At 51.4% G+C, this 70,509-nt stretch overlaps 1 protein-coding gene across 5 annotated transcripts; it reads left to right on the top strand.

Moving 5' to 3' along the window:
- The first annotated feature begins 13,839 nt into the window (after nt 1-13,839).
- On the top strand, nt 13,840-70,199 carry STEAP3 (STEAP3 metalloreductase). Of its 5 annotated transcripts, none has more exons than XM_027589507.2 (5): nt 13,840-14,054; nt 50,795-51,294; nt 52,918-53,445; nt 59,875-60,039; nt 67,378-70,199. In XM_027589507.2, the coding sequence occupies exons 1-5, from the start codon at nt 13,961-13,963 to the stop codon at nt 67,657-67,659; spliced, it is 1,569 nt and encodes a 522-aa protein (XP_027445308.1). In that variant the 5' UTR covers nt 13,840-13,960; the 3' UTR covers nt 67,660-70,199. The 5 variants fall into 5 exon arrangements, with proteins under 5 accessions (XP_027445308.1, XP_027445310.1, XP_027445312.1 ...); XM_027589509.2 differs by lacking the exon at nt 13,840-14,054 and adding an exon at nt 18,789-19,041; XM_027589511.2 differs by lacking the exon at nt 13,840-14,054 and adding an exon at nt 20,422-20,681.
- Nucleotides 70,200-70,509: the final 310 nt, after the last annotated feature.

Below are 70,509 nucleotides of genomic sequence, written 5' to 3'. Positions count from 1 at the left end.
CTCCAGGATCCGCCACCCCTTCCCACCTGTGAATCTCCAGCTCTGCCCACGCCTGGGCCCCTCCCCGTGGCAGTAAACCCCGGGCTCCAGCTCCACAAAGCCCCTTCTCACCCTGGTCCCCCTTTAAGAAGCCTCACCTCCCCGCCCCCGCCCTCCACAGGGGCTGCTCTACCTGGCGGTAACGCCAGCTGCCGGTGACTGCCACTCTCCACAGCAAGGCTCCACGCCAAGTGTTCTCCCAACTATGTGTCCTTTAGTCTCGGTGACGATCGCATTTTATATAGGTTGAGATACGGAGAGCAGAGAGGTCAAGTGATTTGCTCAAGGTCACACGGGCAGCAAGTAAAAGAGCTACAAGCTGAACCCGGCTCTGATTCTGAAACCCCGTGTTCTCAATCACTGCCCTGGCCACCAGGGGCCTCCCCAAATCAAGCCCCTGGCCCCCCTTGACATCCAAGCAATGTTCGACCCTTCTGACTTTGGAGACCCCCTTGGCTCTCCTCCTCTCTCTCTCTTCCCCTCAACCCTCCCCTCTGGGCCAACATTGCCTTCCTCCGCCATCTCCCCACCCCAGCTTGGATCTTCAGCCTTCTCCTCTCACTCAACTTTACCCAGTTGGCTTCCCAAGTTTCGGCTCTTATCTCTATCCCCATGCGTGTCCAATCTGTGTGTCCAGCTCTCCCCAGACTTCTCCTCAGCTTCAGAGGTGTGTTTGCAAGGCTTCACCCACCCTCCCACACACCCTCTACCAGAAGCACTGGAGCTAACCAGGTGCCGATCTTCCTGCTCTTCCTGACACCCCAGGGTCAGCTTGGCCTCCTTCTGTATGGCCCAACTTTTCACTGTGGAATCGGCCGTCCACATAGATCTATGAATTCTCATCTGCCATGTTGCAGCTTGGAAGGCACCAGGGGCTCAGAATTGCCACCCTCTTCAGGAACCTGCAGCCCCTGATGGGTACCATTCCTAGAGCCCCTCACCCAAGTTGAGTCCTCTGTACTTAGCTGGCTAGTCAAGTTGGCACACACAAGGTTAGCGCTAGACTTGGCTCAGAAGCCACCACCCCCTGGAAGCCAATCCTCTTATGAGGGCACGTTCTCAACTGGGTTCCAACAGCACCTGGACGAAACTTAGTGTGCTGTGTTGTTCTGTGCTACATGCCGTGGACAGCAGTGAGGAGAACATAGAGTCCCTGCCCTCGTGAAGTTCCCCAGTTTTATTGGAAGAAACCAATAGCCACGGAGAAAATGTGTGAGGTATGTCTCCGGTCAGGTCTGAATGCCAGAGGTTGACGCTGGCAAAGGAATGACAGAAGCAAGCCTGGGCCAAGGGCAGAGTTAAACTGAGATGCAGCCACAACAGAGTCCTCAGCCAGCCCTGTGAGGAGCTCTGCGCTTGATGACTTTTCAGAGTTTTCTCCAACTGAAGCAAGAGGACTGGCCTTTCCCCCACTCCCATCCCATAGAACGTGGGCTGCTCCCAGCAAGGGCCTGAACTTGGCCAAGGCATCTGCCTCCCGCTGAAGACAACGGATAAGAGAGAGCTGCTCCATTGTACCTTTGCAGCCCCTACTCACGGCAGCTGGGGAAGCAAGTGCTTCCGTCCAAAAAGTGCAGCCCACCACAGCATCCACTCCAGGGTACAGGATGCCTACAGAGGGGCTAGCCAATTCTAAGCTGAAGGGAAAAGAAATAAAGGATCAATAGGAGATCTTCCCATTTGTTCTGGATCTTGAAATATACATTAGGTCTTTGTAAAGTAGACATTTCAAACATCTTCAGTTCCTTCCGTCCCTCCTCATATAAATACAACAAGTATGGTTAGTATTTCCTCTGTGTTTATCATGCGTCAGCTCCTATGCTAAGCTCTTCGCTTATATAACTTACTTAATCTTTACAGTACCCTAGGAATGAAGTATGGTTATTGCCCTCATCTTATATAGACAGAAAGGAAGGCTGAGAGAGGTCAAATGACCAACGTCACACGGCAAGTAAGACTGGCAAACCTCACATAGGAGATACCTTGGGAGGCTGACCTTAAATCCTGAGGGCCCCAACCTCCAGCTGCAGCCTGCCTGGGAGCAGAGGGACCACACTTGCTGGAATGGGACTTAACGGAGTAACCAATGAGAGCAGAAGACAAGGGGGCTTTCTCCGGAATCTATACCCCTGGTGAGGCCCGCCCAAAACACGACAAATAAGATTTCTCATCTATCTTGACAAATGGGGGCTTGCAGTCAGTTTAATTTGACTTAAAGCAGAAAAAAATAATGTGACATTCTTTCACCCCCAGCAAGAATGAATCCCTTTCTTCAGTGTTCCTACAGCATGGAGTCCATTTCCCTGATAATGGCTCTTCATATGACTGTCCTACCTCCCAAGGAGACCCTGATCTCTCCTTAGGGGAGAGATGGCAAATTTTTCACCATTTCTGCATCCCGTGGACCTAGCAAGGGCCCAGCACACTGGGGGTCTTTAATAAGTGGGATCTATTGTAACCAAACTTCCTCTGGGTCAGCACAGAAAACACCACAGTGTTGTTGCTCATTTGCATTTCTATATCCCCTCCCAGTCCCCTCACCTCATTGCTCTCCAAGCACATAGAACAGTGCCGAACCCAGGGCAGGTGTTGTGTGGATGCACATGTGGGTGCAGGCATGCATATGTGGTTACGTGGACTGACAGATGGGGCTAGTGAGCAAGTGAGAGAATGCTTGCTGTGGCATCTCCTGCCTATTTGGGCCACTGCTATTTCCTGTTGGCTGAGCAGTGAGCTTGCCACAGGGCCAATCAAATTTAAATGCAAGGAAGTGTATGGCCAGAGGAAAATTCTGCTGTCTCTCCTTCATCCTGGCAGCCATAACCTTGAGGGCTAACAGAGGCCCCCCCAGACCAATTCTGCTATCGGGAAGGAAAAGCCCTGAGAAAACACTTTGCATTCAGAAAATTAACATTTACAATGCAGCCAGAGAACTAGGAAATATTTCCCCAGCCAAGCACAGGACAATGCCATTTTGGTAGGGTCTGAGGGGCACTGGCAAGCTTACCTCCACCTTCCTTACCTCCTCCATATTCCAGATTCCCCTGGTATGGGACAAGGGGTCTCATTCCTGTATGTTGCTCTTGGGAGTGCACACCAATACAACCCCTATTCAAGAGCAATCTGGCCATATCTGGTGACATTTTAAATGAGCATACCGTTTGATCCATGCATTCTATTCCTAGGAATTCATCCTGCAAATACAGTCACATATATGTACAAAAAACAAACAAAAAAACAAAAAAACCCACAAAGCCCCATAAACATTGTTCGTAAAAGCAAAGCATGGAAACCACTGCACTTTCCATCAAAATGGAGATAAATAAATAAGGCATATTTTGCAGCCATCACAAAGAGTGAGAGAGTTCTACTGCCCTGATACGGAGCAATCTTTAAGACTCAATGCTGAGTGGGGGAAAAGCAAGGTGTAGACCTGTGCACATCATTTGCCACTGTTTGTGATGGTCTTATTTAGCACAGAGGGAAGAGAAGGGACTGTACTATTTTTTAGGCCCTCCAGTGATCTAGGGTTCCTCGGTTCATTGCAGAGTTTGTGGGTGGAGTGAGCATCCCCCTACTTTTCAGCAGGTCCTTCTTTCCTAATGAGGTTTTTTGTGGTCCTGGCCTCTTTGGGATGCCGCCAAGCACCAAGGTCAGAATGGCCACCAAGATGCTCTCTGGAGATGCTCGGCAGCACTGAGCCAGGCTCCCTTCTCCAGTATTCCCAGAATGTATGAGGCCAGCCTATGACCAGGCTGCTATCTCCTAGGGACTCAGTCTCAAGCTGCCTTGTCATGCCTTGGCTATGAGCTCTCTAAGACTTGGACCGTGTCCTACACAGGAAGACCAGGAATGTACAGAACACATAGTAGGAGGGACCTAGTATCTGGACCACCTCCCCATGTGTCAGGAATGGGCCACTAGGTGAATCTTGGGGTGGGGTAGCCCTACCTCCTCCAGAAGAGCTTCAAAGGCCTGAATTTGCTCTCGTTAGCCTATGTGGCTGGATGGCAGCAGGTGCCCTAAGTTCAGACGATGGGTGCTCCGATTTAGGTCTAGAGTGAATGAGAGCTAGAAGCAGGGCGGACCAGAAGTCCTGCTGCCTGGGGTGGCATTGCTGACCCCGGCAGCAGAAGGGGGGTGGTGGTGGCATCTGGTGTGCACACTGATGACCACAGCGTCCTGTCACATGACCTCAGCCATCTTTCTGGCAGCCTGCGGTTCCTCCCTTTTTCTTCAGCCTCCCTAGATCCTGTGAGGGCCCATATTCTGCTCCAGACAGTCAGGGCCCAGGTCCATTGTGGGCAGTCCCGAACCCTGATAGGGGTTGGGGGAGGGAGGGAAGAAGGAAATAGATGGGGGTAGATCCCTCTGTGGCATCTGGGGGGATTCAAGGTTGTTTTCCACCCAGTTCCCACCGTCCCAAGCAGCTGGGACAAATGGCTTCACGTCTCTCTCATTATACGTGTGTTCCTGGCACACACGTTTGCCCTAACACTCGTCACCTTGTATTGGTTAAACCTCATCCTCCTTCATTTGCTTGTGGGTGTTTGGAGGGCATTTCATTATTCCTCTCCCTGAGCCTTAGTTTTCCCATCTTTAAACAGGTGATCGGATAGCATTACCTCCGAGGCTGCTTCCACTGATCATTCTGTGGGTTGGTTCACGCATTCAACCAATCAGCCCTCCTGGAAGACTCTGGCTGGATTAAAAACTTGGGGAAACTTAGGCCCAGAGAGACGAAAGACGACTCATCCAAGGTTAAACAGAACCAGAAGTGCAGACATACTACTTTAGGACTCTGAATTCTATAAAAATTGATGCCCGTTCTGTAAACAGAGCCCTCTTCTCTTGCACTTAAGCATTTGTTTGCAGATCAATACCCATTAACAATTGGGGGAGATGGGCAAAGACTCTAGCAAGGGCCCCAGGTCTCCCTGAGTGTGTCCAAAACAGCAGGGAATCACCGTCCAGGGGTTCGACAAGTCAGCAGAGGGCCTGTCACTCCCCCATCTGGTTCTCTCGGACCCCTCACCGTACCCCTCCAGGACCTCATGTTGAATCAGTCAACACAGAGGCCACCTTCAGAGGTCACTTCACTTCTCTCTAACAAAGCAGGCACAGTTGTTGACCAAATGAATAAGTGAACCTCAAAATCGTTGCATCTCTAAGTGAGAAGGTTACACTAGATTAAGACTCCTTGAAATTCCTTCCAGCTCTGACATCATCACCATTGCTAAGTGGCTGTGAGACTGGATTATACAGGGTCCTCTGGCTTTATCAACTGTTTGGAACAATCCTATTTTTTACCCCAGCTAGAGAATGATGTGCCCGAGGTCAGGGAGTGTGTGCAGGCCTACCTCAGTGTCTGTGGATTGTATGGTGGGGGTCTCAGCGCCGGCCCGCGGGGTCTGCCCCTTGCTCTTACCTCTAGGGCCCATCTCATACCCCTTCTGACCACAGCTGGGCCGGCCTACCCCTGCAGGTTTTCACCCCCCTCCTGTCCCAGGGCTTCTCTTGACACCGTGACATGAGTCAAGTGGACAGCCTGTCCCACAAGCAGGCGTGCATGGTCCAGAGACGCAGGGCAGTTAGGGATCCTCAGAGCAGCCCCGGGCCATGGCATGGGGGCGGCAGGGCACAAGCAGATACACTCCCCAGGAGCTTCCAGCAGACTGGAGACCAAGTCAACGATGTACCCTTGATTTGGATTTTCCTTCTCCCCCTCACTCATCCCTGAGCTCCCCTCCCAAATAAACACAGGCACACACAGCCGGCCTAAGGCTCTGCCCTCAGTGGGACTCCAGGCAGAGGCACAGGCCCCGGGGATCTGAGCTAGAGCCAAGAGAAGGCAGGAGGGTGGCAGGAAGCCGCCAAGGAGGGCTTCCAGGGTGCCGAGTAGAATCTCAGGCAGGAGAGAGGGAACCTGACGTACAGCAAGGAAGAGAAACACTAAAGCAGAAACAATCGTAGGAGGATTTCTCTCAGACAGCCATTGGGGGGCTTTGGTTGATCCAGGGTTTCTCAACCCATGGATGTCTGTAACCGGATAATTCTTTGTTGAGGAGGGGCTGTCCTGTGCACTGCGGCATCTCTGGCCTCTACCCACTAGATGCTAGCAGCACCCTCCCAGTTGAGATGACCAAAATCGTCTCCAGACATTGCCAAATATGCCCCGGTCTGGGGAGGGGTGGGGGAGCAGTGCAATTGGCCCAAATAAGAACCACTGGGTTAATCAGAGATGATTCAAGAAATATACCCCAGGGGGCAGTTTGAGGGCTAGTCACCAGAGAGAGTGGGTAAGCCTATGGACTCTGGAGTGCCATGGTTTCTTCAACAATAAAATGGGGCTGATGGTAATGGACCTAGCTCATGGGTTGGCCAGAAGGCCTTGATGAGATCATTAATATATGTCAGGACACACATGACAGAGCCTGGTACATGTAAGGGCCATGGAAGTGCCTTTCAAGGAGAAAGGACCCTAAGGCAAAACCGGAGTGCAAGCTTCCTTTAGGGGGATCTTGGTTTCTCCTTACTGATTCCCCAGCCTAAAGAAAATATGAAGGCAGGAGCGCCTGGGTGGCACAGTCGGTTAAGTGTCCAGCTCTTGGTTTCAGCTCAGGTTGTGATCTCAGGGTGGTGAGATCGGCCCCATGTCAGGCTCCACGCTCAGTGGGGAGTCTGCTCGGGTTTCTCTCTCCTTTTCCCTCTGCCCCTCATTCTGTGTGTGCACTCGCTCTCTCTCTCTCTCTCTCTCAAATAAATAAATACATCTTTTTACAAAAGAAAACACGTAGGCAGAGTTAGCAAACACTCAGCAAAGAACAATGGCAGCCTAGTGTGTGGGAGGCAGCAAGAAGCATAGGGCCGCTTCTGAAAGTCTGACTGGAGAGACAGCTACAAAGCCAGAGGGTGGGCCGCCTGACTGTTGCAGAACCAGAGCTTCTTGGATGTTCAGGGGCTCATGTTTTCCTGGCCAGTCCACACAGCAGCCTGCCCCCAGCCATCACTGGGGCTTATCCAGCTCAGTCTGTGTGTCCTCAGGGCCCCAAGACAAACATAGCCTGCTCTCTTTTCTGACAGCATGCCCCCCAAAAGTAGTTACAAGGCAGGCCTTCCAGACAGGCACTCACTGAGGTCTGGGAACACTGGAACGTAACTGACATGTGGGGCTGGAACCACTTGCACAGTTTCTAGAAAGAAAGATGCTCCTAGATCTCTCTTGTTTCAGGGACCCCTTCTTTCCAGATCTCCTTCCTATCCAGCGTGGAGCTTTGACTTCTCACCCTTCCCTTCCAGGTTGCCTGAAATTCAAAATCCCTGCTATTTAAAATGCGGGACAATTTATCTCCCACGAGTCTGGTCCCTCTCTCTGTCTTTGGGGGTGAGGTGAAGGGGTCAGAAGGGAGTTTGCCTTTTGGGCGAACGGGGTTCTTAAAGGTGGCATCCCAAAGGAGCAGATCTCTCTCTCTCTCTCTGTCTCTCTGAGAGAACTTCCGCCTTCCTTCTGGTCCAGGTGGCTCGAATTATAGCCTGTTTTCAAAAAATAATGTAATTGTTCTCCTCATTAAAGAAACATCCTCATGTACCACTAGGAAGGAGATAGAACCTCTAAGTGGTAAAGAGCTTGCAGGAGAGCAGGGCGAGCTGATCTGGAGCTCAGGCCCCGGCTCATGGCTTACAGGTGTTTAACTGTGATTTCTGCATTGCTGCATCCCGGAGGCTGACGTCCAAAGGGCTGGAGAAGGCCTGGCAGAAAGGAACATCACAGGCGTCCTGGAGACCCATCCTCAGCAGCCAGCCTCAGGCCCCTCTCCTCTCCTGCCGCCCTCCTTCCCTATCCCCCTCCTCTGCCCTGCTCCCCCTGCACAGTTGCTACCCCCCACTCGGCCTCCGGTGACTCACTCATCCCTCCATGGCTCTGGCCTCTATGAAGCAGGATTTTATAGACTAGGAAGCCAAGTTTAAGTTGCGGCCATCCCAGAATGCCCCAGCTGCAAAGGCCCGGGAATGTGTTCAGCTGTAACCTCAGCGCTCGGAGCAGGGAGATGAGGATGACTAAGTCAAAGGCACACGGGCCCATTGGGGAAGCTGGGGTCCCTGCAGGATGCAGAGTATCCCTCTGACCCCAGCCAAGCCTTTGAGTACCTGCTCAAGAGGGTGTGCGGCTGGGGCCATCCTCTGTTTCTCACTTACAGGGGCTCCAGTTTACAGATCCCAAAAGCCACAACCCACCAGCACGGCAACCACCATGCCCTGGCAGCCCTATATCCTGACCCTGCACACGTGGCCGCCAGCCAGCATTTGCAAATTTCAGCATACAGCTTTATTAGAGGGTTGGGTCAACAAGCTTTCTCTTTAATGCAATGGAATAGAATTAAATGTAAAATATCAGATATTATCACATGTCATAAAGGTAAGTCTCGTCTCTAAACGCTTTTGTTTCAGTTATGGATCTATAATCTATACTTAAGTGGGTCTGTACTGGGTTGGGTTGTACAACCCTATGAAAAAGCCAGAAAGCCGTTGCCTTACAACCCATGTGACAAATCAGCCACCCAATAAAAGCTGTCAAAAATAAATATTTGCCAACCGAAATAGACACCTTGAGCCAGGAAGAACTCTACTCAAGTGCCCTCCCCATAGCAAGAAAAGGTGGAGGCCACATTCCCACTCACACTGTACTGAGCTCGGCCGCCCCTAAAGAACCGTCCACCGCATGACTTGGTTTGATTTCCACCGCTAGAGGATCAGTGTTCTCGGCTGAGAAACGGGCAGATGGAAGACCTTCCTGGAAGAGTGCCAACAACATCAGAGGCAATGAAAGTGGAGCGCCCCGCACCAGCGAGTGAGTGTTCAACAACAGTTGATGGCAGCTGGTGGGTGAGGAGGCCCAGTGGCAGGCAGAAGGAACTCCAGGGTCTTCTGGGCCCTCACCCAGCATGCTCTCCTGCCCAGGCTTAAGTAGGACCTCTGTGCAGGAGGGTTTAAGACCAGGCTTCTGCCTCAAGAAAGCACCTTTGGGGGCTGACCGGGAAATGTCCTGTCTTCAGAGCACATGCCACGATGGTACGCCCTCAAGGAGAGAGGGCAGAGCCTTGGAGTAAAGTCAAAGGCGGGGACACTCAAGTGGGGACCATGCAAGAGACACCCCTCAGGGTCACTGCCTCAAACACACTCAAGGAGGGAGGTGTGGGGCTGACTCCGTGCCTTTTCCTTCTCTTTTCCAAAAGGCCCTGCCCGCCTCTGGCCCACCCCTCAGGTCAACAGCTTGCATTTGAGCACCTGAGGGGATGCTCCTCTCCAAAGTGCATTACTGAGGCCTGTGGTTAATTTTTCAGTAGCTGCTTGCCTTGCTAATGGTCTGGGAAACTGGCTGGGCCTCCACCCCTGCCTAAGTGCCCAGGCCTCCCCCACCCCTGCCCTACTTGGGCAGGAAGCCCAGCGCTGCCCCACAGCCAGGCCCACCACACCACCATCAGCTCCTGTGTGTCCTCTGCCAAGGACTTGGACCTCTGCCGTGAGGCCTGGCATTGTATTTTACCCATAATTGTACCTGGTCCTTGCATGATAAGCCCAGGGAAGTGAAAAGTTGTGTCTTATTTCACCTAGAGAACCAGTCACGTTCTGAAGTAAAGGCTACTTAGGAAGACATCCCAGGTCTCCAAAGTTGATGGGAAAAGGAAAGTGGCCTTCTGGGTCTGGAGACTCTGCACTGTCACCAGGGCCATTAGGATGCCCAGCCCCGGTCAGCTCTAACTCTTCCTTCTGCCACCACCACACTGGCCTCAGTGGGTCTTCACCACGCTGTGCCTCGCCAGGCCCCAGGCCAGAGACCAGGCTGGAGTGTGTGGGTCTCCAAGCCCATTGGCCTGTGACCCCCCAGAAGAAAGCACCCTTGCTTTTTAGGCTGAAATCATTATAGTCTAAGTCCCTACCACCATCTACCCTAAGTGTACCTGCCCCACCTCCACCACGGTTTTTCTTAAGAGTGTTTCCCAGAAGACTGCCGGCAAGGGCTTCCGAATGAGGCCCTTCCTCCAGCGTCTGGTTTTGCCACCACGTTGTCAATGACAACATGAGATGGCCATGTGCCCACTTGTGCAGGCATGGCTCTTTCCACAGAAACCACTGATGTCCCCACTTGAGGGGGAACAGGATCCCCGGTGGCCCACAGCACAACCAGGCCCAAGAGTCTCTGGGCAAAATGTCCCACGAAGCTTGGAGTTAACCCACATCCAGCACTCTGGGCTCACACAACCCTCGTGCTGACCCTGCCACTCCACTCCCCTTGCCTGCGCCAACATGATTCCCTGGAATGGAAGGGTGGACCAGGGGCTGGGGGGACAGGTGCAGCTCAGTCAGCGGGAACTCTGAGCTGCCAGGCCAATGCCCCCCAGGCCCAGAGGGCACCTCCTTGCCCAGTGCTGAGACCCCCTCATTTCCCACCCCAAGGGAATGACCAGCTAATAGAACATCCATTCTCTGCAGCAAGAAAGCCACCCAGGGTGTGGTCTGGCCTGGACACTGGCTGACTTAAGAAAAGAGCAACAAATACCCACCTTAAAGGCACGCTTTCCATCCTTGTCCTTCATGAGAACAGTTGCAAAGCACCTGCCAAGGGCCAGGCGCTGGGTCTGGGAATGGAGGGACGGCCCGGGGCTCACAGGTTAAGTGGGTTTAGGCCCCACTGCAGGGATGTGGAGGCTCTATGTGGCCCGATGCGCGCAGCGCGTGCACACACACACACACACACACACACACACACACACACAGCGGGGCATTTACTTACGTGGTGGGGGGGATAGGCACAACATTGGAGCTGGAAGTAGTGGGGAAAGGGCATGGAGTCAGCCTCGGGCAGCCTCGGGCTGAATTCTGGTTCTCCTTCCACCAGCTATGTGATGGGGAAATTCACCGCACTACGCAAACCTCACTGTCCTTTCCTATGGAATGAGGACACTGACCCAAACCAGACCATCTGTGCCTGGAATCTACCTCTCTGGTGTCCCCTCAGCACCCCTGGTATCTTCCTGCCCAGTGGGGTCTAGGCATGGGGGGGCGGCTGATCCACAGTTGCTGGTCTCCTGCCTAAGCCCACTGAGAAGGGACTGTAAGGGACAGTGCAGAGCAGAGGGAAAGTGGTGGGCCTCTCCCTGTGAAGTCCTCAGAGGCCTTAGGCAAAGTCAGAAGTGACAGAGGCACCCCATCCCCCACCAGCCGCCATCCCAGGGCACCCAGCCTAAGGCCAGCTGTATTTGCATGTTGTTTGCATAAATTTGCATAAGCACTGTATACGTGTATCTTGTAGCCAATTATTTCATTCAGGCATCGCTGCATTCCAGGAAAGGGCACCAGGAGAGATGTGGCCCTGTGGGCTTCAGTGTCAAAAGGGCACCCAGAGCCCCTGCCCCATCCCTCCCAACCCTGGGCCTGCACCTCCCCTCTCCCAGCACCTGCTGACCCTGAACCCTTCTCAGGAGCTATTGTCTCCTGCCTTCGGCTGCGACCACCAGAAATTCCAGTTTCCTGGGGAAGGCAGAGTCTTGACACCTCCAATCTTCTCCTACTCTTCAGTGGCCTTAATTTAACCAAAGGAGAATCTTATAGATGTGGAGGGGACTTTTGGGATGTTTAACACAGGGATGGTCAACCTGATCCCACCTATAGATAAGTAAGAGGGACCCTGATCTAGATAAGGGACGGGACACACACCCACCCTTGATCCAGGCCCTCAGCCCACAAAGGCAGCTGCAGAGACCTCAGGCTCCTCAGAGCATTTGCAACCCACTGCATTTTACTTCTGGGGGAATGGAAGTCTGAGGAGGGGAAGGTCCTTGGCCAAGGTCATGGCAGAGGCGGCAGAGCTGGAACCAGAACCCAGGGGAGCTGACATCCTCATGCACCCAGCAAAAGTGGAGAGCATGCCCAGGAGACTGCAGGCCTCACAGAACAACTTCCAGAATCAGAGCAGCCAGATGGGCCTGGAGCAGAAGTGGGGAGACAGGGGTCCCATCCTCCTTTCCACCCTGGGGGAATGAGGGTTTCTGGAACTTCAGGAAAGACTGTGACCCTGAATGGGAGAGGGGAGGGGAGACGGGACCTTGCTGCTACCAAATCAAGCCCTCGAGCCCCGGCCAGCCTAAGGGACAGAGTGCACCCAGGGTCCTAGGACTCTCTTTTCACCCTGCCTCCCACCCTGCTTCTAGATAAGGGGTAGGTAGGGCCTGTAGTCTGCAGTCCAACCCTTGGCCTAAGCCCAGGGGATTGATTGTGGCAGAGGACAAGGAGCCAAGGTTATCTAGGTGAGGGGAGGTAGGGACTTAACATGAGTACCATCTGTCCTTAGCTTACTGCTCCCACTTCATCATCCCCATTTCACAGATGTGTTGAGCTGGCAGGAGTGGGAAGCCTAGCAAGGGGAGATTTGATGGTCAGCTCCAAGGTGGAGCATGGCCAAGTCAGGAGACTTGGCTCCCAGACTAGGGTGCCATGGCACCTGCTGACCTCTGGGACAGGGGAGGGGTGGTGAGCATTCACTGCCTACTGGTTCCTCGCCATGGGCTCAGAGCAGAAAGGGTTCCCTGAGCACTTCTCAGCAGAGGAGAGGATCTAGATCAGGACACAGGACCAAAGAAAAAGACTTTTCCAAGGGGGAAGAAGGGGCCTGCCAGGAAGTGTATTTCTTATGAAACTGGCTTTTTCAGTGGTCTGTCTTCCTCTCCCTGAACACACTTGCTTTTTCTCTCAGATTGGCTGGCAACGTTTTACTGAATACCTACGAAGGACCAGGCACTTTCCTGGCAATTTCTCACTTCACTCTCACACCACCTGAGGCGGTGTATTCTCTCGGATTACAGCTGAGGGGATCAAGGTTCTGTGGGGAGACCACATTTGAATCCAGGTCAGCGTGTTTCTTTACCCTACAGACGCCTCCAGAGACCAAGCCCGGGCCTCTCCTCCTCCTAGGAGACGCTGTGCCCAGCTGACTATGGTTCCTGGCCCTTGGCACAGATCGCAGCTCTTGGGCCATCACCCACCTGATATCCACCTTTCCTGCCAGGGCCCAGCAAACATTTGAGGGTGGCTCTGAGGATGATGACGCACTCGAGTGCAAGCCAGCAAAACCAGCACCACGCCAGAGAGACGCAGGCTCTTGGCAGCCTACCTGGCACTCCACAGACCTGCTCCAGGCTGTGCAAATCTCAGGGGGACAGGGTCGTGGAGCCATCGCCCCTGTGGAGGCTGGGAACAGCTGATGGAAACTCACCTAGGCACGGCAGGCACAGTGAGGAGTGTTGGGGACAGAACCCCGCTCCATGGCTCATGTCCCCTCTGGTCGCACCACACAGACTGCCCCTGTTCCGCCCCCGCACCACGCTGGCCCCAGGCCTGGGCACTAAAGGGGATCACGAAGGTGTGCTGGCCACTGCCCACAGGAGCCTTCCACTTAGCAAAGCAAAGGTAGCAGAAAGATCCGGGAGTCAGGCCTCTGTCGTTGCCTCAGTGTGGGAGGCCAAGCAGGTCACTTTCCCCATCTGAAGAATGGAGCTGATCCCATTCACCTGGCAACCCCGTAAGTGAGGCTTATATGGGGTGATTTACACATGGCACGGTGCTGGCCTCCAGGTGGGACTTCAACAAATGTCATTTGCCTTACTTCGCCTTTCCTGGAGAACCAAGACGCACAAAACAGAAGGGAGCAGGTTGAAACACAGGGGCAGGGGCGGGGGGAGGGCTTATCTCTGCTGCTGACCACAGTGTGTTTGTAGATGAGCCTGAGGTCAGTGACCCCACCTCTGCCCTGTATAGCGGTGACTCTCTGAGTCCCAGTCCGGGAGCTGACTCTCTCTTCCGTCCACCCCCGGCACTCAGTGAGCCAAGAGCATACCACCCAGCGGAAGGAGCAGCCCGTGCAGAGATGGCGGCTGAGGCCTCTGGTGAGCAGGATCCCTCCACCCCAGGCTGTGGGGAGTCCCCTGGCATGAAGGACAATACCTTGCACCCCCCATCAGGTGAGACAGGCGTGCGGAGGGACGGAGAGGAAGCAGGGAGGGGCATGGGGTGAGCACCTTATCATGATCTCCCCCCATGTGACCCCAAGCTGGTGGGATTTTCTTTCCTCAGTGATGCCTGGCTGAAGTGCAAGGGCACACCCTTCTCCCTAGCCCTCCATCCGCTTCTCAAAAGTCCAGCGGAGGACGTGCCATGACCCTGCTCTTGCCATGAAAGGGTGATGGCCGCCGAGGGGGGAGAAAGGACTGGCCACGGCAGCACCCAGGTGTTTTCCTATTTAGTTTGCTTACACAACTGGCCTTTTCCAAAAGCAACTTAAAACGATAGCTTAAGAGTGAAAAGTTTAATGCCAAGGCTTATGGTAAACTTGACACCAAAAAAATCATGGACTAGGGGAAAATAAAGTAGAACTTAAATATATTCAATGAGGATCATATAGTCAGGACTATGGGCCTGAGTATCCTAGTTACCATGGTAAAAAGAGAAAGAAGATCAGTTACTGGAAAGGAGTAAGCATACTAACCTTACATTTTTCTTCTTGGAGCTTTGTATAATAGGCATTGAGTGTTGTGAAGGACAGAGTCATTTACACCCTATTTATAAAAATTCAGAAGCAGATTAAGTCAGGACGTTTGGCTGATAAAAACCTCTCAGAAAGCCAAGGGGACAGTACTAAAGTGCCACCCGGTGAGGCTGAGTGTAGCCTGATACAGGCTCCTGATCATCAGCCGTGGCCCAGGTGTTCAAGGAGTTGCTGCTTTCATGTGTACCATAGACCAGGGTTTCTCAAACTTGAGCATGCACATGATCTCTGGAGGATCTTGTTAAAATGTACTTCGGATTCAGGACATCTGGGGCGGGGCCGAGACTCTGTTAATTCTAAACCCTCCCTGAGGCCATCACACGCACCACCTTTGGAGCAAGGGACTAAAACCCAGACTTCTTTAGTTGTGTGCCTTTGCAAAGTCCCCCAACTTAAAGGCAAAGTAATTCTACCATAGACCGACAAGGAGGACCCACTTCTGGGGCAGGCTCATTGAATGTTCCCGGGAGGTACTGGGCCAGCCTCCTACATTCTCACTGGCCACCAGCAGTCTAGTCACAAGCCAAGACACTTGATGATACACAGAGAGTTAAGTACCTACTATGTGCTAGTGAGCTCCCTTAGAGGAGTGGTTGCTCCTACCCACCCCATCCCCAGTCCATTATCCATACTCCCCTTTTAGCACTTGCCTTTAGAACCTTCTCCACATTCTTAGGCTGGCCACAGTTAAATCTCCTGTGGATGCACGGTTCATTCCACTGAGCTGAGAGAGTTTTCCTCTCGGGAGGGCTCACGTTTCAACAGAAGACTGGAAGAAGGGCAGCCTTATGCCAGAGTACTAAGCTCAGGGGTACTGAGGTGGGGGTCCCAGTGCCCTGGAAGCCACCCTTATTATGCCATACAATACTGGTTCGAAATGAGATGCCAGGTGGTGACAGAGTTTGTAAACTTCGATCCCAGGCCCCAAGCACACTTTTGCCAGCTTGCTTCTGCATTCGGTGCCTCTTCCTCACAGACTATTCCTACCATCGGCCGCTACCTCAGCTCTGGGTGGTTCCCATATGCTTTTACCCATTGGGTCACCTCAGTGGCCAAGAAATTCCTCCATTTGCCCAGATCACCGTCAGGATCGCCCTCCTGAATTGCAACCTCCTTCCCTCCCTCATGAGAGAGAGCAGTTCCTTGCGCCCCGAGGCTTGAGCACCCTCCCTGGGGCTGGGGCTCCAGCCCAACCGCACTAGATGGGGGGGGGGGGAGGGGGGCGGGGAAGGGCAGGCTGGCTCCCAACCATCAGAGTACGCTGGGCACATGGCTTCTCGTGGCCATCTCCTCACAGTCAATTAGGGTGTTTATTTTGTGAAATGGATGTGCTCTGTCCCAGCCTATAAATGCTCGATCAATCCAAGAAGCTGAGAGAGCACATCGTTCTTCTCCTCTCTGGCCCAAGAAGGAGGTGAACCTAGATTCTCTTCCTGGACACTGCTAGCCAAAGGGCTAGGCTTGTCTTCAGAGAAAAGGGCAATCTCAGGAGGTTGACACCAGGGACTTCATAAAGAGAATATTCGGCAACTCTAGGCCCAGACATCCAGCAGTGCATGTACCAGGCACTTCCTCTGTCCCAGCACCACGCTAGCTCTGGGGCAGGCAAGCAAGGACAGCAGAGGGGGTCAAGAGCCAATGGGGGAAGCTTCCCAGAGATGCTGAAGGAGGTGAAGAAGGGTAAGTATGGGGTTACATTCACTCAACTATGTGCCAAGCACTGCGAATACAGAAGTAAATGAGGCAGAGCTAACTTCCTGCCCTGGGGGAGTGCACATTTCTGTGGGAGCAGACAGTTGATACACAACAAATGGGAGAAGTGTGTTTTATGGCATGTTAGGAGAGAAACGCTTTTAAAAAACAGAAAAGAAACGGGACATGCTACCTGGATGAGGGATGAGGGATGATGGGGTGGGTCTCCCGGAGATGATGATATTTCAACAAGGACCCGAAGGAGGAAGGGGGGGGCACAGGGATGCCCAGGGGCCAGGCAGAGGGAACAGCAAGGGCTGTGGCCTGTCTGGGGACCCTGCCTAATCTACTGGAGGGAAAGAGAGGAGGCCACCAGGGAAGGATGGGGGCGGGGGGTGGAGCAGAGAAGTAACACGATCTGCCAAACATCTCAAAAGGATGGTTCTGACTGCTCTGCCCTTGGCCTGATCAGACATGAGGCTGGCACAGAGGAGGTCCTCAGCCAATGTCAAAGCACTGTCCTACCCGCTAGATCAGGACAGAGCTCTTCCAAAAGTGTGGCCCTCCAAGGATTCAGGAAACATTTCCTGAACCCTCACCCACACCAGACCCCTTGCCAGTTAAGCTTCTCCCAATCCTGGGGGGAAACAGACCAGCAAAGCACCAAGGCCAACGGAGTAGGTGGTGCTCTGTCCACTTAAGTTCTTGGCCTTCAGGAGGGCATTCACCGACCTCCCCCATCCCTGTCTCCTTCAGGCCCCTGGATGTTCTCTTGTAGAAGTTCATGCTCCCCTTAGGATGTTCCTCCCTCTATAGTCCTCGGTCAGGCCAGCCTTTATCTCTCTCCAACTCATGGGGAGCCCCATGAAGAGGCCCACCAGGTCTCTTTGGAAGGATGCTGGACGGGTCCAAGGGTCCTTCCAAGAAGGCTGGAAAACCTCTGAGTGCCTCCATTCCTCAAGCTCAGTCTCCTTGTACTGCTCCCTAGCATTGCAGGAAGGATGCTCAGAAATCACCATCAGCCAGAGATATTTAAAGAGCACCTAGTGTGTGGCGGGGGGGGGGGGGGGGGGGGGGGGAACGACCAAAGGGGGCTAGGAACTCGGTCCTGTCTTCCTAAAGTTTACAACCCACTGCGGCAGCAACCCACCATCCAAGGGCAGGGACCAGGCATTGGGCACCTGGGTCCCTGGCACATGGAAGAACATTGTGTGGTATGGCAGGATTCCCTGAGCCGGGAGCTCAGAGAGGGTGTTGCCCTAGGGCAGCGTGGAGCAAAAGGAGGCAGGAGAGGATCTGGGCCTTGGGGCCTGGTGGCAGAGAGCTGGGGACAGAGGGTATTCTAGGCAGGAGGAAACCTGTGGAGGTGAGCAAGCACAGGTGCTCAAGGGCGGATCTAAGGGGGGCGGGGGTGGGAGTGGGGAGAAGAGGCACTTCACAGCAGCATTCCCACCACCATGGGGGAAGGTCAGAACTCTGCCTCTTCACCCCCTACTGTGCTCTTTGGGGTCCATTTGTAGGGCCCAGTCCCCTGAGTCTGGCCTCAGGGCTCAGATAACCCCTCCCTAGGGCTTATCTCCCCTGCCCATTAGGGCTCCCTGGAATAATCTAAAGCTCCTCATCAGGGGCTGGTGGAATATGCCCCCCAGGCATTTTCTAGATGGAGTCCCAAGGGTCTACCCCAATCAGTTTCCCAGGAGATGAGTGACCTTAATGCCAAGGGTGGCCCACTTAACCAGAGCCCCCATCTCCTCACCTATAAAGGAAGGGGAAAAAGTCAGGAGCACCTGCTGTGAGGTTATAGGTGAGAAAGGGCTTCAGATGGGTGCCCAAACCTCTAGAAAGACACCCCCAGCATATTCTCACTTTAGAGCCGCCTCCCTGCTGTGCTGGGACCCCCACCCACATGGGGCAAGGGAGGGCAGCAGGCAGTGTTGGGGGCCACCCTTCTCAGGGGCAGGGGAGTGTGTGGGGGCCTCGGAAGTTTAGACAGGAAGGCAAATTGTCCCCAGCAGCTCCTCCCAAGCGCTCCCCCCCCCCCACCAGCTCCCCTGCCTTGAAACCTGAGGATATGGGAAAGGATCAAAGGTCTACCCTATGCCTGGACAAGGGACAGAAAAGTACCAGGACCACAGTGCCTTGGATGCCGCCTTGTTGAGAAGGGGCCTCAGTTGCCTGTTGCTTCAGCGGCAGGAAGGAAGGAAGCAGTATCCAGTCTGACACCTTGGCCTCTTACCCTGTGTGCAAACCTGACCGACCATCACCCTCGGTTACAAAATGGCAGTGGATCTGAGGCGTCCCTCTGATTAAGGAAGTCACCCTGGCCTCCACGCCCTCACTGTCCTGGCTAAGTGGCGGCCCGGAGTTCTGCACACTTTAGCCCCGGCAGGGAGGAGGGGACGCAGATCAGGAAGTGGGCGGGTTGGCTCTGAACGTCGGGCGGGGGGCGGAGGGTCGGCGGTCGGCAGTCGGCGGTCGCTGGGAATGCAGGGCCAGGCGGGGATGGGGGACCCTGCAGCTCCCCGATTGCGGTCCCCGGGGAGGTGGCCGAGGCGGATAAGCAGCGGCGGGCTGGCGGGCGGCCACCTCCCCCGCAGGTCCGTCCCCGCGGGCGGGCGGGGCGCGGGGAGAGGAGGAGCCTCGGGGCCGGGCCACCGCCTCCAACGCGGACCTTCAGCCGCCGCCGCGGCTCCGAGCGGCGAGCCGGATTGGTGAGTGACCCCTCCGCCGCGTCGCCGCGGGCCTGTGGGCTGCGCCCCGCTCGGGACCCCCGCCTGGGATCCCCGGCGGCTACCCCGCTGCGCCCCGCGCCGCCGCCGCTCGGAGGCCCGGCGCCGCCACGCATCTGCAGGCGACCCGGGCCGCGGGGACCGAGCCACGTGCGTCCAGCGGCAGAGAACCCGGATCCCCGGTCCCCGACTCTGCGCGCCTGCCTTCCCCGGGGACGCCGGCCGCGTGCGCTGGGTGGGGAGGCAGGGCCGGGGACGCGGGGCGGGACGAGGGAGAGCGGGCGTCCCGACCCAGGCTGCCTTGCGGACCCGCCGAGGGCACAGGTCCCGGGTCCCCGAGGCTCCGGCCGGCCGGTCTCCGGGGAGGGCGGGACCTTACCGTCAGGCCTCTGAGCCGCTTCGCCGCCCCAGCAGAGCCGGCGACAAGGGCGGGGGCGCCCGACCTTGAACTGGAAGAGGCCAGGCTGACCATTGCTCACCCCTGCCCGCCGAGCTCTTGCCTGGCAAACTTAACCCTCCTGACCATTTCCCCGAAATCTGGGGGCAAGGTTGCCCACAGCGGTGTGGTTGGAACTTTGGGCACTCGGAAGATGAAGGGGAAGGTACTGAGCTAATGTCGTTTTGGGGGCCAAGAGGCCAAAACCAGGGAGAAAATGTGGGCAGGTCCTGCTGGAGCCCTGGCAGAGGGCACCGAAAGGCCTCCCAGGTGTCTAGGACCGCTTCCGAAACAGGGTCCAGAAGTGGGGTTCTGGAAATAGCCCCAGAGAAGTATTTCTGTCCATCAGAGTGCAGTGATGATATAATTAATAGCAGACATTTATTGTGCATTTATCTGTGCCAGGCAGCTTGCTTTGCACACACTGTCCCAGTTAATCCTCAGGGCAGAAAGGCACCCCTATCGTCTCATTACAGGTGGAGAAACTGAGCCTCAGAAAGTGTGGGTATTTGGCAAAGATACACAGGTAGGAAGTTGTCGAAATAGGGATTTGTACCCAGATTTATCCGACTTGGCAGCCCAGGGGAGCCTGCTAGTGGGACGAACAGGGCGTGTTCTCAGAGGTGGCAGCCCAACAAAGGCAGTGTTGGGGTCCAGGATGTCCACAAGATCAAAGGGTCTCACATGGGTGTGTCCCTTCCGTGACTTGCATGGTTTGTTAAAAATACAAATGCCTAGGTCCTCCCCATGGCTGACTGAAGCTGAGTCTGCATGAACCCCCCCTGTACCCAGCCGGGAGCACCTGGAGGACTGTCTTACTCATCTCTGTGCCTGTCCCTGTCCCTCCTGGCCGCGGGGGATGGGGGGGAGGGGTGGTGGGAGGGCCGCTTGGAGCAGGTGCTTGATCATCGTCTGATGGATAAATGGCCTTAGCGGGGTAGAGGGCATCACTGGGGTACCAAAGGTTCCCTGAAGGAGGCCTTGAATGATGGGCAGGTGGGCTCAGCCAGGCAACCTAGGAGTCGGCATGCGGTGACGCTGGCCTCAGAGCCGACAGGGAGCTCAGCCCAGGCCACCCGTTCACTAGAGGGCGGGACAGCTAGTCCCAAGCCCGCTGACTTCCCCGGGACCTGTGGGCACTCTAGGACCACAGGTGTGCCCTCTCCAGCCTAGAGATGCCAAACAGGTAAGTTGCTCTCCAGTTCATGTGTCCTGTCTTTGCCCCATAGCCCTTCCCTCCTTGCGCTTATCAGAGTATTGGGCAGGGCTCCAGGTAATTAAAAAGTGAGAGTTAATGACCATAGTGCAAAGCTGCGCCCCTGAACAGTGGAGCTGCCTGACTGTAGGTGAGAGCCCCTGGCTTCGCGGTCCCCTGGAACCGAGTCAGAAGCTCAGCTCTTTCCCATTTGACCTTGGCCAAGCCCTCAACTCTCTGCACTCCCTTCTTCGTCTGTAAAACCTCGCTGAGGATGCTGCACCTGATATCTCTAGATAACAGCGACAGTAATGCCTGCCTGGGGGATTAGTTGTGCGAAGTGCTGAGTTTTAGGAGTGCAATAAATTAAATCTCAGAACCCTCCCACTTCCCCCCGGGATTTGAGCGTTAATAGGCTGGGGACCTTCTAGGCTCATTGCTCTTCTAGTCCAAGCCCCTCAGTTCCCTAGAGAAGGTGGCTAAGGCCCAGAGAGTGGCTTCTTCTCTGTTGCAGAGCTGGCCACGGGCCCAGGCCTCCAGGCTCCCAGCTTGTTGTCTTGGCCACTGCCTTCCAGACTGGGAGAAAAGTCTGTGCTCCTGCTTCATTCCCTGGCCAGCCTGCAAAAGAACACCTCAGTGGCCGGGGTGATTTTCAGGCACGTTGGGAAGGGCCAGGGAAGCAGGTGATGCAGTGATGTCCGGGCTCCCTATGGCTGGATCTGCCCCTTCCTGCCCGCCCCCCCCCCCCCACCACCACCACCAGTATAGTGGCCATGACTTCCTTGGCGGGGCGGGCCAGGCTGCGTCAGATGAGCCCTCCCTGAAATTGCTTTTTATTACCGGGACCGAGAATGGGCCTCTGGATTTAAAACAAGGAAGCTTGCCTTTTTAAGCAGTTATTAAGACCTAAGGTCAAGCTGGCTCTTTTCATCCCTCCTGGGGGTTGGAGGGGTGTGTGCCTCTTTTTTCCACTCATATTCTGTCCTTGCCAGCCCCGTCCCAATCCAGGAGGCTGTGGGGGTTACGGACCTTGGAGAGGGGAAGAAAGGAGGGGTGGGGATGGGCCACTCTGGGTGGTTTTCAAACATTCAACTACAAAATTCTCACCTCCTCCGGCTGCTCTCTGCAGCTGCCCAGCCTGCCCAGACCTCTGCACATCTGCCCCTCACATCCTTGGCATGCCACGGGCACCTCTTGGATCACACCTGAAATGACAGTCATCATCCCTGAACGTTCAGTTCCCCACATGCCAGGCCCTGGGCCGAGCGCATTATCCCTGTGCGCACATTTGAACCTTCAACTCTCTTAGGAGGTAGATAGTATTGTTCTCCCAACCATATAACTTTCTCAAGGAAACAGGAGGCTTCAATCCATTCATCCCACCCAGCTTGGGGCTCCTAACCACTAACTATACATGCTTGTCCAAATTCTGCCTCATTTATTCATTCAACAAGCATTTCCTGAGCACCAGCTGGGTACCAGGCACTCAAGATGGAGTCCCGCTTCTGGTGGGATGAGTGTCCATTGTCATTTTCAACCCTGCAAAACACCCGCTGCCTCCACTTATTTCTGCATAGAAGTGACGGGATTTAGCAGCACCGAGGCCCAGGCCCCAAGGCTAATGGGATCCAGAGCCGGCTCAGGCTGAGCAGGCTGTCAGGGTGGGATCGGGTACTGCTCATCACTTCATCCCAGGGCAGAAGGTTTCCCTCCCCCTCAGAGGCAGAATGCGGTCCCTGGAGAGTTACTTACACAGCTCTTCACAGTCAGCACCTGGCAGAACGTGCAACAGGTGGACGCTAACCATCCTGCTATCAGGCCGTAAATTCTTCCTACCTTTCTCCTGCTTCCTGGGAGCTAGGTAGGATGTAAGCCAACACATTCTTAAACCTTCCAGAGCTATCGGATTAGATTAAACTGTAAAAGATACAGCCCCAAGATGATAAACTCAATCCCAGGGAAATGTAAAGGCATTTGGGGACTGGTGAATGGGGTGGTCTCTGTTTCCCGGGGGAACAGCAGGTCTCCTAAAGTCGGGGTGCGGGGGTCTGTGCTGGATGACCCTTGACTGTAATGTCTGTTTGTGGTACGGCCATCAGGCTGTGGGGAGGGTGGGCTCAGGAGGTGCCAGCATGCCCGGCAGTCGGGGTGAGGGTCTCTCTGAAGGTGAATCATTCAGGGCACACAGTGGGAGGGTGTTGGCCGTGACATGGGTCCTACGGGTGGAGTCTGCACCAAGATAGGGTGACCTGCAGCATCACTACGGTGGCCTTTGCGAGGGGCCTGTGCCGGGGCGGCATGACCAGCCAGGCCTGTACATGGGCCAGGGTGGGGGAGCCAGTCCCCACTGTCCAGTGAATCAGCCCCAACAAGAGGTGGGACAAGGCCCCCTGTGGTTGGTCCACGCAGGTGGCTTCAAGCTGGCCAGAAATAAGGTGGTGCCTGGAACTGGAAGGGAAGGAAGAGAGCCTGTGCCGGGCAGGGCAGCCAAGGATTGTGTTGGGGGTTGAGGACTTCTATCCAGGAAAGCCCTGCCCTCCGGGTGTTCCTGGTTTGGAGGGCTGACAATGATCTGTTGTGTGTTGCCTGTTGGGCCTGTCCGTCCTCCTGTAACCTTTGCTACAGTTCTTGAATGTTCTGGTCTAGCATGCCTGTGTCTGACGAAGGGAGAGGGGGAGCTCGGGGCACAGCTGAGGGCTCACCGAAAACCCCAGGACACTGGGGATCACAGCCAACCTGGACATGGGCGTGCCCCCATCCACTCACACCTGGAGGGATCACTTTGATAAGAAAGGGTGAGGTCCTGGGACACCTGGGTGGCTCAGTCGGTTAAGCGTCTGCCTTAGGCTCAGGTCGTGATCCCAGGGTCCTGGGATGGAGCCCCGCATCGGGCTCCCTGCTCGGCGGGGAGCCTGCTTCTCCCTCTCCCTCTGCCTGCCACTCCCCCTGCTTGTGCGCTCTCTCTCTGACAAATGAATAAATAAAATCTTTAAAAAAGAAAGAAAGAGTGAGGTCCTGACAGTACAGGTTCTCCAAGGGCATGGGAGACCCCCTCCAGAAGCCATGATGACAGAGAATGCCGACCCGTCCCAGTTACTGAATTGGGGGCGCTGGAGCTGCCCAAAACCCGCAGCCTAAGCTCGCCCATGATCCTGTGTTCGCTACTGTTTGAGAGCACTACCTGAGCCCTCATGGGCCCCACAGGCACCTAGGGGCCTCCCAGTGAGCAGCATACCATGAGCCAAGCTGTGAGGATGCATAGGGCTACAGGGCACCAGGTCCCTGCCCTTGGGGAGCCTACAGTCTCATCGGGAAGCTGAGTGACCATACAAAGTACCAGCAGGCAGCAGAGGAAGAAGATTCCAGGACAGCAGTGGTCCAGTGAGTGGTCCACAGCAAAGCACAGGCAATGTGTGAACCCAAGCAGTCTGAAGATGTGGTTCGGGGGGCTTTCACGTTCACTGTTTAACTAGATCATCAGAGCAGAGAAGGAAAGGCATCTGAGCAAGGTCACGCGCCGGCTGTGCGCACTCGGGGGAATTCAAGACTACCCCTGCCCGCAGGAGATATCTCTCTCTGGCCCAAGAGACAGGACACGGACGGGCTCAGCCATGCCCTGTTCTGCCGCTTGTAATAACAGTGAACCCGCCCAGAGCCCAGTGGTGTATATTCTGGTTCTCAAAATGAACAGGGTTACTCAAAACTACCATTTTCCAAGATCACCAGTTTTCAAACAAGTTGAAAGCAGTTGAATATACTTGTCCTAAGACTGGACATGGTATAATTAACTTGGATGATAAAAAAAGCCTCCAAACCTCTGGGCTCCCTTTGGGTTGCCAAGGTGGCCTCCAGGGTTCCTAAAAAAAGTGTCAGCAGCAGGCAGGCACACGCCTCTCCAGGCTTCGCCCTTGTGTGACAACGCTGTCTCCTGTCTGCGGGTCTTTCTGTCTGTCCTCCCCACTGTGGGCACCGACCAGCAAATACAGACGACCACGGAGCCTTTGTTGGCACAAAAATGCTGAGAAAATGATCACGAGGCCGATGACAGCCACGGCAATTGCAATAAATCACCCCCACAGCGATTGATAAATTGCCACTTTCTGCAGCCATTATGTTTGGCTTTGTAACCCGAAGAGTAAACGCACCTCCCTCTCTGTCTCTCTCTCTCTCTCTCTCTCTCTCTCACACACACACACACACACACACACACACACACGTGGGCAGGCAGCCTCCACCCCGCCTGGATGACATTTATTCACTTTATGCATCCTGGGTTTTGCTGTTCCTGAGGCAGGACACTTGAGTCTGAGCCACACATTATCACCAGTGAGGTTTCCTCCCCAAACAGGAAGTACCAGCCAGTGTGGCTCTCTTGTAGTGCATCCGTAACTGAGCCTCAGTCACCACTCCCGGTCCAGGAGCCCGTGCCTGTGGCCGGGAGCTGGAGTGTAGGCTGAGCGGGCAGCTGCCTGGCGGGTCCCTCGCCTTGGAGGGGCAGCCTGAGCCCCAACTTCAAAGACAAAGTCGGGCTGCTCATTCATCAGAGGGAGCCCCGAGCAAGAAGCTGTGGCCTGGATCACGGTGGGGTTGTCAAGGGACTCAGGCTTCGGACGCTGGCGTGGGCCGGATGTCACAGCAGCCCGCTGTCGGTAAGTCTGGGGACGGCAGAGATCCATGGCGGCACGGGTGGCACGTGCACTTCTCCTACCAGTGCCACCAACTCCTGGCTGTCTTTGTGTGCCCCGGCATCTCGGGGAGTCTGAAGTATTAGAGCTTCGCGGCCTCTGTGCAGGCGCCCCTAATTTGGAACTGGCCACAAAGAGCGCAGTGAAATGGAGTTCTTGCCAAAGTAAAATGGGAAATATGATCATCTGTACATTAAGTCAGGAACCTTTTGCAAAGTAAAGCGTTCGAGGATTTATCGCACAGGGTGCCTTTGGTTAGTGGGAGCAATGGCTTTGTGGGTTCTGGTGTATTAAAAAAAAAGATGTTAATGTCTACGATGCAGGTCTGTGGAAGGCTGGCCCATTGGGAATTGTAAATTTTACTTATTGGGAACCATTTCTGGGTTGGTTTAGCACAGACCTGCTGCTGTAAGTAATCGAACCGGATTTTTCTAGAATGATTAAGAAATCTAGATGTTTGTAAAGAGCCCTATAAATTATTCATTCACTTCTATTTTGCAAAGCAGTGTAGTGATAGACCTCCCTTTTCTGTCACGCTAAACTGGCACGTATGTGTACTTGTGTGTAGATTGGCTTGTGTGTGTTTGTGTGTGTGTGCCCGAGCTTTTTGTGCTCTCTTTTGTAGGAATTCTCAGCCTTTCTTTTAAAAATATAATGATTTTTTTATGATGTCTAAATAACGATTCCAGGCAGTATTACAAGAAATATAACAGTAAAATGTTTGTAAGAGTCCATCAGAAAGGAAAAATGCCCACAGAGAAAATAGAAATGCACCAATTAAGATGTGTGTGGCTGTAAACCAGCTTTTAAACCCGGATTTGAGACCGGCATCCTCTATCTTGTCCCTCCTCAGGTCAGCCGTGAGGGATCGGAGGGCCGGGTGCCCAGACTCAGGTGGAGCCTTCCTCTTGCCTCCTAGACCCTCAGCCAGAGAGAGAGGGAGGGCCTGGGACCTGTGCTGCTGTGGTTTGGAATCCAGGATAGAGGGCGGCCCTGGATTTGCAGAAATAGCTGAGAATAAGAGGCTGGAAAGTCTGAGTCTGGGCGGCTCAGCAGGGCAGAAGGAAAGCTGGGCGGAAGGGAGCAGACCACCCCAGAACCGCATGTGACCAAGTGACCAGCTATTACTCATTCCCACAGCAACGAGCTGCCCGCCCTCACCACCCTGGAAGCAGCTGGAATGCTGGAACCGGATGGGACTAGGGCCAGAGCCAACCTTGGGACCTTGTGGAAGTCCTAACTGGACCTCAGTTTTCTCATCTGTAAAATGGAAGTAACGATAGCCTTCCGCAGGCCACACCCCGAGTGTGCAAGTCCAAGGTCAGGATCTCCATAGTGTGAGTCTGGCCATGCCTCCCTGTGACTGCTTTTCGATGATTGCGGATGTGCCACCTGTCAGGCCCTGGCTAGGTGCTGGCATGTGACTGCCCAGCTGCCCCTGTAGGAGGGCAGACCTCACAGCCCCGGGGAGGCCCGGAATTTCTACATGATGTGGCTTTTGGAGCAGTCATGTGGAGGAAAGGGGGAGCTAGGGGACTTCTCTTAAGCTGCTTCTCTTTGCATGGCAAGTAGCCGGCTTTTTACTTGGATTGTTTATTTCAGATTCACACAATGGGAAAGGTTTTACAGAAGCTGTTACTCCTTTGACCTGCCTGGGAAATGTAAATTATTTATATCAAAGGGTATTAGTTTTAATGTCAACATTAGCACCTGGGGTGGGGTGATGGAGACTAGGGGCGGTCAGGGACCTTACCACCATCCACCCCTTGGACCTCTAAGGGAAAGTACGCACCATCGTATGCCGGTCCCATCCTGGTACCTGTGCCGCAGAGTCAAAAGGACCAGAGAGGGGGTGTTAATTCTGTCTCGAAGAGGAGGTAATGTGAGGGCTTCACAGAAAATCCAGCCTTTCTGCTGGACCTTGAATTTTGTCATTTGGAGGGAAGGGGGCCTTCCAGGCAAAAAGATTACATCTGTGTCCGGAGCAGAAAAAAGGCATGCGGTCTGAGTGGGGAGGCCACAACAGGGCCTCGCTTGCCCCTGGACAGCCCTGCCTCATGGAGACTGGGCAGACCATTTTGAATGGTTCTTCCCGCCAAACCCCAGCCACGCCCCCCCACCCCACCCCCTGCCCCAGGCTCAGAAGCCCACAGGCCCTGGAGCCATTGACCCAGCATTCCTGAAGCCCTCTTCCTTGGGTACTCACATACCAGGCTGTGCCTTGATAGGCCTCACAGCTGGTGTTTGATTTTACACTTTGGACAGAGCTGCATGAGCCTCTTTGTGTTTTTCTGTTTATTTTCAGTGTTTAAACTCATCTGTGCATACGTCTTCCGTGTGAATAAATGTATCAAATAGTGAAATGTCTGGCCAGGTCTACCAACATGATCGGGCCATGGTAGGGATTAGAAAGTCCTGGTAGTTTTTAATCACCACTGACTGTAAGAGGGCCCATTGGGTTCTGAGTAGAACAGCCAGGAGTCCTAAGTACGCTCTGCCTTTAGGCACAGAAACTAGAGGTTAGGTTAAGTCGTTCAACCCACAAACATTAATTGAGCACCTAGTCGGTGCCAGGCCCCAGGCTAGGTGCTAGAGACATAGAAATGAGTACAAAGTGGCCCGTATAGATGGAAAAGCAAACCAGCCTGTGCAGTCAATGGTCACATGTCAAATGCAAAGTGAGGCCCAGAGTATAAGATCCCCTCTGTTTTAAGGATCCTGGAGGAAATCAGGTTTCCCAGGGCTGCCTGGACCAGCCTTTTGAGCTCTCAGGGATTCTTGCAAAAGTCAGAGGGCTGCATGGAGCCAGCCCATGGTGGGTGGGTGGGAAGTCAGTGCAGGACCCTACCTACACAGAGCATTTGGAGAGTGGAGGCTGACTTCCAGTGTCCCTCAGAGCCCAGGGGAAGATGCTGCGCAGGGCCCAGGAGGGCCTCTCAGAGGCTTCTTTGAAAAAAGCGGCCCAACGGCTAGGCAAAGCAGGGGAAGCATGCATCCCCAACCAGACCCAGGAACCAGGCCAGTCATGCAGGCTGAGTTCCTTGGCAAAAGACCCTGGGGCTGCCCTGGTTTGTCTTGGCTGCTTCTGCCCCTTTCCCTGTCTCCACACCTCCTTCTGCCCAGGAATAGGGGGCTCTGATCCCTGATCCTGCAAACCTACACCATGGCAAGGGGAGGGGGGCCGCCACAGCCCACAAGACCCATCTGACCCCAGGCTTTGCGGCTCCAGGTGTCCCTGGAAAGCAAGAAGGCACCCAAGCCCAGACGCTGAGACTGCAGATTCAGCTGCCGCCGCCTGATAGCCTCCAGCCTGGCTGGATTAACCAGCCCGTAGGGAGTTGGCTGCCCCCACATGCCAGCACCCTGACCTCACTGGGCAGAGATAAGCCACTCCCTGACTCCCACAGCGCCTGGGCATGCCCTCGTGCAAGCGCTCTTCTCACCGCAGGCTGTAGCTGGCCTTTCCCCAAAGAGCCCCGAGAGGATAGACCCATCTTCTGGCTACCTGCCAGAATACCTACTGGATACATAGTAGGTATTCAGGGAATATCAAATGAGGAAATTTTCCAGGATTGGTAGGACCAGCTATTGCATAACACTGCACAGGGTGTGCACTGCACAACTCCAGAGGTTACTATTCACATGGATTACAATGTGGATGGTGCCCCCTGGGGTTGTGCGGCATGAGGACCCTACGGGCTTGAGCATCTTCCCAGCTTCAAGCCGCTGGCCTTGGTGTTGACCATGGGGACTTCCCCCTTCTCGCTCCTAACCAGCACTGACCATCCTGCCTCCGTGCTGGTGGTGGGTGGTAATGAACTGGTCCAGTGAACACTTCTTCCCGGCCTTGCTGTCAACTTGTAGTGGTGGAAGAGCCCCGGATGCCGAGTCAGGCCATCTGAATTCTTGGCCATCCAGGAAACTCAGTCCTCCTGGAAGATGTCCCCACTCAGGGTGTTGGGGACTCCCGGGTCCCCAGAATCTGTGTGGGGACAGCCCAGTGCTGCCCCCCTCTTTTCCCTCAGCCTGCAGTGGACCTGGTGACCCACATGTGGGAGGGGAGGGGCCATGGGAGCACCTCATGGAGAGTTTGCCTCACTGGCTCAGGGAGCAATGTTGCCATGGCCCTGACCCCTTTCTACCCGGAAGGACCCAGCTTTAGGCAGCCAAGGGGTATGGAGGGATGGGGCACGTGCACCTGACCCCAGGGCTGAGAGGAGCATGGGGAGAGAGCACTGATCTGACTAGGGGTCCCGGAGGGCAGGGAGGACCTACAGAGCAGGCAGGTGGAGAGCTGGGTCTGACTGTAAAAACCCAGGAAAAAAGTCGAATCTGGAGTGGTTCACACCTCACACAGCACCTTTTGTGAGCATCTCCTGCAGTGGTTTTCAAAGTGTGGTTCAGGGAGCAGCAACAGCAGAAATTGTGGGGAGGGAGCCCAACAATGTGTTTTAACAAGCCCTCCAGATGACCCCGGTGAGGCTCAGGTTTGACCAGATACGTGTCTGGCGCTGGGCTAAGTGCCGGGCTAACAGAAGTGAGTTTGACTCAGTTCCCATGCCTGAGGAGCTTAGAGTCCGGGGAGGAGACAGACGGAACAGACAGCAATGCTGTCTGTGGGGAAGGGGCTGCTCCCGGGGCTGTGGAGGCAGATCGGCAGCTGGTGCGGGTTTGATCCAGGAGCTGGGGGTCCTGGTGAGGAAGGGTGGCCTGGGGACACCCGTGGCATGAGGACCGTCCCTTGTAGGGAGCCGGATGTTGGGACTAGCAGTCCTTAGAGAGCTCAGGGGGCCCACTGCCCAGTCCCAGACCACCCTGGTGCCCCACTCCTGACCACCAGCCTCTCCCTGTTCTGCCACCCCCTCTTCTTCCCACTCCCCGAACCTCAAAGAGCCGCAGGTCCCTCCCTGCAATTGCCTTGGTGGGAAATGTGTGCATACCTCCAGGCCATTATCTCCGAGCACATTTTTAAGAAAATTTCAGAGTAAATTTTTCCATTCAGCAGAGAATGCCATGTATTGATTTAGGTGCATCTATTTCTGCTTTACACAGACAAAAGGTCTTTAAAAATCCTAGACCGAGAGGAACAAAATGAAAAGGGAGTGAATTTAACAGGTGCAGATCGTGGCACTTTGCTGATCCCGTATAATCCTTACTATGTCTCCTTTAAGTAGGTAACGTTACTCTAGTACAGAGAAGGAAACCGAGGCTCAGAGAGGTAAAGTGACTTGCCGAGGCCACCCCGCTAATAAGTGGTAGGGCTGAAATTCAACCCCAGCCGCCTCCAAGCCTGTGTTCTCGCTGGCCTGCCTTGCAGTTGACCACGGCGATTGAACCTGAGTAAGTCCGGAATACCCAGGTGTTTCCTGAGCCCATGTTCTGATGGCTGCACTCAGAGGAGCCAGCCTAGCCTAGACGGACAAGCTCCCAGTGACCATGATGGCTCCCCGGGGCTGATCCTCTGCCTCATTAAGGAGGGGATGCGTTTGGTGGGGAACGGGGAACGAATCTGACCTAATGCTAGCAGATTGGTGGCTACGTGCTAGTTTCCAGCTGCGTGTCCTGATATAAACCCTCTGCCATTTGCCAGAGTAGCAGATGATGCTTCCTTACCCCCTCTCATTGGAACGAATCTGCCTTGTTCATTGACCCATCCCGGGAGCTGGATGGGTGGGCATCAGACCTCAGCACCTTCCTTGCGTGCCGTGCACTGTGATCCTCAGCAGCTGTCTGCTTGCATGGGATGGAGCGCAGGGCAGGAGCTTCGTGAGCAAGAGCTGCAGGTCCACTCAGAAACCAGAGGACTAGCCCATGGTACCATCTCCCCTACAACAGTTATTAATAGTGTTGACTACACACTCACTTTTCTAGAGGTCGTGGGGCTTAGAAACTCAGGTATATGGGAAACAACCAGGCAATAACTTAGAGCCACCAGCACCGATGTCACGGAATCCTTGCTCTAAGCTCATGAGCTTGGACTCTCACCCAGAGCAAGTTTACTCTTCGTTCACACACATCAGTAACACACATCAGGCTGTGCTATCTCAATTTCCTTTTTTTTTTTTTTTTAAGATTTTATTTATTTATTTGTCAGAGAGAGAAGGAGAGAGGGAGAGTGCTTGTGCACAAGCAGGGGCAGGAGCAGAGGGAGAAGCAGGCTTCCCACTGAGCAGGGAGCCTGATGCGGGGTTCGATCCCAGGACCCTGGGATCATGACCTGAGCCAAAGGCAGACGCTTAACTGACTGAGCCACCCAGGCGCCCAGTCACAGTCCATTTAGAATCATGCCATCACCTCCGAAAAGAAACCCTGTGCCAATGAACACTTTCCACTCCCCCCACCCCAGCCCCCTTCAGGGCAACCGCTAATCTACTTGCTGTCTTTGTAGACTTGCCTCTTGTAGACGTTTCATATAAATGGAGTCATACAGCATGTGGCCTTTTGTGACTGGCTTCCTTCATTTAGCATAGTGGTTCCAAGACTCAGGGTGTTGTGGCCCCGGAGCCATGCTTCCTTGCTCCTTGTTGCTGAATGATGCTGTGTTGTGTGGCTAGAGTATGTTTGGTTTCTCCGTTCTCCAGTCGGTGGACATTGGGTTGTCTCTACATTTGGGGTGTTACGAATAATGCTACCAGGAATGTCGGTGTACACATTTTTGTGTGGACAGGGTGCTTTCAGTTCTCCTGGGCGTTTAACTAGGAGTGGGATCGCTGCATCATATAGAAATTCTCTGTCCCACCTTGTGAGGAACTTCCAGACTCTTCCACAGTGGGTACACATTTTATTTTGTTGTTATGCCAACACCGGATGTGGGTTCCAATGTGTCTGCATCCTCACCAACACTTACTATGTGTGCCTTTGTTGATTAAGCTGTCCAAGTGAGTGTGAAGTGGCATGTCATGGTTTTAATTTGTGTTTCCCTGGGGACTCATGACGTTGAGCATCTTTGTGTGTTCTTCGTGACGATTTGTGTATCTTCTTGGGAGAAACCTTGATTCAAATCCTTTGCCCATGTTTATATAAGTTATGTGTCTTTTTAGTACTGAGTTCTTCATATATTTGAGAGCAAGCCCCTTATTAGATAAATGATCTGCAAAATTCTCCCATTCTGTGGGCTGTCTTTGTGCTTTCTCAGTGGTATGTGGCCTGTATTTCTTGTCCGCAGCAGGACCTGGGAAGGCTTTAAGAGGCAAGCAGGCAGAGAGAGAGCTGTGATCAATGTCCTGACAATGAGGGAGGATTTAAACCTGTAAACTTATAAAACGGTTTTATAAAAACACGGACAAGACCCAAGGACATCCCCTCTTGCAGTTCAGGGTGATGCCAGGGTTCTCAGTGAGGATCTGACTGCTTCCCTTGAAATATGCACTACATTTTGGAAGGATTTTTGGTCCCCAAGGATAAGCAGAGTAAGTTTTGAAGCTGTGAGATCCAGGGTGTTTGCCTTCGTTCAGAAATATGCATGAAACCTCTCTGATGTGCCCAGCACAGGGCTGGAATGCAGAGTTAACAGCCATGCAACTGAACGTGGCAGTCTCTGCCTTGCCAAGGTTGACAGGAGGGTAAAGCAGCTCAGTGAGCACAGGAGCCACCAGGCGAGGACTCTCAGAGAAGTCCCCAGGCACCGAGCAATGCCCTGGGTACCTGTGGCCCCCAGCTGCCCCAGGAGGGAAGCTGGGCAGATATTGGTCCCTTTGGGCTCAGGTCTCCAGGATGGGTGTGGACCTCCCAGGGATTGTAAAGGATCATTCTCTGGGGCCAAGAAGAACACTTAGAACTTCTATAAAGTTTATCCTTTTACATTTATCTACATTGACATTTATGTTAACATAATGGTTTATCCTGTGTATAACATTATACACCACAAATTAGGACATTTTAAATATATTTAACTTATAAGTAAAAATAGCAGTAATAGGAATGTGTCTCCCCCCTCCCCAACTTAATTTTACTGACCAGATAAAACCTAAACAAAATTAGAAGATAACAGTGGGCCTCCTGAGGATAGGAGCTGTGCCATAGTCCTCTCTCAGCCCCTGGGACCAGCCAGGGCCAGAAATGTTAGCGCAAGTCAACCTCTGCATGGGAGGGGGTGGAAGGCATCCCAGCTGACCCACAAGCCACCCCTCCTCCATCCAGCCGCAAGGTGCCACAGCCAGCCACCCCACCCCCGCCACCACATGTGACCCACCCTGACCCCTCCATGGACAGGGACTGCCCTGGCCACATGAGTCTGAAGGGTTGTCTGCTGCCCTCACAGAAGAAGCTGTCAGGCTGTCCGTGGCGTGACTGGCCACCATTAGTGGCTGCCTGAGAGCAGGCGGGAGCGGGCGGAAGCGGGCAGGCCAGCCAGTGGGCCCCGTGACATGGCTCCCAGCCACAAACACAGCCCATGTCATGACCTTGCCGGGAAGTAGGAGGGACCAGGCAAGCCTGGGCAAACACCCAGAGAGGACTGGGGCCTGTGGTGTGTGCCAGTTCCTGCTCAACGGAGCCTCAAAGCCGTTTTGTCCTCAGCTTGGGGGAGGACGGGGTGGGGGGGGGGCGGGCAGGTGGGCAGGTTGCAGCGGGCAAGCCCCAGCCTGCCACCCCCACTCCGGCTGTAATTTGATCCCCTCCCTCCTCCTTCCACCAGCTCTGTAAATAGAACCACCAGGGAGCCAGGGCCCAGCCAGGATCAGTCACTCTCTAATCTTAGGGCCACGTGGACAGGCGACAGGCGCTCCTCTGCCCACCAACCCCCCCCACCCCCACCCCCACCCTCACCCCAGGCCTCTAGGACTTGTACCACCTGCTGTCCCTTCTCTGGCCTTCATGCCAGCAGCAGACCCTGTGCTGGGCACTGGGAAGGCAGAATTTTGGGAGGCAACCGCAGCCCGTGAAGCCCCCTCAGCGAACCATACATACACACGTACACGTACACGCACGTGTACAGGCAAGCACACGCATTGGTCAGAAAACCCGGCTCTGAGCTCTTGCACCCATTAACTCATTTCATCCTCAGAGCAACCCTTGGAGGAAAGTACAAGTGGTGCCCCCATTTTAAAGGAGGGGGACTGAAGCACAAAGGGATCTCCCCCAGTCACGCAGCGCCCTGATTTGACCCCAGCGCCCCAGCCGGCCTGCCTACGGCTCTGTCCCTGCATCAGAACTTGTAGAGGCGGGAGCTGCCCCTGCGGTGGGAGGCCTCACAAGGCAGCATTACAACCGGGCACTTTCCTGTCCTGAAGCTCCATCTTGGTGGCAAGAAGCACTTAGGGATGTTTTGTGTTTAGTTTCCATGCGGCCTACGACTGAAAGCAGGCCCCTAAGTGTGGGACCATTAATACACTGGGAGGGGCTCGCAGGTGATTTGGTGCAGCGGCTTGGTCAGAGAAGCCACCCGGAGAGGCTCAGCAACACTCTGACGTCCCAACCACCAGGTCACCAGCCCCAGGTCTCCCCAGCCCCTGCCCGAGGCTTCCCTATTCTGCAGCTGCCTCCACTCCGGCCCCCCGAAGGAAGCGATACTGAGTCATGTTCTGAGCAAAGAACCTCGGGAGCCAGCCCCACATAAGTGCTCCCCACCTCCACCTTAGGATGCTCAGTCTGGGGTTCAACGTGGACAAGATTCAAAGTCTGGGTGTCACCAACTTCGGTTCAGTTTGCTGTGAGGCTGTAAACCATGGGGGAGTTCTTCAAGAGCCAGCCGATGCCACACGTGCCATGATGCTGGCTTCCCCTTGGGAAGTGGTGTCTCCATCCCCTGTCGCTCTGTGTCCAGTCATGGCTGGATGCATCTTATCAAACGCGTCTCCCACCACACATGCGCAAACATGCAATTGTCAACCATCCGAGAGTGGGGGCCACATCTTCCTCATCTTTATTCTCTTCAGACTGTTCAGCACATGGTAGTTACTCCAGTGTTGGGAGAAGAGAGCAAAGGAGACGCTTCTGGGAGAGACCGACTTGGGACCCTCTGAATTGCTAGCAGACGTGGAGAAGATGATCTGGGGGCTTCAGGGTGGTCACTCCCGCTCCCCATAAAGGCAAGCCTCACCCCAGGGCTGGTGTCTTCAGGCGGCTGATGCAGGGACGGGGGAAGTGCATCTTCTCAGTGCATCTGTCTCAGCCTTGACTGACCACAGGGAATGCTGGAGGCCCCGTGGAGGGGTTTATATTCACCTCAGCCTAAATCCCCCATGTAGGCCTGGGAGCCCGAGGCCACCGGCAGAGCCCCTGTCATGATTCCCCCCTCCTCTCCCAGGGCTAAAGTGGAGTTGGCAGGGGCTTCTGCATCCTTCCTTTGCCTTGTCCCTGCCACTGGTACAGTGCTGGTACCAGGATCTGCGTACGATTACTGACCGACACCCACCGAGTGCCAAACCAGGATCAGTCACTCTCTAATCTTAGGGCTTTTAGGTTTTAGGTGCTTTATTTATATTGACTTATTTATTGCCACAACCTCGCCTTAAGGAAGGTGCTGTGATTGTCTCCCTTGGATCGCTGGGGAGACCGAGGCACTGACAGGCCCACAGCCGCCGCTTGTGAGTGGCAGAGTCAGAATTAGAACCCAGGCAGAGTTGGGTGCCGAGGGTGACCTTCCATGGTGACACACGACTCCAAGTCTGCACTCGAGGGATCGTCAGGAGCCCCGCTTGCAGCTGCAAGGGCTAGCTCATCACCATTCGGAAAAAATATCCTTGTCCCCAGAACCAGACAGAAAACACTCTCCCATTTTGCAGGGAGGGACTGTCCCCATCAGAGCGTACAGTGGAGTCCCACGTGAGCAGGGTGGGGGTCCTGGCCACAACGCATGTCCCCGGACTCTTGGAATCGACAGTCAATGCATTCCCTTCGACCCTGACCCCCTCTTCTCAGCCACAGGGCTGCAGCTCTGCCACTCGCTGGGGGATCTCTGGACAGGTCCTCTGTCTGGGCAATAAGACTCTTGGTGAAGCTCACTGCAGAGGCTAGTAGACCTGCATCCTGTTCTTTCCCCGTTATCCTCTGTGCTGTCTGCAGCAAGTTCCTTAACCTCTCTGAGCTCAGTTTCCTCCTCCCTGAAGTTGGGGCTAATCATAGCACCTACTTCGTGGGGTCCTGTGAGGCCTAGATGACCATCACTTGTGGAAAGGTCTTAGAGCAGTGTCCGGCACATGGTAGGCATGCTGCCGCCTTGTCAAATGTCCAGGTCACAGTTTTCAAAACCTTTTAAGATTCCATTATCTGTCATCTTGGAGCTGAAATCATGACCTGCGTTTGCAAGGGTGGAAGCTGGGGCCCAGAGAGGCACAGGGGCTTGTCCAAGGACTCACAGCTGGTCCATGACAGAGCCTCCTGGTCTTCCTGCTGCCCCTTGCATTATTAGACCCTGAACCCACCATACACACACACACAACCCTCACCCAAGAGACTGCTATGGGAAGTGGGAAGAGGGGGTGAAGAGCCGTCCCTGCTGCTGCACTGGGTGGCAGTGGTTCTTACCCCTTCTCTGCCGAGGATTCCCATGGACCCATAGGCTGGTGAGGCCTCTGGACTTCTGCTCAAAATAATGCTCTTACAGAAGGGGGAACCCTCTTATTCTGTTGGTGGGAATGCAGACGGGTACAGCCACTCTGGAAAACAGTATGGAGGTTCCTCAAAAAGTTAAAAATAGAGCTACCCTATGATCCAACAATTGCACTACTAGGTATTTATCCAAAGGATACAAACAGTGATCCAAAGGGGCATCCGCACCCCAGTGTTTATAGCAGCGATGTCCACAATAGCCTAACTATGGAAAGAGCCCAGATGTCCATCGACAGATGAATGGATAAAGAAGATGTGATAGTGATATATATATACAATGGAATAGTACTCGGCCGTCAAAAAAGAATGAAATCTTGCTATTTGCGAGGAGGTGGATGGAGCTAGAGGGTATTATGTTAAGTGAAATTAGAGAAAGACAAATACCATATGATTTCACTCATATGTGGAATTTAAGAAACAACAGATGAACGTAGGAGAAGGGAAGGAAAAATGATGAAAACAGGGGGGCAAACCATAGGAGACTCTTAACTCTAGGAAACAAACTGAGGGTTGCTGGAGGGGAGTGGGGTGGGGGGATGGGGTAACTGGGTGATGGGCATTAAGGAGGGCACGTGATGCAAAGATCTTTGGGTGTTACATGCAACTGATGGATCACTAAATTCTACCCCTGAAACATAATAATAATGACAATAATAATAATAATAATAATAAACACTTCTAATATCAAGAAAGAAGATGTTAGTTGAAAAAAAAAGAATAATGCTCCTACATGCACAAAATGACATAGGATTACAAAGGAGACCAATTATAGTGAAACATAGATCCCAAAATATGTTTTTAATGTGTCATAGTAATAGGCATGCTTCTTTATGAATACATTAAATAACATCTAGTGGCTGGTCTAATATTTACTATAATTTTATTTTTTTTAATTTTCCCTCACCCTCACTGCGGTATGATTAACAAAACTAAAGGTATACATTGTGATGTTTTGATACACAAGTGAGATCATGCATTATTTGTTGTTCTGTGTTGGCTTATTTCACATAACAATGTCCTCCAGGTTCATCCATGTTGACACAAATGTCAGTATTTCCTTCTTTTTTGAGGTTGAATAATACTCCATTCTGTGTATATACCACATTTCCTTTGTCCATTCATCACCAATGGACACTCCCGTTGTTTCCATATCTTGTCTACTGTGAGTGATGATGTAGTGAACATGGGGTACATATATATCTCTTTGAGATAGTGATTCTTTTTTTTTTTCTTAAAGACTTTATTTATTTGTCAGAGAGAGAAAGTAAGAGAGAAAGAGAGCACAGGCAGAGGAAGAAGCAGGCTTCCCATTGAGCAAGGATCCCGATGTGGGACTCGATCCCAGGACCCCAGGATCATGACCTGAACCAAAGGCAGATGCCTAACCGACTGAGCCACCCAGGTGTCCCTGAGATAGTGATTCTATTTTCTTTGAATACATACTCAGAAGATGGATTGCTGGATCATATCATATTTCTATTTCTAGTATTCTGAGGAGCCTCCATGCTGTTTTCTATAATAGCTGCACCAATTTATATTCCCACCAACAGTGCACAATGGTTCTCTTTTCTCCACATCCTCCCCAACACTTATTATCTTTTGAGTTTTTGGTCTTTTTGATAATAGTCATCCTAACAGGTTTGAGGAGATATATCATGGTGGTTTAGATTTACATTTCCCTAATGACTAGTGATGTTAAATATCTTTTCATATACTTATTGGCCATTTGTATGTTGTCTTTGGAAAAATGTCTATTCAGGTCCTTTGCCCATTTTTTAATGGAATTATTTGTTTGGGGGGGTTGTCTTGTTTTATTTACTATTGAGTTGTATAAGTTGTAGGAGTTCCTTACATATTTTGGAAATCAATCCTCTTTTGGATAGATGGTTTGCTAATATTTTGTCCTATTCCATAGGTGGCCTTTTCATTTTGTTTATTGTTTCATTTGCTGTGCAAAAGCTTTTTAGTTTGATGTAGTCCCACTTATTTGTCCTTACTTTGTTGCCTGTGCTTTTGGTGTCAAATCAAAAAACAAACAAAAAAAATCATTGCCTAGACCATGACAAGGAGCTTTTTCCCATGTTTTCTTCTGGGAGTTCTACAGTTTCAGGTTTTACATCCCTTTTGAGTAAGTCCTTAATCAATTTTAGGTTGGTTTTTGTGTATGGTGTAAGGTAAGGGTCCAATTTCATTCTTTTGCATGAGTACATCCAGTTTTCTCAGCACCATTTATTGAAGAGACTGTCTTTTCCCCGTTGAGTATTCTTGGCACCTCTTTTGAAGATTAGTTGCCCTTATATGCATGGGTTTCTTTCTGGACTCTATTTCATTCCATTGATCTATGTGTCTGTTTTCATGCCAGTACTATACTGTTTTGATTATTATAACTCTGTAATATAATTTGAAATCAGGAAGTGATGCCTCCAGTTTTGTTCTTCTTGCTCAAGATTGATTTAGCTATTTGGGGTCTTCTGCAGTTTCATACAAATCTTAGGAATGTTCTTTCTATATCTGTGAAAAATGCCATTGGAATTTTGATAGAGATTGCCTTAAATCTATAGATCACTTTGGGTACTATGGACATTTTAACAACATTAATTCTTTCAATCCATGAACATAGGTTACATTTCTATTTATTTGTGTCTTGAATTTCTTTCGTCAGTGTTTCATAGTTCTCAGTATACAGATATTTCACCTTTTTGGTTAAATTTATTTTTAAGTATTTTATTCTTTTCGACGGCATTGTAAATGAGATTACCTTCTTAATTTCTTTTTTGGATAGTTCATTGTTAGTACTTAGAAACACAACTGATTTTTCTATGTTGATTTTGTATCCTGCAACTTTACTGAATTCGTTTCTTAGTTTTAACAGGGTTTTTTGGTGGGGTCTTTAGAGTTTTCTATATGTAAGATCATGTCATCTGAGCAAACAGAGACAAATTTTACTTCTTCCTTTCCAATGTAGATGCCTTTTCTTTTTTCTCTTCCCTAACAGCCCTGGCTAAGACTTCTTGTACTATGTTGAATAGAAGTGTCAAGAAGGTCATCCTTGTCTTCTTCCTGATCTAAAAGGAAAAGCTTTCAGCTTCTTACCATTCAGTATGATGTTAGGTGTGGGCTTGTCATATATGATCTTTATTATGTGGAGGTGTACTCCTTCAATACCAGTATTGAGTTTTTATCATGAAAGGATGTTTAATTTTGCCAAATGCTTTTTTTCCATGTGTTGATATGATCACATGATTTTTATCCCTCATTCTGTTGATGTGCATCACATTTATTTACTGGTTTGCATATGTTGAACCATCTTTGTGTCCCAGGGATGAATCCCACTTGATTGTGGTATAGGATCCTTTAATTTTCTTTAATTTTTTATTGTTATGTTAATCACCATACATTACATCATTAGTTTTTGATGTAGTGTTCCATGATTCATTGTTTGTGCATAACACCCAGTGCTCCATGCAGAACGTGCCCTCTTTAATACCCATTACCATGCTAACCCATCCTCCCCCTCCCCTCTAGAACCCTCAGTTTGTTTTTCAGAGTCCATCGTCTCTCGTGGTTCGTCTCCCCCTCCGATTTCCCCCCCTTCATTCTTCCCCTCCTGCTATCTTCTTCTTTTTTTTTTTCTTAACATATACTGCATTATTTGTTTCAGAGGTACAGATCTGTGATTCAAGAGTCTTGCACAATTCACAGCGCTCACCATAGCACATACCCTCCCCAATGTCTATCACCCAGCCACCCCATCCCTCCCACCCCCCCCCACTCCAGCAACCCTTAGTTTGTTTCCTGAGATTAAGAATTCCTCCTATCAGTGAGGTCCTATGATACATGTCTTTCTCTGATTGACTTATCTTGCTCAGCATAACACCCTCCAGTTCCATCCACATCGTTGCAAATGGCAAGATCTCATTCCTTTTGATGGCTGCATAATATTCCATTGTGTATATATATACCACATCTTCTTTATCCATTCATCTATCGATGGACATCTTGGCTCTTTCCACAGTTTGGCTATTGTGGACATTGCTGCTATAAACGTCAGGGTGCACGTACCCCTTTGGATCCCTACATTTGTATCTTTGGGGTAAATACCCAGTAGTGCAATTGCTGGATCATAAGGTAGCTCTATTTTCAACTTTTTGAGGAACCTCCATACTGTTTTCCAGAGTGGTTGCACCAGCCTGCATTCTCACCAACAGTGTAAGAGGGTTCCCCTTTCTCCGCATCCCCGCCAACATCTGTTGTTTCCTGACTTGTTAATTTTAGCCATTCTGACTGGTGTGAGGTGGTATCTCATGGAGGTTTTCATTTGGATTTCCCTAATGCCGAGCGATGTTGAGCACTTTTTCATGTGTCTGTTGGCCATTTGGATGTCTTCTTTGGAAAAATGCCTGTTCCTGTCTTCTGCCCATTTCTTGATTGGATTATTTGTTCTTTGGGTGTTGAGTTTGATAAGTTGTTTCTAGATTTTGGATACTAGCCCTTTATCTGATATGTCATTTGCAAATATTTTCTCCCATTCTGTCGGTTGTCTTTTGGTTTTGTGGACTGTTTCTTTTGCTGTGCAGAAGCTTTTTATCTTGATGAAGTCCCAATAGTTCATTTTTGCCCTTGCTTCCCTTGCCTTTGGCGATGTTTCTAGGAAGAAGTTGTGGCAGCCAAGGTGGAAGAGGTTGCTGCCTGTGTTCACCTTTAGGGTTTTGAAGGACTCCTGTCTCACAGTTAGGTCTTTCAACCACTTTGAGTCTATTTTTGTGTGTGGTGTAAGGAAATGGTCCAGTTTCATTCTTCTGCATGTGGCTGTCCAATTTTCCCAACACCATTTGTTGAAGAGACTGTTTTTTTGCCATTGGACATTCTTTCCTGCTTTGTCAAAGATGAATTGACCATAGAGTTGAGGGTCCATTTCTGGGCTCTCAATTCTGTTCCATTGATCTATGTGTCTGTTTTTGTGCCAGTATCATACTGTCTTGATGATGACAGCTTTGTAATAGAGCTGGAAGTCCGGAATTGTGATGCCGCCAGCTTTGCTTTTCTTTTTCAACATTCCTCTGGCTATTCGGGGTCTTTTCTCGTTCCATACAAATTTCAGGATTATTTGTTCCATTTCTTTGAAAAAAGATGGTATTTTGAAGGGGATTGCATTGAATGTGTAGATTGCTCTAGGTGGCATTGACATCTTCACAATGTTTGTTCTTCCAATCCATGAGCATGGAATGTTTTTCCATTTCTTTGTGTCTTCCTCAATTTCTTTCATGAGTATTTTATAGTTTTCTGAGTACAGATCCTTTGCCTCTTTGGTTAGATTTATTCCTAGGTATCTTATGGTTTTGGGTGCAATTGTAAATGGGATCGACTCCTTAATTTGTCTCTCTTCTGTCCTCTTGTTGGTGTATAGGAATGCCACTGATTTCTGTGCATTGATTTTATATCCTGCCACTTTACTGAATTCCTGTATGAGTTCTAGCAGTTTTGGGGTGGAGTCTTTTGGGTTTTCCACATGAAGTATCATATCATCTGCAAACAGTGAGAGTTTGACTTCTTTGCCGATTTGGATGCCTTTTATTTTTGTTGTCTGATTGCTGTGGCTAGGACTTCTAATACTATGGTGAATAGCAGTGGTGCTAGTGGACATCCCTGCCGTGTTCCTGACCTTAGGGAGAAAGCTCTCAGTTTTTCCCCATTGAGAATGATATTCGCTGTAGGTTTTTCATAGATGGCTTTTATGATATTGAGGTATGTACCCTCTATTCTTATACTCTGAAGAGTTTTGATCAAGAAAGGATGCTGTACTTTGTCAAATGCTTTTTCTGCATCTATTGAGAGGATCATATGATTCTCGTTCTTTCTTTTGTTAATGTATTGTATCACGTTGATTAGCGAATGTTGAACCAACCTTGCAGCCCAGGGATAAATCTCACTTGGTCATGGTGAATAATCTTTTTAATGTACTGATGGATCCAATTGGCTAGTATTTTGGTGAGAATTTTTGCATCCATGTTCATCAAGGATATTGGTGTGTAATTCTTTTTGATGAGGTCTTTGTCTGGTTTGGGGATCAAGGTAATGGTGGCCTCATAAAACGAGTTTGGAAGTTTTCCTTCCACTTCTATTTTTTGGAACAGTTTCAGAATAGGTATTAATTCTTCTTTAAACGTTTGGTAGAATTCCCCTGGGAAGCCATCTGGCCCTGGGCTTTTGTTTGTTGGGAGATTTTTGATGACTACTTCAATTTCCTTAGTGGTTATAGGTCTGTTCAGGTTTTCTATGTCTTCCTGGTTCAGTTTTGGTAGTTGATACATCTCTAGGAAGGCATCCATCTCTTCCAGGTTATCTAATTTGCTGGCATAGAGTTGCTCATAATATGTTCTTATAATTGTTTGTACTTCTTTGGTGTTGGTTGTGATCTCTCCTCTTTCATTCATGATTTTGTTGATTTGGGTCATTTCTCTTTTCTTTTTGATAAGTCTGGCTAGGGGTCTATCAATGTTGTTAATTCTTTCAAAGAACCAGCTCCTAGTTTCATTGATCTGTTCTACTGTTCTTTTTGGTTTCTATTTCATTGATTTCCACTCTGATCTTTATTATTTCTCTTCTGCTGGGTTTAAGCTTTATTTGCTGTTTTTTCTCTAGCTCCTTTAGGTGTAGGGTTAGGTTGTGTATTTGAGACCTTTCTTGTTTCTTGAGAAAGGCTTGTATTGCTATATACTTTCCTCTTAGGACTGCCTTTGCTGCATCCCAAAGATTTTGAACAGTTGTGTTTTCATTTTCATTGGTTTCCATGAATTTTTTTAATTCTTCTTCAATTTCCTGGTTGACCCACTCATTCTTTAGTAGGATGCTCTTTATCCTCCATGGATTTGAGTTTTTTCCAACTTTCGTCTTGTGATTGAGTTCCAGTTTCAAAGCATTGTGGTCTGAAAATATGCAGGGAATGATTCCAGTCTTTTGGTACCGGTTGAGACCTGATTTGTGACCTAGGATGTGATCTATTCTGGAGAATGTTCCATGGGCACCAGAGAAGAATGTGTATTCCGTTGCTTTGGGATGGAATGCTCTGGATATGTCTGTGAAGTCCATTTGGTCCAGTGTGTCATTTAAAGTCTTTATTTCCTTGTTGATCTTTTGCTTAGATGATCTGTCCATTTCAGTGAGGGGGGTGTTAAAGTCCCCCACTATTTTTGTATTGTTGTCGATGTGTTTCTTTGCTTTTGTTATTAATTGCCTTATAAAATTGGCTGCTCCCATGTTAGGGGCATAGATATTTACAACTGTTAGATCTTCTTGTTGGATAGACCCTTTAAGTAGGATATAGTGTTCTTCCTCATTTCTTATTACAGTCTTTGTTTTAAAATCTAATTTGTCTGATATAAGGATCGCCACCCCAGCTTTCTTTTGGTGTCCATTAGCATGGTAGATGATTTTCCACCCCCTCACTTTCAATCTGGGGGTGTCTTTGGGTCTAAAATGAGTCTCTTGCAGACAGCATATCGATGGGTCTTGTTTTTTAATCCAATCTGATAGCCTGTGTCTTTTGATTGGGGCATTTAGCCCATTTACATTCAGGGTAACTATTGAAAGATATGAATTTAGTGCCATTGTATTGCCTGTAAGGTGACTGTTACTGTATATTGTCTGTGTTCCTTTCTGGTCTATGTTGCTTTTAGGCTCTCTCTTTTCTTAGAGGACCCCTTTCAATATTTCTTGTAGGGCTGGTTTCGTGTTTGCAAATTCCTTTAGTTGTTGTTTGTCCTGGAAGCTTTTTATCTCTCCTTCTATTTTCAGTGACAGCCTAGCTGGATATAGTATTCTTGGCTGCATATTTTTCTCATTTAGTGCTCTGAAGATATCATGCCAGTCCTTTCTGGCCTGCCAGGTCTCTGTGGAGAGGTCTGTTGCCAATCTAATGTTTCTGCCTTTGTAGGTTACATATCTCTTCTCCCGAGCTGCTTTCAGGATTTTCTCTTTGTCTCTGAGACTCATAAGTTTTACTATTAGATGTCGGGGTGTTGACCTATTTTTATTGATTTTGAGAGGGGTTCTCTGTGCCTCCTGGATTTTGATGCCTGTTTCCTTACCCAAATTAGGGAAGTTCTCTGCTATAATTTGCTCCAATATACCTTCTGCCCCTCTCTCTCTTTCTTCTTCTTCTGGGATCCCAATTATTCTAATTCTCCCCTCGTGATCCAGTAGTTGTTTATCTCTCTTTTTCTCAGCTTCTTTATTTTCCAACATTTGGTCTTCTATATCACTGATTCTCTCTTCTGCCTCATTTATCCTAGCAGTTAGTGCCCCCATTTTTGATTGCACCTCATTAATAGCCTTTTTTATTTCAACTTGGTTAGATTTTAGTTCTTTTATTTCTCCAGAAAGGGTTTCTCTAATAACTTCCATGCCTTTTTCAAGCCCAGCTAGTATCTTTAAAGTCATGATTCTGAACTCTAGGTCCTACATCATACTAATGTCCGTTTTGAGTAGGTCCCTGGCAGTTGGTACTACTTCTTGTTCTTTTTGTTGAGGTGACTTTTTCCATCTCATCATTTTGTCCAGAGGAGAATAGATGAATGCGAGAACAGAATGCTAACAGGGTAATAACGTCCCCAGAAAATATACTCTAAACAAATCAGAAAAGACCTGAAACTGGGGGAAAAGAAAAGGAAAGAAAGAAAAAAGAAAAAGAAAAAGATAAAAACAAACAAAAACAGAACAAAACAAAAACAGAATATGATCAAATATGATCAGGCTGGTGCATAGATCAGTGCCACACACTAGATTTTGGGTGTATTTTTGTCTGTTAGAAGAAAGTGCCTCCCAAAATTTTAAAGAAAGAAAAACTTATATATGTACAAAAATAAGGGTTGATACGATAAAGGGATGTAATATGACTGTAAAGATGAAAATTATTTTAAAAAACTATAAAAGGAATTGATAAAAAGTTGTTTGAAAAAAGAAAGAAGAGGATTAAAAAAAAGGGAGAGAATGTGATCAGGCAGGAGACTAGAACAAAGGCATACACTAGAGATTTAGGGTATATTTTGATCTGTTAGAAGAAACTGTATCTCAAAATTTTTAAGGAGAGAACGACTTATATATATATGCCAAAAATAAGGGTAACTACTATGAAGGGATAGAATATGACTCTAAAAATGAAAAATAAAAATGTTTTTAATAAAGAGATTGATAAGATGTTGGTTGAAAAAGGGAAAAAGGAAAATTAAGGAAAAAAGACAGATAAAAAAATTAACTTTGAAAGACTAAAAAATCGTGGTAAAAAAAGCTATGAATTCTGTGTGCAATATTCCCCTAGCGCTGGCGTTCTCCCATTCTCATTGATCCAGTAAACTTGGTCTTGGCTTGCTGGCTGTTCCTGCTGATCTTCTGGGGGAGGGGCCTGTTGCCATGGTTCCCAAATGTCTTTGCCGGAGGCGGAATTGCCCCGCCCTTGTCCCACTGGGCTAAGCAAGCTGCTCAGGTTTGGTCTCAGGAGCTTTTGTTCCCTGCAAGCTCTCGGTACAGCCTTGGAGGACCAGGGCGAAAATGGTGGCCTCCCAATCTCCACCCGGTGGAGCTGAGAACTCGGGGCCCCACTCCTCAGTGCGCCCCCAAAGAAAAGCAGTCAGTCACTCCCGTGTCCCCGGTCTCCGGCCGCACTCCGCGCTCACCCGGCCTGTGACCGAGTGTTTCTATCTCTGGCACCCGACCCCGTGTGGAGTCTCCAAACCCAGCAGATCCCTGCGGTGCGCTCCCGCGCCGCTCCTCCCGGGGGAGGAAGGGGAGTCTCCCCAGCTCTGCCGCTTGTTGGGTCCCTGCTGGAGGAGCAGTGGCCCGACTGTGCGGCGGATCAGTTTATGGCAACCCCGAGCCGAGAGCCTGCACCTCGGCTCCATCTCTGCAGCCGGCTTCCCTGCTCCATTACCTGGGAGCTCTGCTGCACTCAGGCACCCCCGGTCTTTCTGTGACCCCGAGGGTCCTGAGACCACACTGTCCCGCGAGGGTTCCACCCCCCCCCCCCCCCCCCCCCCCCCCCCCCCCCCCCCCGCTTAGCCACTGGAGCGACGTCCCTCAGCGGAGCCAACTTCTAAAAGTTCCGATTTTGTGCTCCGCCGCTCTATCACTTGCCAGAAGCGGCCGACGGAGGCCCCCTCCCCCGCCGTCTATCCTCCCGAATATCGCCTCGGATTCACTTCTCCGCACGTCCTACCTTCCAGTAAGTGGTCGCTTCTCTGTTCAGAGAGTTGTTGCTACTCTCCTCTTCGATCTCCTGTTGAGTTCGTAGGTGTTCAGAATGGTTTGATCCCTATTCAGCTGAATTCCTGAGACCAGACGAAATCTAGGTCTCCTACTCCTCCGCCATCTTGCTAAGCTGGGTATAGGATCCTTTTAATGTGCTGTTGGATTTAGTTTGCTAGTAGTTTGTCAAAGATTTTTTCATCTGTGTTAATCAAGGGTATTGGCCTGTAATTTTCTTTTCTTGTGATGTCCTTATCTGGCTTTGGTATCAGGGTAACACTAACCTCATAAAATGAGCCTGAAAGTGATCCTTCCTCTTTGATATTTTGGAACAGTTGGAGAAGGGCTAGCATTAAATCTTCTTGAAATGCTGGGTGGAAGGGGCACGGGGGTGGCTCAGTCGTTAAGTGGCTGCCTTCGGCTTGGGTCATGATCCCGGGGTCCTGGGATCAAGCCCCGCATCGGGCTCCCTGCTCAGCGGGAAGCCTGCTTCTCCCTCTCTCACTCCCCCTGCTTGTGTTCCCTCTCTCTCTGTCAAATAAATAAATAAAATCTTTAAAAAAAAAAAAAGAAATGCTTGGTGGAAAATTTCTTATTACTGATTCAGTCACCTTACTCATTATTAGCTTGTTCAGGTTTTCTATTTCTTCATGATTCAGTCTTGGTAGATTATAGGTTTTTAGGAATTTATCCATTTCCTCTGGGTTGTCCAGTTTGTTGCCATGTAATTGTTCATAATAGTCTCTTATGACCTTTGGTATTTCTGTTGTATCAGTTGTAATGTATGTTTCATTTTTTATTTGGAGTCTGTTTTTTCTTAGTCTAGCTAAAGTTTTGTCAATTTTGTTCATCTTTTCAAAAAACCAGGTTTTAGTTTCATTGTTCTTTTTTATTGTTTTTCTAGCCTCTATTTCATTATTTCTACTCTGATCTTTGTTATTTCCTTCCTTCTGCTAGAACTTTGGAATTGTTCTTCTTCTAGCTCCTTGAGGTGTACAGGTAGGTTGTTTGAGATTTTTCCTTTTTTGTAAGGTACACGTTAAGCTACAAACATCCCTCTTAGAACTGCTTTTGTTGCATCCCATAAGTTTTGGTATGTTGAGTTTCCGTTTTCATTTGTTTCAAGATGTTTTGGATTTCCCTTTTGATTTCTTCCTTGGCTCATTGGTTCTCCAAGAGTGTATTACTTTTTTGGGTGTTGAGTTTGATAAGTTCTTTATAGATTTTGGGTAGTGACCCTCTATCAGATAGGTCATTTGCAAATGTCTTCTCCCATTCCACAGGTTGCCTTTAGTTTTGTTGATTGTTTCCTTTGCCGTGCAGAAGCTTTTATCTTGATGAAGTCCCAATAGTTCATTTTTGCTTTTGTTTCCCTTGCTTCTGGTGACGTGTCTAGTAAGTTGCTGTAGCTGAGATCAGAGATGTTGCTGCCTGTGTTCTCCTCTAGGATTCTGATGGATTCCTGTCTCCATTTAAGTCTTTCATCCATGTTAAGTTCATTTTTGTGTGTGGTGTAAGAGAGTGGTTCAGTTTTATTCTTCTGCATGTGGCTGTCCAATTTTCCCAACACCATTTGTTGAAGAGACTGTCTTTTTTCCATTGGACATTCTTTCCTGCTTTGTCGAAGATTACTTGACCATAAAGTTGTGGGTCCGTTTCTGGGTTTTCTGTTCTGTTCCATTGATCTATGTGTCTGTTTTAGGAGCCAGAGTGTGTTATGCTAAGCAAAATAAGTCAGTCAGTGAAAGACAGATACCATATGATTTCACTCATATGTGGAATTGAAGAAACAAAACAGATGAACACATGGGGGGGAGGGCAGAAATGGAGAGAGGGAAACAAACCATAAGAGACTCTTAGAGAACAAACCGAGGGGTGATGGAGGGAGGGGGGTGGGGGATAGGTTAGATGGGTGATGGGCATTAAGGAAGTCACCTGTTAGGATGAGCACTGGGTGCATGTAAGTGATGAATCACTGAATTCTACTCCTTACACCAGTATTGCACTGTATGATGACTCACTAGAATTTAAATAAAAATTTGAAAAGAAAAAAAAGTGTATTACTTAATTTCCACATATTTGTGAATTTTTCCATTTTCTAGTTATATACCACTGTGGTCAGAAAAGATACCCCCTATGATTTCAGTCTTCTTAAATTTGTAGGACTTCTTTTATGACTTAATGTGTGATCTGTCCTGGACGATGTTCTGTGGATGCATGAGAACGTGTATTCTGCTGCTGTTGGATGGGATGTTCCGTATATGTCTGTTAGGTTTGTTTGGTCTCAAGTATAGTTCAAGTCCAACGTTTCTGTGCTGATTTTGTCTGGATGATCCATCCATTGTTGAGAGCAGGGTAGTGAAGTCCCTTATTATTATTGTGTTGCCATCTATTTCTCTCTTCACATCTGTTAATATTTGCTTTATAAATTTATTATATATTTATCCTGTCTGCCATAATTTTAAGTGAGTGATAAGCTTAAATAGTATCTGAAGAACTCTTTCACAATTAAACTTGGGATATGGTCAGCACTGGCTACCACTGACCACTATTGTGGTCTGCTGCTTACGTTCATGCTCAAAGGAAATGGCAAATTTCAGTTTGAAGCTGGTGCCAAGGCCAGCAGAACTTTTCCCACCCAAGTTTACTATGAATTCCTGGCCCAAGGCCAGATTTTCCACCGTGGGCACTCATATGTCAGGCTCAGTAAAGGAGATCCCAGGGCACCCATGCAATCTCAGGGTCCCACTCACTGTCACGTTCCACTCCAGTCCTACCCTCAGAGAGCAGATGTCAGTGTTCGTTTGTTCACTCAGCAGACATTGAACACCAGCTCTGTACCAGGCCCTGGGACAAATGGTGAGACCCAAATTCAAGTTAGATGAGGTCCCTGCCTCCAAGCTGCTCATCATCTACTCAAGGAAGAGCACAGAGGTACCTTCCCAAAATGCAAAATGTAAACAAGCACAGGGACATGTCGCCGTTCCTGGTAATCAGATAACACTCGGTGGGAGTGAGGTCGGGGTCACTCCTAGACAGTAACACTATCCCTCCATCTCTCACATACTCCTTTGAAAAGAAGTATGGCACCGCATAGCACTCATCATGGAAGGTGGTGTTTTGTTTTGTTTTAAGCATTCTTTTTTTTTAAAGATATTATTTATTTATTTGAGAGAGAGCGATCACGAGCAGAGGGGAGGGATAGAGGGAGAAGCAGACTCCCCGCCGAGCATGGAGCCCTACGGAAGGCTCGATCCCAGGACCCTGGGATCATGACCCAAGCTGAAGGCAGATGCTTAACCGACTGAGCCACCCAGGTACCCTCATCATAGAAGTTCTATATACTTCTTTCTCAGCACTCTTGCAAATTTGCACATTTGTGCCAAGGAAATAATTCAGGACAGAGGGTGGAGGGCAGAGGTCCTTCCCCATCTTCCTGACTTTGTGCCGTCCTTGGGAAGGTGCTAGGTCTCGCTCAGCCCACCCCCTATGCTGGCACCTGCTAACGCCATGGAGCTCTGTTGGGTGAATGTTTGACCACCATGTGGTTACAGTGGACAAGAAAGAGGAAGGTGGTATGAAGGACAGTCTGGGAGCTCTCCACTGATCAAGTTCCTGCTTTCCTTCCAGCCACCCAAATGTCAGGAGAGATGGACAAGCCGCTGATCAGCCGCCGCCTGGTGGACAGTGATGGGAGCCTTGCCGAGACCCCCAGTGAAGCCCCCAAAGTGGGCATCCTGGGCAGTGGGGACTTTGCCCGCTCCCTGGTCACACGCCTGGTGGGCTCTGGCTTTAGCGTGGTGGTGGGGAGCCGCAACCCCAAACGCACGGCTGGGCTGTTCCCCTCAGCGGCACAAGTGACTTTCCAGGCGGAGGCAGTGGACTCCCCTGACGTCATCTTTGTGGCCATGTTCCGGGAGCACTACTCCTCACTGTGTGGCCTCAGCGACCAACTGGCTGGCAAGATCCTCGTGGATGTGAGCAACCCCACAGAGCAGGAGCACCTCCGGCACCGTGAGTCCAATGCTGAGTACCTGGCTTCCCTCTTCCCCACCTGCACGGTGGTCAAGGCCTTCAATGTCATCTCCGCCTGGACCCTACAGTCCGGCCCAAGGGATGGGAACAGGCAGGTAGGTGCTGGGGGCATACCAACCATCAAAACAATAAATATAAATGGCTAATTTTTGTTGCAGGCTCTCAGTGTGCCAGCCTCATCTCACATGACTGCAGAGTTCCATTTTACAGAGCGGGAAACTGAGGCTCAGCGATGTTAATGAACTTACTTATACCAGCTCCTACAGCTGGAGAGCTGGGATGTGAACCCAGTTCATATGAATCTGAAATCCATGTTCTTTCTTCTGTGGTAACTCAATTTCTGAGGGGGCAAGGAGGAAGGGGCTTTCTTTTTACTATCTGGAGTCAAGAAGAGGAGAGACTCTGCTTTGAGAATGGACTTAGAAAGAGGAAAGCAACACATTTATGTGCCAGGTCCCAAGGAAGCAGGCAGGTCCCAAACTTCAGTGCTTGGATTCCAAGAACTTCCAAGAACTAAGTTGGTTTCCTAGAATAGTCAATAGTGGGTTTTTTCTGGGGGTGGAAAATGGCTCCAGGAAATGGCCAGAGCTGCATACAGTTCTTGGCAAAAGGGGCTCCTATGACGAGGTGGTTTTTAATGCTGAGAGGCCACCTGCATTTGCCTGGAGGAAGGATGTCAGGCTCTACGTGTGTGAGAACTTCCACCAATTTGTCCAGCCCAGATGCCTCACCTGCTCAGCTCTGTGCCAGCCTGTGGGAGAGCGCACAGGGGTCTCGCCGCTCCTGACTGGAGGGCCCTACGTGTGGCTTGCGCTGTGGGACTCCCGATGTGGACAGGCAAGGAACAGGGCGTGAAGGCCAGATGGCAGGGCCTAGAAGGAAACAGAGCTAGCGGCTGGCTAGGGAAGACTTCCAGGTCAGCTTTGGCCTGGTCCCACTTCCTGGCGACAGGGAGCGGGGAGGACATCCCAGTTTGCAGGGACAACCTGCAAAGGTACAGAGGTGAGAAATGATGCTCCTGGACCTCAGTTTCCTCACCTGCAAAATGGGGCCATACCCACCTGCAGGCTTGTGGTAAGGTGGAGGGACTGCGTGTGTAAAGCCTAGCGCACAGTAGGTGCTGAGCCAGCGTCGGTGGACCAGACTAACTAGAGCAGTGTGAGCAAGGCCACAGTGTTCAGAGATCCAAGGACACTCCCTGGAGCTCGTGAGAAGCTGTGGGCTATGAGGCTGGGGCTGGCTTGTGTGTTGGCTGAGGGCCTTGGGGGCCCGAGGGACACCATCAAAGGGGACACTTGTGGACTGAGGGCTGGAGCTGTAGCCACAGCTGCACGTTCCGGGCCATATGCAAAGCCCAATTACTGAGCAACCCCCAGAGCAGGCCACCGTTCTCAAAGCACCTACTGCAGAGGCTCCTGGGGGCATGTTGCTCGTGGTTGCTGATGGCAATGAACTGGACAAAACGCTCACTGTCGGGTGAGCCCTGGGTCCTCCCTCTGCATCATGGGTGTGCTGAACCAGGGGCTGGGTGGCTATAGGGGCCCCAGGAAGTTGGGGGAAGACCCCGGTCTGGGAGTCAGAGCCACCGTCCACGCTGTGGCTCCCTGGCCTCGGCTTCCTCCGCCGCTTGGTGAGGAGTTTGGCCGAGACACCCTCTGAGGCCCTGCCCGCCCCTGCAGCCTGTGACCCAATTTGATCCACCCCCTTCCTCCCCACAGGTGCCTATCTGCAGTGACCACCCGGATGCCAAGCGGGCCGTCTCGGAGATGGTGCAGGCCATGGGCTTCATGCCCGTGGACATGGGGTCCCTGGTCTCGGCCCGGGAGGTGGAGGCCATGCCTCTGCGCCTCCTCCCGGGCTGGAAGGTGCCCGCCCTCCTGGCCCTGGGGCTCTTCATCTTCTTCTACGTCTACAACTTCGTCCGGGACGTCCTGCAGCCCTACGTGCGGGACGGCAAGAGCAAGTTCTACAAGCTGCCCGTGTCCGTAGTCAACACGACGCTGCCGTGCGTGGCGTACGTGCTGCTGTCCCTAGTGTACCTGCCTGGCGTGCTGGCGGCCGCCCTGCAGCTGCGCCGCGGCACCAAGTACCGCCGCTTCCCCGACTGGCTGGACCATTGGCTGCAGCACCGCAAGCAGATAGGCCTGCTCAGCTTCTTCTGCGCCGCGCTGCACGCCCTCTACAGCTTCTGCCTGCCCCTGAGCCGCGTGAACCGCTACGAGGTGGTCAACCTCGCCATCAAACAGGTACGACCGGCGCGCGCAGCCCGCCCTCGGCTGCTTCTGGCCCCGCGGGGGTGCTGCACCGGCCACCGCCCGACGTGCCGAGGACCCATGAGCCCGGCGGGGCAGTGCCAGTGCTGGTGGACGCAGCCCAGGGCCGGGGGCGGGGGACGGACGCAAGACAGCTGAGAGTTTTCGAGGCTCTGTAGGAGTGCTAAGGAGAAAAGCCAAGCAGGGGAGTGTGGTGGAGCACAGTCTTGAAGCAGGTCAGGGGAGACCTTGCCGAGGTGGTGACGGGTGAGCAGAGGTGGAAGGAGGTGAGAGCGGCCAGTTTCAGCCAGTCCAGGGAGCGACAAGAGCAGAGGCTCTCAGGTGGGAGCCTCCAGGAGCCCAGGGAGGGGTGGTGGGCCAGGCCTAAGTAGTTGAAGGCAGACCAGGGGGGTCCTGAAGGCAGGGGAAGGGCTTTGGCCTTAGGCTCTGAATGAAACAGGGAGCCAGTGAAGGGTTTTGAGGAGGGGAGATTCTCTACCTGACGTTTTAACTGGCTCACTCTCGCTGCTGCAGGGAGAACAGGCAGTAGGGGTCAAAGGCACATGCTGAGAGACCCATGGCCAGGGCGGGGTGCGGGGGGGGGGGGTTGTTGCGCAGGACCCCAGACGAGAGGCCACAGGGGCCTGGAGTGATGTGGGAACAGCAGAGGGCCGGAAAGCATTGAAGGCGTATTTTGAAGCCCGAGTACACAGAATTTTGAAATAGACGGGGTACGCGGGTGGTCAAGGATGAGTCCAGTTTTTGGCCTGAGCATCTGGACGGAGGCAGTTGCCATCAGCTGAGGTGCAGAAGGCCGAAGAAGCAAGCTGTTTTGGTGTGGGGTTGGGGGGAAGCGTTAATGATTCATTCGTTTAGGAAACCCGCGTGGTGCTCTTTTGCCACAGGATTCCTGGAGAATGGAGGGCCTTACGGGCCAGGCCAGGTAGCAACCAGGTAGACCCGGTTTACAAAGCTCACAGGGCCCAATTCTGAGTCCCAGGCAACACTGCCCCACGTGCTAATCCTACCTCCAGTCCCCAGCCAGGCACATGGGGCCTTCCCGCTGCATGCAGGACATTAGTCACCCACTAGAGATTGGCCCAGGTGCCAGTGAGACCCTCATTCCAGCCTGGGTGGCCACCATAGTTCCTGTTCTTGCTTGGGAGGCAGGGATCTCCCCAGCTGTGCCCCCCATGCAGCCATCCCCTCAGAAGCCCGGCCACCTCCCAGAGCAGGAAACTGAAGTCAAGGCTGGGCCACTTCCAGAGAACCGTGGGCCTCAGCCCCCATTCACTCTTGGGGTTCCTGCTCCCCTGCTTGTAGTTTCTCAAGTGCCCTTGTCCTTCCCTGCCCATGGACACCTGGCATCACTGTGTCTGTGGGCTTAGGCTTTCCTCAGAGAAAGGAAGAACCCCAGACTTCAGGCGGAGAAGCAAGACGCCCACTGGAAATGAGAAGAAGGGAAAAATAATAGACACAAACCGTGAAAAAGAACGTGCTGCATTCCAGGTGCCATCCTAAGTGCTTCACGTACTCCCCGGAAATTCATTTAACCCTCATTCCTCTAAGGCACGTGCTAGGCTACCCTGATTTTACAGATGAGCAAACAGAAGCACAGAGAGGGTAAGTCACTTGACCAAAGTCATGCAGCCAGTAAGTGGCTGAGCTGGGATTCAGATCCAGCCATTCGACTCCAGATCCATACTCATATCCTTATTGCTTTCTATGGGGAAACTAAGTCCAAATTAGCAGTTGAGTAAATGATCCCAGAACTCAGGTCATTCCCTCATTCATTCCCTGAGCGCCGACTCTGCCAGGCCCTGGGGCCCCAGAATGGAATAAGACCGTCTCATCTCTTGCTGTAGCTGATGCTGGGGTGGGAGTGGGGGTGGCGCCTACACCTGAAGGCCAGAGCCCTAAACTCTTGCCCTCCAGCGTCACTGATTGGAACAAAGACCTTGACCTTCAGCAAGTCACAGCCCCTGTTTTGTCCTGAAGGCCCTAATACAGAGTGAGGCCTCTCCCACTGCTAATGTCTGTGATGCTCTTTGATGATATTTTCTTCTAAAATGAGCCAGCCCGCTCAGCAGGAGGCTCTGTGTGGCTTCTCAGGGACTGGCACAATGTTTGCTGCCCAGGAGGTGGCAGATCTGGGTGGCAGGTGTTTCAGGCGGTGGGCGGTGAAGAGGGTAATGCCTCCTACCCCCTAGAGCACAAGGCAGACCCCTGTGCCCTCCCTTCCCCCATCCACCCTCTGATTGCCATTCTCTAAATTCTCTAGCCTGCCAGTGTTCTGCTTGATACTATGTTAACCCAGTTTTGCCACGATGCAAATACCAGAGCGCAGAGGGGCAAGTGAGAGGTAATTTTGCCGGAGTTCCCAAGCCCTGTAGGGCTGCAACCCGCACCCCCCCCCCCCACTGATGGAGGTGGCCAGGCAACCATCCCTCCCACAGGACAGAATCACTTGGAGACAGTGAAGGCCTGTCATGCAAAGGGGCTTTCACTTGTCCTGTAGAGTTCTGGAGGGTAGAGCCAGGGCTGAAGCCAGGGCAGAAGTGAGTGTGTTGGGGACGAGGAGGAGTTAGAAGGATGGGGAGGGCGGAGGCTGACACAGGGCAGGGCAGCCCAGCAGTGGTGAGTCGCCTGAACCTGGAGGTGTTGGAGAGGCTAGAGAGTCTGCAGGTCACCCCCGCCCTCAGGCCCTGAGACTGGACCACTGAGAGGCTGTTCTGCATTCAGCCCCTAACTTCAGGCTCCTGCCTGACGCGTGACTTTTCCAGCCTGCCCTCAGGCCCTCCTCACCATCCCGGCTGCCCCGCTGGGCCTTAGGGGAAAGGGACCAGGTTAGCCCGGGCACAGGAAACTCTCCGCGGTCCCCTTCAATCCCCTGAGTCGCAGATTTGGAAACAGAGCAGCATCTCAGCTACAGAGAGAGTCTCTGAGACCGTTTATTGACGGTAGTATCACCTACAATACCTAATATTTGTACAGTGCTTTCTGATTTGCTTGTGTGGCCCCCTAGAAATGCATTTCAAGATCAAAAACAAGATCAAAGATGGGGCGCCTGGGTGGCTCAGATGGTTAAGCGTCTGCCTACGGCTCAGGTCATGATCCCGGGGTCCTGGGATCGAGCCCCGCATCGGGCTCCCTGCTCAGCGGGAAGCCTGCTTCTCCCCCTCCTTCTGCTTCTCCCTCTGCTCATGTTCTCTCTCTCTGTGTGTGTGTCTCTGTGTCTCGAATGAATAAATGAAAAATTCTTAAAAAAAAAAGATCAAAGAAAATGTAACCCACATACTGTTTTCTCCTTGCCTTTGCCCCCATCCGCGGCTAGGCGCTGTTGGAGAGTCTAAAATTTGCATCTTACCATGTCCCTGCTGAAAAGCAGCTCAGTGATCCCCCACCGTCCTCAGGGTAATGAGAGACCCTTCACAGGACAGCTATGCTCTCCCCACCACACACTGCTCCTGTCTTGTCCTCTGAGTGGCCACAGCTCGTTCCTCCTGGCCCGGACCCCCCACCCTGGGACACCCTGGGACCATCCGACAAACTTGTATTTCTCTTTTATTTTGTTTTTAAAGATTTTTATTTATTTACTTGAGAGAGAGAGAGAGCACAAGTGGGGGAAAGAGAGGAGCAGACTCCCCGCTAAGCAGGGAGCCCAACACGGGGCTCGATCCCAAGACCCCGGGATCATGACCTGAGCCGAAGGCAGACGCTTAACCAACTGAGCCACACGGCACCCCTGTATTTCTCTTATAAAACTCTGCCTCCGTTCAGCTCCTCCTGCCTGTCTTGCCCATTCCCCGTACCCACCTCTATAATCTGTTGTATTTTGTCCATGCTTCTGTGATGTTGATCATGCAGCACTTGTCTGTCTTCTGCCCCCATTCAGTTCTGTGACTGGGCCTTCCACCCCTTGAGGTCCGTGGCTCCTGAGAGATTCCCAGCGCACGTTCATGGAGCGGCTGTTAAACTAGCCACCATGAAGCCAGTACAAGGCATCTCTTAGGAGGAGAACATGTAGGGCTTAGGGCAAGAACTAGTCTAACTTCCCAGCTGCTGTTAAAAACAGCACCAGCCATTTATTGTACTAATCACCTACTGTGTGCCAGTCATATGCGACTCGTTGCACAAACATCATCCTTTTTCCCCCTGTGATAACACGGCCAGAAAGAGGCCCCGGTTAGCCAGGGAAGGGACTGCCCAGGGTCTCGTGACTGCCCCCTAGTGGCAGCATCAGCATGGAGCCCGGCCTGGGGACTGAAGCCGTTGTCCTATTACCAAAGGCTGCCTCTTCTATGTCCGTATCCCCCTTCTCTGGGTTTGCCTGGGGGTCAGCACCACCCTCTTCCCACACTCTGACCACCCTTGGGACAAGGAGAGGGGCTCATGCCACAGCCTCACTGGTCCTCCTGCCCCGGGGTTCTTCAGGCTGCAGCCTGCAACCCACGGGGAAAGGAAAGCCTACACGTGAACACCACTATTCCATCTCCTGTCGGCGAGCACTATCCTTGTCATTCTCAAGGTGGCCAACTGGATGAGCTGTGAATGTGGGAGAATTACCAGGGGAGTGAAGAGCTGTTGAATCGACATTCCAGGTAGCCGTGGGTGACACTGGGCACTGGGGAGCCCTGAGTCCAGCACGGTGGCCCAGCCGGTTGGTGAGAATCCCACAGGCTATTGAAGGCGGCCGGGCTGCAGATCCTCAATCAGGTTCCTCACCACCCATTGCTCCGCTGCCCACCTCACCCCACCGCTTCCCAGAGTCATTGCAGAGTGGAAATTATTAGAGGAAAAAAACAAGACATTTTGCAAGCAAGTGTGGTATGTGTGTGTAATCATCCAGACTCTGACTTGTGACATTAACCGCCTGATCTTACCGAAACGCAGAGAGGAATGACTAATGAAGTCTATCTGAAGAACAAACAATTTGCAATGAGATGACTTACTTAGTGACAGTTGTCAACACCTCGAAGGGGTGAGTAAGACTCGGAGCCGAGTTAGGCAGGAGACCTCGCCGCCCTCTGCGGGGCAGTGTCAGTCAGAGCCTTCCGGCGTGTTTGGTACACAAGCCCAGTTATGGGATCGTAGACATCACCTCTCCCAGCCCGCAGCCGAGGCCCAGAGCCAGGGTTGCCCACAGTCACATACGACTTGTGGTCAGGATGAGAACCCAAGTCCCCAGACTCCTGGTCCTTTTGTGGCTTAAGGACACCGACATGAGCCAGCCTGCCCTAAAATAGAACCGAGGCCATCGTGTTTCTCAATTGCAGGAAAAGCACCCGGGGGATGGCATTTTCTCAGTTTCTTTAAGCTTCGTCTCATCAGCTTTTCAACCATTTTGCTCGGCCCACCAGACTCATTTTTAATACTGTGTCTGGTAACTGGGCCTGGGTTTTTTGTTTTATTTTGTTTTGTTTTTTTCCTGCTGAAAGAGTTTCTCACAAACTTCTATGAGTCATTCTATTTTGCAAAGCAGAGACCAGCCTGCTAAGGCAGAGCCACATTTCCTAATAGAAAATACTGTTCCTTGATCTGCTGCTAGAATGAAAGGACCAGCATTTCATGGGGTTTCTCAGAGAACACCTTGACTTCCAGGAACTCTGCTATCTGGTCTGGTTGGCAAATGACGGTTCCAACGGAAAGACCTTAACAAAAGCTTCCTCGAGTGTGTGCGCCGTATGAGGGAGTGCCGGCCGGGCTGGGAGTGAGGAGGCGGGGGTTAGAAATCTCCGGGCCCGCAGGGGCTCCCCGATTTGTGTCTACCTCTTGCTCACTGGGGGATCCCAGAGCTCCGGGAGGGCAGGCACCCTGGCTCCCTGCAGCCCAGGGCACAGCACACAGCAGGTGCTCCATATGTGCTCACGACTTGGTGATGGTGATAGATGTCAGTCTCTGTAGCCTGGCAACGGTTGAGCCAAAGCTATATTCCTCAGGTAGAAATGGGGAACCGAGTGGGAAGTCAGGAGCTGGTGGCTTTGAGTCAGGAAATGTGGAGGGATCTAGTGTCTCCATGCGTCTTTGTGTGCCCTGAGTGGAAGCCGGTGGTCAGCATGGCTTATTGGGCTGGTTGACTGGCCCCAGGAAGATTTGAGAAAGCCAAGACCCAGACTGCCTGGGTCCCAATCCCAGCTCTACCCTCTACTGCCCTGTGCATGACCTTGGGAAAATGACTTGATCCTTGTGCCTCGTTTCCCTCATCTGTAAAATGGGGATCATAGTGCACCCTACCTCGTGGGGTTGTTGAGGATTAGAGGAGCTGCTGCCTGAAAAACACTTAGAATGGGACCAGGCCCATGTGGGACGTGGTGGGAGTGTTAATCATCACAGTGTTTCTCCGGCCCTAAGCTACCCTGTCGCCCACACCCCGGGGCACCAACCTCTGCCACTGTGCTCATGGTTCCCCCCCCCCGACATCAGGTCCTGGCCAACAAGAGTCACCTGTGGATCGAGGAGGAAGTCTGGCGGATGGAGATCTACCTCTCCCTGGGAGTGCTGGCCCTTGGCACGCTGTCCCTGCTGGCTGTCACGTCCCTGCCCTCCATTGCAAACTCGCTCAACTGGAGAGAGTTCAGCTTCGTTCAGGTAAAGTAGTTCTGCCTGTGCTGGTGAGCCTCAGCTCGCGTGGCGCTGGCCCTGACCCTCCATGAACCAGCTTGACTTTCATAATCCGTGTGACACGACCACTCCTTCAGACGCCGGGGACTTCCCGAGCCTTGAGGGCTCCCCCCAAGTCTCCCGATAAAGGGGCTGCAGGACAAGCTCATCATCTGGGGAAGCCAGACATAGACATGTGAAAAAATTAGACAAGGGAACAGTGAACCCTGGACTAAACACTCTCCATTCCTACAGTTCTTGAGCTTCCCAAACAAAATTGCATGATTTTGTGCAGTCATTGCATATCTCACTGGTCTAGCTAGCAGTCAGTGAGCCAGTGAGGGAGCCCCGCCGACCACTCAGCAACCTCCTCTCACGCGGCTCTCTGGTCCCCTTTAGCCCCTTGATTCATACAGGGCCAAAGAGGAGGTGAGCATTAGGATCACCGGTTTATCGGGGCTAAAACTTAGCATGTCCCGAAGGACACCATTCCTGTGAGACATCAGAGAAAAGGAGATCTGTAGTCAAATAAATTTGAGAAAAGATCTGCCTTCCCTAAGATATTCACAATGCACTTTGGCACATCAAAGATTCTGGTAGCATCTACCACAAACCAACCCTGTTAACCAGACTTATTTGAGCATGAACACCCTCCCTCCCCCCACTTTTGGGGGTTTGGTTTTTTGTCTTGTTTTTGGTTTTCAGAGTATGGCAACTTTACTCCACCAAACACCGTTTAGGAAATGCTGCTAATAGCACAGGGCCTTTATGCAGGTATTCCTTCGGGAGGTGTTTATTGAGCACTTACTGCATGCCAGGCATTGTGTTAGGCCTCCAATGCGATAGGGAACAAGACAGGCAGAGCCACGTTTCAGTCACAAGGCCAACTGAGACAGGGACAGTTTTTACACTGCTTTGGCATCCCCCACTGTTCTCTATACAAAGTACGCGGTCAGCCTGCAAGTGTTGGCGGATTAACTCATCCCCTCCGTGGATAGGTGGTGACTAATACTGGATTCTGCCATTGATACTGGATCAGGGCAGAGAACAGCGCTCATATCCACCCCCAGTATCAACAAAAATCTGTCACATCTCTTCTCTGTGTGGTGAGGACATAGTACAGGATTCACAGAGGGACGCTGACCGTGCAGTGCTCTTATGTAATCCAAATTAACTGTTCCCGAATGGGGACGCTAACATACCTAGAACAAAACACAGTTGTGGTTGTTTTGGGTCTGTTTTTTTTGTTTTTTGTTTTGTTTTGTTTTGTTTTTTGAAGTCTCTCTGTTTCTGAATCTCACTGGCTCTGCTCATCTCGGAAGGCCTCCGGAGGAATGCTCAGGGCTGACACATGCCGGCAGCAGAGGGGGAAAACAGAATTTTATTTATCTGCCACTAATCCCCATGTGTCGCACACCCAAATCTCGGATTTTCCTGTTCCTGCTTGGAGTATCCTGCGGTGCCTGGTTTATCCACAATTAAAACAGACTGCAGGTCGCTCCCTTCACCGAAAAGTTGCTCCGTTAAGCAGCTGTAGGTTACAAGCCCGGTTCTGGCTGCCGGGGAAAGCCAGAGGATTTGATTTTGTTAGCGAAAGCGGACTGGAACCTGAGGAGCCGTGCTCGACTTTACCTACTGAAGAGTTGAAATGTAAATATGGAAGTCCCTCGGCCACTGCAAGAACAGTGGGGGGGTTGCAAGGCTGGGAGCTGGGTAAGAAAGGCAGGGTTTTACTTGGGGAAGTCAAATGCCCACAGTCTGTCCATGAGAACAAACGCTCTGTCTCCCGAGAGCGCTAATATAGGGAGGAGGAAGTCAGCGCCCAGAGCCTGGGGTCCAGCTCTGCGTCCCCCTGTCGCAGCTCTGGAATCGTGGGCAGGTGACGAACCCCACCCGAACCTCACCTTACCTGTAAGATGGAGTTAATGCCCACGGAGGTGTCATGAACCACCGTGAGAAAAACGACATGTGGCAGAAAGTAGAAAGTATTTTGCTATTATTCTTAGGGTATGCGGCCACATTTCCATTACCCCTGACTAAGCGACCAACCACCCATTTCTGAGTTCACGAGCAGCCAAGAGACTCCCGCCCTGGGCGTCAGAATGGTCCAGGGCTGGGTTTGCAAACCGCGGTCAGTACTCACTGGTGGGTGGTGAAATGAATTTTTTTTTAATGTTGATTTTCTCTTTTTTCTTTTCTTTTTGTCTTTTTTTTTTTTAAGATTTTATTTATTTATTTGACAGAGACAGCGAGAGAGGGAACACAAGCAGGGGGGAGTGGGAAAGGGAGAAGCAGGCTTCCTGTGGAGCAGGGAGCCCAATGCGGGGCTCGATCCCAGGACCCTGGGACCATGACCTGAGCCGAAGGCAGACACCTAACGACTGAACCACCCAGGTGGCCCACAACCAGCTTTTTTTTAAAAAAAATAATGTTACGAAAATGTCAGAGGGCTTTGCATGGTCTAAGAATAGATTTTTTTTCAATTATATTGATTCGATAGTTATATTTACATATGTGGCGTACCTGGTTGTGTCCAGGACAGTAATGAAAAGTGTGGTTCTTACTGCAAGCCACCATCTCCAAGTTTGAAGTCACAGAGCTCTTTTGGAGAATGACAGATACCCAGACCCACCCCTGACCTACGGACTCAGATGTCCAAGCAGTCTGTTTTCGTGAGCTCCTTGGGTGACAGGCACTGTGTGGTAACCACTGGGGTGGCGGACCGAGGTTGTGGAGCCAGCAGATTCTGGGTTTCAGTCCCAAGCCCGCCGGTGCCCCGACCCCGTCTCCTCCCGCTACCGCGCACGACCACAGGGGGTCACCAGGGCTGAGCAGCTGGCTGTGGAGAGCCGTGCTTCTCCATGGACTTGGCCTGACTCCTGGGTCTATGATGGTTTATGGAACCAAAAGTCATCAAAACAGTGTGTGGACTCTATAGTGGTGACTTGTGTTTATGTTTATCCTTTTGTTCCTGAGGCTGGTTTCAAAGGTTTAAATTTGAGGTTTTGTGGTTATGGCTTTATGGCTTTGGTTTGGTCTTGGTGTGCTCACTGCTCGAAGTTAGCCAGCTAAACATTGTTAGGTTGCAGAATTGCCAGGTCAGGGCCTCTCACCTGCACAGAGACATGAGGGTTCTCCTCTAGCAGCTCAGTTCTGCCCCAGAGTTAGAAGGACTTCCCGTGACCTCGCCCACTCTAGCCACCTGCCTGAAATAATGACAGGCCAGCTCTGACCCCAGCTCCGTGAACGATCGTCCAACAGCCCCTCTACACCACAGTAAGTGACCAAGAGCAGGAGCCACCGACAACCTGGCTGTTTCTTTTTTGCTAACAAGTTTACATACAATATAAAGGGCCTTAGCTTGGGGAGTGCGGGGGGCGGGGGGGGGGGGGCGTTGTGGGGGGGGGGCGGTGTGGGCTGATTGTTGTTTCAGATTGTTGCCAAGGAGAGAGAGTGTGAGGAAAACAAACTCACTGGAACCATCTAGGTGTCCCATTGGGATTGCAAAGTCCAAATGCCCTTTGTTACTGGCTGATCTTTGGCTGTCAGCCCTCTCTGTAAACCATTAGCCTGAGGCTGGGGCTTCCTGCCATCTGTCACCATGGAATTTTGGATAGCGAAAGGATGGGGATGCAGCAATGGGAGCAGCATCTTGGTGCCCTCCCAGTGCACGTCCACATTGTCTAGCACAATACATCACTCCAAATTAGGGGCTGGGGATGCTGGCCCACGTGGGTCAAACACTGGAGCTCTAGGACATGTCCCTAAAGGAAATGCTGAGGCCTCCCCGGGGGGCCACCAGGGCTAGGTCCCTCGGCCTGGGTGGGTTCCCATTTCTTCAGCATCTGGGGAAGCCCCATGAGGCTTCAGTGGATCTTTGTGGAAGGCACACATAGTATCAGGTCCATCCTAATCAAATAGCCTGGGCAGAGGGACACACAGAGGCTTCTCATCCTGATGCTGGAAAGGCTTGCGTGATGAGAGTCCCCTAAATTAGTTGTTCTTAGTCCTTACTGCACATTAGCATCATCACTGAATTTCTAAAAGCTAATGATGCCTGAGCCCCACCCCAAACCAATCTCATGTGCATTTCCGGGCCGGGCTTGGGCATTCATCTTTTTCCCAAGCTCCCCATTATTTTACCCTGGAGCCGGATGTGAAAACCGCAGTCTCAGACTCAGGGGTAAAAGGCACTTCCCAGCCATCTGAGCAAAGCCCAGTAAATCCATGTGAGTAAGGGGAGCCACGGTTTGGGGCCGGACAGCTGGTTGGGAATGTCAGGGCAGTTGTCCAGCTTGTTCAAGATTTATTTCTGATGGTCAGTGCTAGGGACCTTCCCTTCCCTCTCAATTCTTTTTATTGTAGTAAAATAACGTAACACAAAATTTACTCTCTTAACCATTAAGTGTACAGTTCAGTGATACTAAGTACATCCCCACTGTGGGGCAACCATCCCCACCATCCATCTGCAGAGCTCTTTCCCGTCTTGCAACACTCTGTCCCCATGAATCACTAACTCCCCACGGTCCCCTTCCCCAGCCCCTGGCGACCGCCATTCCACTCTCTGTCTCTATGACTTCACCAGCTCATATAAGACAATCCTACAGTATTTGTCTTTTTTGTGTCCAGCTGACTTCACGGAGCATCATGTCCTCAAGGTCCGCTCATGTCACACCAAGGTGTCAGAACTGCCTTCCTCTTTAAGGCTGAATAATATTCCACTGTTTAGAACTATCCCGTTTTGCTTGTCCATTCTTCTGCTGATGGGCACTTGGGCTGCCTCCATGTTTCGGCGACTGTGAGTATAGGGTGTCCACATATCTCTTCAGGACCCTGCTTTCCATTCCTTTGGGGTACAGGTCAGAAGTAGGAGCACTCGAGTGTGCGGTAATTGTATTTTTAATTTATTCAGGAACCGCCCCCCACCTTGCACGCAGCTGCACCTACCCACAGTGCGCAAGGCTTCCAGTTTCTCCACATCCTCTCAACCTTGTTTTCTGGGTTTTTGACTGTAGCCATCCTCATGGGTGTGAGGCGACATCTCATTGTGGTTTAGACCTGCATTTCCCTGATGATGAGTGACGTTGAGCATCTCTTCGTGCGCTTATTGGCCATTTCGTACGTCTTCTTTGGAGAAATTTCTATTCAAGTACTTTGCCTATTTTTGAAATGGGGTGCTTGGTTTTCTGTCATTGAGTTTGGGAGTTCTCTATACAGTTTGGATATTAATCCCAAATAGTTCCTCAGTGCTGGAGACCTTCTTAACCCCAGTCTTCAATATCGACAGATCAGAACTTTTAGACAAAGTGGGTGTGGTTCAGAAGTTTCAAGGAGATTTGGAATTCTTGATAGATACATCTAGAAGTGACGAGGAGCTGGTTGTGACTCGCAGTCAGGGAGCCTTCTATTTTGGGGGATGACCGTTTTAATATGACATAACTGTGGGTAGAAGCACAGAGCCACCCCATGGCTCTTCCCGACAGGCTGTGTGGAGCCAGGAAATTGTTAAAGATGGGATAAAAACATCTTCTAAGTTACTGAAAGCCAAGAAAACACAGAGATGGCTAGGAAGGCTAGAAACTGGGGACCTTTTGGCAACTAGTGTTTTTTAGGGGCCAAAAATGCTGTACCTCGGAACCTATCTATGAACATATAGTGTAGAGCCATTAGAAAATGTTTTGTTTTTTTCATAGAAGTATTGAGAGCAATTCTTCCGAACAGTGTTCTTCCACGTACCGAGGTTGACCATCCTGGCATAGGCAAGGCGTCCCCCACAATAGAGAGGAGCAAGAATGAGGCATGGTAGCAGAATCAGACCCACTTAGAACCGTGCCGGAGGGGAGTGCAAGCAAGACAGTGTCTCTCAACCAAACCCCCTGGATCAATGCTGACAAGTGGGGCTAGAAGGAAATCCAGGAGGCCCAACTGTAGCTTCTCTGTGGAAAGCTCCAAGCCAACCTGTAAAGAGTACCCCGAGGTACCGTCATACTGCCACATTTCAATTAAGCCCTTCCAGTGTCTCCTTGGAGAAAATGCATATGTGTTCATGGCTTGATGAGTCACTGCTATTTTCATTCCTTATGTAATAAACACAGGGCTCTCCTGCCCCAGATCTCTCAGTGGTTCCTTGGTGCTTACGGAATACAGTCAGAACCGCCCAGTGCTTCTCTGTGCCTTCCACAAAGCCCTGCCCCTTGCTGCGCCAAGCTCTCCATCATCCCTGGCTTCTCTGGCGGCTGCAGAATGCCCATCTATATAGCGCTTCCCCCACATCTCCAACTTTAGCTTTGGGGACCATTTACTTGTCACTGAGGCTCAGTTAGTGGCTTGCCCAGGGTCACAGTGTCATTTGAGTAGACTCTGGAATGCCTCATTTGTTGTCCACAAGAAACTGCCAAAGATTCCAAGGCTAGAGCTACAGATCAGCACTTCCCAGCTATTTCCATGCCCCGGCTCCCGTGGAAAGTCAGGATTGTATAGCCCTTGGGGTGATGAAGAGCTGCTCTTGGCTGGAGGTGGCGCACAGAAGCCCACCTGTGGCTCAAGGGCTGGGACGTTCACCTTCCCTGCAGGATGGCCTAAACTGCTTCCGTTTGGGTTTGTGACTGTCCCGGTCTCCATGCGGTACCCACTCCCTTCTAGGCAAGAGAGGAACCTGGCGGGGTTTCCATCTGAGGTGTTGATGAGTCAGGGTGTGGGTAGGAGGGGAGGGACCAGCCCCCACCAAGAGCATCTACATGATGCTCGAAAGCCGAGGGCTTCACAGAGAGTGTCAGGTCACCCGGCCTACAGGCCTCGGAGCCACCCTCACTACTGGTGCCAAATCCACATGCCAAGTACGTTTGTTACTTTGTGTCCATGTTTAAATCAACTTCAAACCAATTCAGTTTTTTATCTGGCCTCATCTTAGGCCAGATATTATTGGTGAAATTATGGCTTGGGTAGCTGTCAGACATCTGTTACTCTACTATACATTAAACTATGCACAAAACTAGTAAAATGTTTTTAAACGTCGTTGAACTTCATTCCATCTAAAGTCCACCAGAGGTACGAATAACACAGGTTGAGGAAAAGCAGCATCATTTACCAGATCCTCATGATTTAGTCGATCCTTACACACCTGCAGGGTAGAGGCATTATTCTCATTTTTCTGTTGGGGAAACTGAGGCTCAGAGCATTTGGACAGGGCTGGGATTGGAACCCAGAGTCTCGACTACCAGAGCAGTCCTCCTTTCTCCCCCTCAGCCAGGCAGGCAGAAGAGCCCTTGGTGGAATCACCCCGTGTCACCACCCTGGCCCTAACTCCATCCTTCCTTTCTCCTGCAGTCGACCCTGGGCTTTGTGGCCCTGGTGCTGAGCACCCTGCACACACTCACCTATGGCTGGACCCGTGCCTTCGAAGACAGCCATTACAAGTTCTACCTGCCTCCCACGTTCACGCTCACACTGCTCGTGCCCTGTGTCGTGATCCTGGCCAAAGGCCTGTTCCTGCTCCCCTGCTTCAGCCGCAGGCTCTCCAAAATCCGGAGGGGCTGGGAGAAGGATGGTGGCGTCAAGTTTACTCTGCCCATGGACCACGCCCTGGCCCAGAAGACGAGCCACGTGTGAGGTGCCTGCCTCTGACCCCAGAAACCAGACACGGGCAGGACAGTGCCCTGGGCCTGTCAGGGCTGCTTTTCTGGGTCATGCGGTCTGGTGAAATTATGCGCCAAGTGGTGGTTCGAGGTCTGAATTCCTGGGACCCACATGTATGCGGTAATATTCAGAATGGCACACGCACAGGTGTGACATATATGTTCATATAGATTTCATATATATAACGGGATTTGCATTTATACTTACTTAGCTAAAAAGTTGAGTCCCTGAGATTTCAACTTGTAGATTTAAAAGCCAGTGCCAGACGTTAGGAGAACAGCACCTCACCCTATGGGGATCGCTGCAGGGACGGACACACACTCTGCACAGAAAAGGCGGTGAGTGGCTTGTACCTTGGTGGATTCGATCCATTTGTGTTCCCACTCCCTTTTTGCTGCTTTCCCGAGGCTTTTGCAGAGCCGGGGCTCTAAGGGGGCAGATAAGAGCGCGGCCTGGAGCCAGATTTGGTGCACTGGGCTAAAGAGTCTCCAGCAAGCAAGCAGAGCAGGGGGAGGCCTCCGCCCTCATTCACCTTCGGCAGCAGCAGGAGGTCAGGGCCCGTGGGGGGTGAGGCTGCTGTCTGTACCCTGGGAGCCAATTGTTGAGTGGTCCTTTGCCAGGTCGAGGGGGCAGGGGGATCGGGGCCCAAGCTGATCTCCCCAGTCCTCCCTGAGCTGGGGAGATTTTTTTTTTCCCTGAAAGTCCGAAGTCACCACAGGGGCGGCACATTGATCTCTTGTGGGAGTGTGAAGTCACCTCCGTGCAGGAGCTACTAATGAACCATCTTGAGAACAAGTGTAATTTCTTTCCCTCCTTTAAGTTGGTGATGACCGCTCTTTAAACCACTGTGCCTTCTCACCTTTCAGATCATTAGTGCGGATATCTCTTAGGAAGGCCCAGAGCAGGCCCTCTAAAAGTCAGCCCGAGGGGGAGGGGAAAACAAGGCAGACAGCGCTCAGCATCCCAACTAAGGCTTTCCTGGGCCCCACCCAGCACACGGAAGGACTGATTGTCTCCACTGAATCCGTCCCGTGGAAAAACACGGGGGACCTCATCGGTATGTCCCCGCTGCTGCTGCCGGGCAGAGAACCAGCCAGAAAACCACACTGGCTCCAAGTTCCCCACTGCTCCAGGGAAACAGGGAGAACGTGGGCAACAGGACACCCCAAGAATCACCAACCCCAGGCGGTCACACTTCAGAATCATTGGGGAGGGTCTTTTCTACCAAAGCTACAAACTTGAAGTGCTGCTACCCCAAAGCACAAGAGGCTGGACCACAGCCAGGGTCATAGGACGCATGTCCTCAAATCCCATGCTTGTTCCTATTGAAACCGCTTTTATGTCCCCTGTGGAGAAAAAGCTGTTTTGGGCTGAGCCCCCGCACCCTAGAACCAGGATGATCTGTCACCTCCACAAAAAAAGCACCTATGAACACAAAGGGGATAAAGCCCCAATGGAAGACACAAGTGAGGCAAACGCTGAACTCTGCTCTGAATGGGGAGCTCTGGTCATGCTTATGGCTCAGGTCTTCCCGGCCAGAGGGCATCTTAGGAACAGAGAGTCGAGCCAGCAAAGGCTAATAAGACCCCTGTGAGAAGAGGAGGTCCCTGCTTCCCTCAGGGAGGCCTCAGGAGCCCATGTCTGTAGAGCACATTAGGGTCCTTTAGTGAAAAGGGGGGGAAAAAAAAAAAGCCAAGTGCAAGAATATCTCATTAGGCCAGTGACTGATGGAGGGAAGGCGGTGCAGGCGAAGCTGTGTGCTTCCTGCTGATGTTTTCCATCTGCTGCTTCAAGGCTGAGCGGCAGAAGCTTGTCTTCCAAATGGGCCCCGATGGAGCGGCCGCCGAGTTCCTCGGAGAAGCTCACTGGAAAGGAGGCAGGCGAAGCACAGATTCCAGCATTCGATTCATAAAATGAGGGCCCGTGCATTTCCTGCTGATTGGAAGCAGGGAGAACAGGGGCACCTGGGATCCACTAGGGCTCTCCAACCCCAGTCAGTATTGGCTGCCTTCCTTCTCCAGCCCTCCCTGGGCCCAGGGAATTTCCTTATACCAAAGATGCTGACATCCAGCAACATCCAGTATGCTCCCTCCCCTTCCCTGCCCACCTCCTGCTGCAGGTGCTCCTAGGGGAGGGAACTGGTTCCAAGGTGGGTGGCAGGAGGGAACAAGTGCAGCAGAGGACCTGGCTGCCTACCAGCTGGACAATCAACTCATGAAAGGCAGGATGTGCTGTGTGCTTGGGCTTGATCTGGTGTCTGTTGCTCTTCCCTACCTCACCAGGCAGCTGGCAACAGCATCCCCATGAGAGCAAGTCACTCCCTTTCAGCCTGGTAAACTCTGTGTGCCTCTGGGTACAAAAGTGCCTGAACCAATGTGCTCCAGAAGTCCTAAATGCCATGGTCTGAGGTTGACGTTTAAAATCAATGCCACTGAAACAGTCTGTGTATTTTGCGTTTACCTTGTAGAGCTTGTCTAAGAAGCAGCAAAAATAAACACCTAACCTTCTGTGAATTTCAGGCTTTTATTTCTGTCCTGCCGATCACTGCCCACTCATTCATTCATTGGCTCCATGAGCCTTCTGATTGGCGCTTGCTCTGAGTCAGGCAGTATGCAAGGTGGGGCACAGAATGATCTGGGCTAGAGCTCACCTCTGAGGAAGGACAGGCATGCAGACCTACAGCAACAGGCTAGGAAGGACAGACGAGATCCAGGCGACAACGTGGTGGGGGTGGGGGATGGGGATCGGTTGTGTGTGCGAAAGGAGCCCCCTAACCAAAGCCAGTGGAGTCAGGGGAAGGCTTCCCAGAGGAAGCAGTGTCTG

The sequence above is a fragment of the Zalophus californianus genome, chromosome 3, assembly GCF_009762305.2.
Source record: "Zalophus californianus isolate mZalCal1 chromosome 3, mZalCal1.pri.v2, whole genome shotgun sequence".
NCBI lineage: Eukaryota > Metazoa > Chordata > Mammalia > Carnivora > Otariidae > Zalophus > Zalophus californianus.
Note: the sequence above shows the minus strand (reverse complement) of the source record. Positions and strands in the feature narration are given on the sequence as shown.

What these genes read in the sequence shown, in the direction of transcription:
- STEAP3 (XM_027589507.2), top strand. Translation starts at nt 13,961, where the DNA reads ATGGCGGCTGAGGCCTCTGGTGAGCAGGATCCCTCCACCCCAGGCTGT. An exon ending in TACCTTGCACCCCCCATCAG is followed by an intron (nt 14,055 to 50,794) that starts GTGAGACAGGCG and finishes CTTTCCTTCCAG; the next exon opens with CCACCCAAATGTCAGGAGAG. An exon ending in TCAACCTCGCCATCAAACAG is followed by an intron (nt 53,446 to 59,874) that starts GTACGACCGGCG and finishes CCCCGACATCAG; the next exon opens with GTCCTGGCCAACAAGAGTCA.